The following is a 72,089-nucleotide window of genomic DNA, read 5'->3' on the forward strand; positions in this document are numbered from 1 at the left end:
GAGGTTTACACAGAGAAGCCCTGTAACTTCCCTTCTCCCTTTGAAGTGAAGCTGAAGCACATTACAGCGTGCCTGTACGGCCAAGAGTCTGACTGTGTATTTTGGCATTTGAGTGCCAGACTGGTTGGTAATTTCCCCCTAAATCCTCTCATAGCTCAAATTCCTGTTGAAAGAACCTGTATCTCCAAAGCCGCTGGTTTACCATATGGAGTCTGTCTCCGCTATCTGTGGCTGCTCCACCATTCAGTTTACCCCTCAGAAGCAATGCCATTTCACGTGCTTTTATTCAGTTGTGTGCAGTGTATATTTAAGATGAAATATTGGCCGAAACCCCTCTGGATGGCTGTCAGATCTTTGCATGCCACATAAATATCAGTGTGAAAACATTCCTCCCAGCCCACACAGAATGCATCTAACACTGCTTTTTCTGGACAAAACCAGCAAGGCCTTCAGCAAAGGACCACTTCCAGTGGGCAGGGCCCTGCCTTAAACTGACCACTTTAAAGTGCTCTGAAAGTTCCCATTATAATTTTCGTTACCCTTTAGTTACAGACCACCTTTACTAGGTAACTGAGCTTGTTTGCCAACCCGTTGGGTAGCTTCCATCTAAGCAATTGCCTAGGTGGACTGCTGCCAGCTTTCAACTACTTCAAGATGTGAGTTACCTGATGCTCTCAGGCTCTATGGGGCCGTAGCGATGTTCACTGTGCTGGTGCCTTCCTGCTTACCAAGCAGATGTTTCTCTGTGGTACCTTCACATCTTTATGGCTGCACAACGCTGGTTTCCAAAGGACCTCTCTGCTGGAATGTCAGTTGAGTGCAATTTGCACATATTTTTGCAAGGATGTGCACTTTATATGCGTTAACACACGCGTGCATCTCTTTCGTGTTTACCAATACAGCCAAAGAATTTATGTTTGCAAACATCGCCAGGGCATATGGCCTTCAACCATCATAGCAGATAGGTAACCAAAATTGTCAATGGCCATGGAAACACCCAGCTGCCATCAGCGGAGAGCCCAGGCACGCCACCTGCTACTACAGCAACTTAAAGCTTGAAAGGAGTGTGTGGCCCAGTGCCTCCAGAGTGAAAATTGCAAAATCCATTTGGACTGCGCTCTCTCAAAATAACACCACAAATGTGGAAGGGGGAAAAAGGCAACTGGCAGAGCTGGAACTATAAAAAGAATTAATTTCTGATGCACACCTGTGCAAAGCACTCAGATGAGCTAGAGATAAGCATGTCATTACACACATGCAGGATCTGAAAGTTCAGACAGCTTCAGCCCTCGAGACAAGTGATGAGGGTGGTGAGGCACTGGAACAGGCTGCACAGAGAAATTGTGGCTGCCCCATCCCTGTCAATGTTCAAGGCCAGGTTGGATGGGCTTTGATCAACTTTGGCTAGTGGAAGGTGTTCCTGCCCATGGCAGGGGGCTTGGAACTGGATGAGCTTTAAGTTCCCTTCCAACCCAAACCATTCCATGATTCTATGATTCTATGGCACTCTGAGAGCTGATGCCAGCATGGCTCACGCTTGGCAGTGCTGGGCTCTTCCCTCAACCCTCATATTTTCCTGGAAGCTGCAAGGGCAAGGGATACCACTCTTCTACCACCCATCTGGCAGAAGCCATGTCTTACTAGGAAGTGTTGCTGCTCACGTGAGTCTGTTTAGCAGAGCTCAGGATTACGCAGTCAGAGATGTGCAGGAGCGTCTGGCTTTAATTCTACAGATTTATGTCCTTTAGGTAAAGTCTCATGGAGATGGAGGAAGAGATGAAAGAAATAAAATAGCGGTGCTCCAGTGAACTCAGTAACAGGTAGGCAAAAATACATGCATATTAGCTTCCTGTGGCAAAATGTATTAAAGCTAATAAAGATTATAGAATGCAACACTTCTCACACCTTACACTTTCTGATGCACCCAGCTCTCTCCCCCCATACCTAAATGCACATGTGTTCTCCAGAATTTCATCTATCCTGTCTTACTGTATTTGTTTTACAACACTCAGAGCAGTGAGACTATGAGTGGCAATGGCTACAATGGCTGTTTTAATAAGCTTATCCACAGGTTGCACATGACTGCTACAACAAAACTTTCTTGAGCAGCTGCTTAAGAAAACAGCCATGTGCTTTCACTTAGACATGCTTTCCCCAGAACAATCAAGGGAAAGCAATGAGATTGCCACCCTGGGTCCCCCAAGCATGGAAAGTAGTAATTTTTCCTTGGCTTTTGTAAAATTATCTTTCCCACACATTTACTCCTCAATCTTATCCTTGGGTCAGCTGAGAATGCCGAGTGGTCTGAGTATGATGAATTTTTTAGGCTTTGGAAAGCACAGCTTAAGGAGAGTGAGATAACGGTGTAAGCAATGTGGAAAGACTTGAGGGTTTTGTAGTTTAATTATTGGATATGTTTCAAGGTTTCCAAGACTTGTGGGTTTTTTTAAAAAAGGATCAGTTTGGCTAGAGGACTGAAACTGGATCAAATCCTTCTTATATCCCCACCTAAAACTGAGACTTGGGTCTCCAAGTTCAGAATCTTGGAAATAGAAGTCTCCCTCTTCACATGAAATTACGTATAGTTTCTGAAGAGGCAAAATGTTGTGGCATAGTTTACATGTCTGCTATTTCTATCTGCAGGTGGGCAGGAGGAGACAAGGAGTTGGTGTGGATTTTGCTCTGCTCCAGAATCCTGGCTGAGGAAATGTGCAGGGAGGAATGAAAACCTGCAGTCAGTTTTACTGAAGAGTATAGCTGATGACTCATCTCCCTAAATCCTTTAGGCAGCATAAATGGTACTGCCTTCTAGCAAAGGCTCTTCACTGCACCCTTTGCTGATGCTGACCACTGAATGCTTTCTCATGGGCAGTGACCAGTCTTATAACCATCTAGTGTAAATGTATAAGCAAAATTTTCTGAAACATCTTTATATATATATACACACTATGTAGTAGTAATATCACAAATATATAATATTGTGCATATATATAGACATATACTGTACTAAGCACTAACAGGATAGCTCTCTTGTAATGTGGTTCAAGCAGATTTGTATGTAGTGTAACAGATTATCAGGCATTTTTTTTCTGAAGACCTTGGGCTTCCCTATAGGTACTGGCAGTTCTATAAAGCTTCACTGCCTTTGTCTGAAAAATCTAGGAAGAAAAGCTACTCCTTGTCCTATTGAAATTGTTTCTGTATTACAATTTGTAAAACCCAATAACGCAAAAACACATTAATGAAAGGCAAAATCCACAATTCATGAAAATACCAGCAATCAACAGATTAGACACACATGTGGTATAAGATTTAGAAAGGATAAATTTGCTTTTGTGAAGAAAACATCATTTTTGGGAACAAGAAAAACTCCAGTGTGATGTTGTGGAATGAGAAAGGATAAGCAAGAAATCAGCATGAAAATTGAATTATAATGCATAATAATGTGGTTATATTAGAAAAGTAAATCTTGTTAATAATGCATCTTCAGAGCTATGCTTCAACTGGAGTGTTTATACAAATGTGCCACACCAGCCCAATCCCATAATTACTGCTCTACCTTTCCTTTGACACATACACTGTGCCACCACTTCTGCATGCATTGTATACCACCATTACCTGTTCCAGCAGGGTTTTGCTACTCTTAGATTGGTTTATATAGCTAATTATGAATCTAATTCTGAGTATCTAATCCACAAACTATGGGATGCTGCTTTTTGGACAGATCCCATGGATTTCATGGCGTTTGGGGAGGCTCAGGAGATATAGGTATATACCATCTTTCTGAATAACAGCCTTTGTCAAAGGCTCTGGAAGGGCACCGAATGCCACCTTCCGCACTTTCCTGTTATATTTCATGACTCAAAAAGCCACTATGACAGAATTCCCCTTCACCACAACTGAAGTGCCGTGTTTACATATAGAAAGAATATTTATGCCGTAATATAGGGATTAGCTCAATCTCTATGCACATCCATCTCTAGTGGGGCATGAACAGCAAAGAGTAGCCTGCAAATATACCATATAGAACAAATATTTTGGACCTATGATACAGTTTATTACTTTTACTGAAATCACAGAATCAAATGTGTTAAGATTACAACTGGTAAATTATACATACGTAGTAGTTTACAAAAAAAAAATTGGCCTTCAATGTGTAGTAGTACAGTGTAGACCTTGTACAATTCAGTTAAAATGTATTTGTATTTTCAATAACATTATTTATAATGTAAACGGCTGACATAGTAGTGCTCTAAAGATGTTAACTCTTCCATTAGACACATATTAGGATGAAAAAAAAGTTTTGTGGCACATCTTGTTTTTTTCAAAGGGTACTGGGACTTTAGCCAAATTATCTGTAATGCACAAAGTGACACTTCCCAGAATACACTGACACCAATAGATGCTATAAAGAGGCACATGAAATAATCCAAGCTAAACCAAATGCGTGCTTTCCTGTTAGTCTTCCCTAGAGTACCTCTCTTGTTTTATCTTATCTTATATTAGGCAGATGACCTGGGAATATAAATCAAATGGATTTATTGCTAAACAGGAGTATACACTGTCTCCAACATACTTGAATTCAGTATATTATTTCCTCTATCTGATGGGATTTTAACAATTTATATATGCTTGACTGTCAGTGAATATGTTTTGTGCAATAAACTATCTGAAAATTTCACAGTTCGTATGATAAATTGTGTAAACCAGTTCCTATAAGTTAAAAGACAAATTATGCTGTCACTTAAAGTGGTATAAGTCTGAAGCAGCTCCTGCAAAGCCAAATGATGTAATGAAGTTACCCTGAATTTACATAAGTATACCTAAAACCAGTTTTAATTATTTTGCCCTGTGAGTGGAAGTAATGGAGACCCAAATACTCATTTGTGTATAGATACATATCTGTACACATGCACACACAAAACCCAGGCATTTGCATTTAGCCACAGTGAAGTTCTACATGTGCCCATATGTATTTCAAATGGACTACGCAAGATTAATGTGTGTGGAAATGGTTTTAGTGTCCTTACTGTGACTGTGAGCCTCTGCTCACAGGGCAAATGACATTGTGAGTTTTGTTTTTGGATAGCATCAAAATGCTTGTTATAGTGTGTCTGAAAAGAAGATCTTACACGACTCACCTGGAACACTAAGAGTATGTTTGGGGTGTTCCAAATACAAAATTTGGAACACCCCACTATCACTGAAAACTTGCAGTTGCAATAATGTCTTGTAAACCCCAAAGCTACATTTTGTGGAGGCAGTGAGGACCTAATAATTTTTCTTACATTAAGAGATTTTACTGGTACACATGACAAACCAGAAATACCTGTATATACAACCTTACTCAGAACAAGTTATGTTGAAGTAGCTCTACTATACAAGCTAGTGCCAGTGTACTCACAATAGAAAAACTCTTGAAAATGATACAAACAACAAGCGTGAATGCAATGATGCGTTCTGGCAATCACTTCATTAAAAAAAGACCAAACCCCTTCAAACTAGCAACCTTTTTTTTTTGGAAAACTGCAGCCCATACTCTGAGAATCTAATTTTGGCTCTTGCTATAGGCTCCATCTTTCTCAGTGACAACAGCATGGTATGCATCAGAATGAAGAGGATCACTCACCTAAAATATTGTTGAAAACCCATTATTATTAATGTTCCATCCTTACAAATCCACTTTAAAACCTGCCCTATAGATCATCAAATCCAAGGCTTATAGACATTCCCTGGGATTTTGGAGTGGGTCTTAAGTGAGGAAGTGTCACCCTCTGGCCATCACAGATTCATCTGAAGCCTTGTAGCTGTCTCTGGGTCTTTGGTAGTGCCCACATGGCAGCAGACACTGGGCAGAGGGCCTGAGCTGGAATTTAACTGGTGTGAATGTGGGCACTGATTATCAAGATAACTTTCAACAGTTTGAAATAGATTGCAGTCTGTAGTACTGCTCTTACAGAGAAGTGGCTACAGAAATAATTTGTTTTGTTAAATAAATTGACTGCAGAAAAGCTGTAGGTTTGCCTACAATTTTTCCCTTACACTGGACCGAACACAAGCTCTCTTGATTTCAGCAGTAGTTGGAATGGATGAAAAGTGGAAACAAACATGCTGTTATTTTTAAGGAAACACTGGGAACATGTTTTGCTGGCTTTTCTGCATCTAACTGTGCCTGATGTGGTGCAAAGAGCTGGAATACAATGAAGTTAAACATTGCAAATCCTTCCAAATTGGGCTTTTGACTTTTTATAGCCATATATACATATTTATGTATGTATATCGGAAAAGTAGCTTTCTTAATGGTTCAGTCCTCATAACCTGAATCATACATTGATTCAGCTATATTTTTAAACAGGCACACATGGGTTTCTCTGTAGTGTTTTCACTTAAACATAAGAAGCATGAGATAAGACTCACCACCCTGACAACTCGGATTAATTCATTCACATATAGAGGATTACTATTTACTAGAAGCCTGAACTTGCTCCCATTGAGCACCAGCTTTGGTGGTAAATCAGTGAGGCACACAGCATGAATTGTATCTGTCTATGTGAAGCAAGTTTGTTGTCTGACTTCCTTAGGAGCTGGCCTGGGTTTTTCTCTTGATTTGCTAGTTGAGTGAAGTGTAACAAGGAGCTTTGAGCTTGAGGTGCATAAAATTACAAATCTGCAACTTCTCTAAGAAAAAGATAGTAGCAGAAAACGAATATACATCTGTACTGTGGGCACACATGTATGCACATATACTCCTGTTCCATGCAGAAAACTTTCTAAATAAAAACATACAAAAAATAACCAGTGCCATATATTATGTAAACTCACAAGGCGTACTTTCAACACAAATTTGAAGCATAAATTAAAAGAGAGCAAGAAAGAGAGAGCCAGAGACGACAGCAAAACATTTTAAATATAGAATTTGCACAATTGGTATTTTTGTTAAATAAGAATAAATAAATTCATTACATCCATTCACATACCAGTTGTAAAAACAATAAATTATTTTATTTTTTCAGTGCTGTGTTGCTTTTTTTTTTTTTAAACATTTATGATTAATTCACAAGATTATTCCCTCTCCCCCTTGTGATAAAACTGTTTCCACAGGAGGGCAGCTAAATTTAATTTCTTGTATACATCTTGTCAAACCAAAGATGATAGGCTTTTTCCTAATGAGAATCTCTTATTTGAAAAGCAGATGCTCTAAAACCCACTAATGCTTAGAGGTCTAATTCCACCTAAGGGCACTGGAGACGTTCTAAAGAGTCAGCAGTGAATTTAACACTGAGGATCATTTCTTTCTATGCAAAAATAAACAGTAGTCTGGGTTTCAACACTCTAGATGCATTTTACATTTGGCAACACTTGGTAGTAACGTAAACAATGACATAATAGTGTGAGTGACAACTAATTTAGCTGAGAACAGAACCTGAAATGACAAGGTCACATACATACCTTGCACCTATTTTCCAATCATCAATTATATGAGATAGCTATGGCCGACAAAAGCAAGGTTTGGAACTGGAGTCTGATTAGAAAGAACAGCTAAAAATCAAGGGCTAACTAGAGCAGGCTGGCCTGGCTTATCTTACACTTTTAGGCTTGCTTCCTTGGTCTGTCTCCTTTGCCCTCTCACCATATAAAGGCAACTGCTTTTTGCTCATGTTAATTTGCTTCATTACTAGGCTGGTGAAAAGGGAAAAGTCACTATAGTGGTTTGTTCTCATACTTACCTATTTTTTTATAAATAAACTCTTTCTATGAAAAAATACCCTTCATCTAAGGAAGCTTTAAATTTATACCCGTGTCTGGTATTGCTCTTCTGGAGCCTGAATAGCATCCAAAAGCTTTACCCATCCTGTTGAATATCAAATAAATTATTACTATGATGCAAACACAAATACTTGCACATTTTGTCTCTTGCGCATTATGATAAAATACAGGAAAAACAAATTCCACTTAATACTGCAGCTGTATGCCAAGACAAATGTTAAGTCTATGCCGAGAAACGTGAAGTGTCCTTATTTTTCCTATAATGATGGTTTCTATTTGTTATAAGCCTTTTCGAGAGGTGCTAGAACACATGTAATACAGATATAAAAATTAGATTACTGGAAAGGAAAATAAGACACTTCAAAGGGAGCTTACATTAATAGATGGAGAAGGCATAAATCTTAATCCTTCCGTATCTCTGCAAATATCTCTGCAGAGCCTCGATCTCAGTTCTTAGGATGGGATCAGAGATTAAGTGGGGAATTTTCCTCAAGATGCACTGTTTTGCATAGGAGTACTTCTGAAAGCTGAAGATGACTAGTAGCAATCGCTGGTAATTCATTTTGACAGAGGAAGAGGCCCTGCCCCTATTATTGTTTATTTAGAACACAGTACAAAAATAAATGCTTCTCCAGGTTTCACACTTGTAGATGTAGCAACGATGTTTCGAAACCATCACATGCTTTCTAAGAGTTCATAAAAACACGCTGCTGTTACAAAAACATGTTTGTGTCAGCCTGAGTCAGACCTGCCCTTCTTGCTACAGAGGCCAACGTTTTCTCTACTGATTTCATGACTGGGATTTTCAGAAGACCCTGGGGTATTTCAGTGCTCAAGTACCGGTGACTTACAGCTGTAAGGCTTGTCTGACAATCCTCCTGCAGCCTCGTACTATCCTGTGCGGATGATCAAAGAAATAAAAGATGGAATTCTATTTTTATCAGCATATTTGAACCGCTGCTTTTGGTACTGTTATTCTAGGGCTTAATTCAAAGCCTGCTGATAGAAGAGCAAGTTAATTTTAGCAGGCTTGCTATCGGGTCTCCTCCTGCCACCTGCATACAGTGAAATGCCCATCCTCAGTCACAGAACTTCTACCAGACAATAATGGGATTCAGAAGTTGCTGCCAATGAAAACTATTACCTGCTAATGCCTGTACTGTGGAAACAGTTTTATTGATATTGGGCAAGTCCTCCACATCCTGATGTGGTTTGACTTCCTAGTGATCCCTTTTGCTTTCAAATGTGGTAGATATACAAAACATGAATGCCTTCTATAGCTTTAAAAAAACCCCGAACACACACAAAAACAATCAAAAAGACAAATAGTTACAAACTTTTGCTGGTAAGATGAATACCAGAGTTAGACACGATGGACAAAACAGTGATAAAATATTAACTGCTTGCTGTTTTTTCTGACTTTCATAGCCTCTTAAAAAGATGTCGTTATATTACACATTGTTAGATTCAAGGTGGAAGCCATAGTGAAAATAACAGAGAAAGCAGTTGAACACAGCCTCAGAATATCTGAGTTAGAAGACACTTGATTATTTTACCTGTAATTTTTGGTTCTCTAACTAGTTTCTACAAAATACAGTATGCCTTTGTTTTATTGAAAGAAGAAACTAGCAGCTATTGTTCATTGACAACAAGGACCCCAAGCAGTGACACAGCCAGAACCAGTGCAAGGTGTACAAGCAAAGTGCACACAAATCCCCCCTAGCAGCCAAATCCTCCTCGTTGGTGTGTCTGACATACACACGGTGAGGAGTTGCTGATGGTGCTGGTATTGGAGCAATGCACATGTGGGGATCCCTGTCCCTGGTCTGCAAGCTGCTGCAGTGCTCCTTCTGAGAATTGTCAGTGGAAACACAGTATTTGTCACAGAATAATGATCTGCTGCCAGGAAACTCCTAGCATGAAAATGTGTTTCCTTTTGTCAAAACCAAAAGATGTAGCTTTTTAAAACCAGTAGCAAGCTCTTCATTTTCCAGTAAAACATCTGCAGCCCTTTCTGAAGAATGGACCAAGGGCTTCAGATATACTTTGGTCAATTACTTTGCTTATTGTCTTTTGATCTTTTAATAGAACCAAGTGATATAAAGTGACATACCAAATGAAAGATATTTACAAAACAGTATAAAATAAGCTACTCTGGTATCATGGGTACATGTGACATTTTTAAAGGATATACTGTATTAGAGGTAGGTGAAAGAGGGGAGATGATTTTGTAACCTTCAAATATCCCAGGATCCTCCATTCACTAGTTTTTCTTCTTTCTCATTATTTTATTTTGGATTTTTGCAGACACAGAGGGCTTGTAACAACTTTGATACTTAGTTTTTTGACATATTAAGATAACCCTACATTATTTAAAGCAGTGCACATCTCCATTTGGTCCAAATAGGCAGATTCTGCCCATAATTTGAGACTATGTAAGTACATTGAAGCCTTTGCTTCTCTCTGTCTGGGCAGACCTAATACCAGTATGTCAACAATGGCTTAATCAAACCTCTTGTAAAGAAGATCATAACCACAGGTTAACACTTTTTCAACAAGCACTGTTTAAATGCTGATGGTCTCTGGGAGAGAAGACATCCCTTAGCTAGTTTTCCATGCCCATCTTTGCACTGGACAGTCCTGGTGTGCCATCCTGTGTCACATGTTCGAGAACAAGAAAGCCACGGCCCTGTAACCCAGCGGGGTTGCATGAGCTGTGGAGGTACTTTGCTGCTGCTGCCACTGCTGGTGACAGAGTTAGTCATTTGCTCTTGCTTCTTTGGCACGAAGAAACTATAACGGACATCCACGTGTTGAGTTGGATCAGTCGCAAGTATCTGCACGATAAGAATCTCTTTTGTTGCAGAGTGTCCCATTGTGTGCAAGAAATCGTCTTTGTGACTCCAGCCACTGTAGTTCATGACAGTCCCGTTGATATCAATGATTGTTTCTGAAGTGGAGATCATGTATTTTCCATTGACAAGGTACTCACCATTTTTCTTTTTCAGGGCCAGGTAGGCAGTGAACCTACTCTGGTCCTTAGTCTTGAACTGCCGAACTTTGATGTGGGTTGCCCCTTCCGGGATTTTCACTACATCTGTGTAGCCCTTGCTGAATGAGGGGAAAAAAAGAGTATTCAGTAGCTATCATGAAATAAGCCTCAAGTCTTACTGCAACACCTAATTAAGTCACTGGCATGACACATTTTTCTTCATTTTAATTCATGTCCTGAACCCATCTGGCTTGAGGCTCATCTAAGATTAATTTAACCAGGTTCCAGTGTTTGTCTGTTGTATTGCTCTTTATGTTCTTGAAGAAACTTCTACTGCACTTATTTCAAATTGCTTAATCTTTAGCTTTAGCAACAATTTTACTTGAGTCAGATACAAGAGGAATGAAAAATAACAGATAGCTTATATATTTCAGCAAAGGGTGGGAGATATGAAATACGATGCATGCTTTGCCTGCCAAGGAAAAGATAATGAGATATGCATTGGTTACAGCTGTTTCTTGCTGTCTTTGCTATAATGATGATTAAGGAAAGTATGAGCAGAGTAACAGCTGGGTAGAAGTACCTTGGGAACTTTTAAAAATAATCTTGATCAGCGAGGAAAAATGTGTTTACTTTGAAATACATAAAGCCAAAGACTAATTGTCACGTGTCTAATATGAGGTGCACCCAAATGGTTCATTTGTACCATCACAGAGTTCTCTCTGTTGCTACTTATGGAAAATCTTAATTCAGATTTGCAAAAAGATACTTAACTCTTCCACCAAACGCGACAAGCAATCAAAACCTTCAAATGTGCTGGAACTTGAACGCCATCTCAAGTATATTATTTAACTTTACCGCTGTATAGAAAAAATCTAAAGACTATACATAGCCATAAGCTGCCAGATGGACTTTGGAGACATGTATTATCATTTCTAAACCTGTGACAAAACCATTTTGCAAGTATTTCCAATCGGAAAAGTTCAGTGCTGAAATTGAAGGGGTCTCCTTTGGGAATGTTTAAAGAACAGACTGCTAATTTTGAGAATTTTTGGCTGCACAAGTAAAGACTGCACAGATTAAACACTTGTGCTATTCCCTCGCTATTTCCAGCAGTTATGGGAGAACGACTAAAACTCTATTGATTTAGCACCTCCATACAGGTGAAGGAATATGGTGTAAAAAAAAAAAAAAGGCTGGGGGTACTCTGGTCTACATCCTTGTGCTAATATTTTTGCATAACAGTTGCCAAGATAACTGTTAAAACATATATTAAAGTTACAAAATCATTTGTTCAAAACCTACAAGCAATGATGTAGAATTCTAGTAATCAGCACAAAGAACTGTAACACTCCATGTGCACAAAGAAGCATATACAGCTTTAATTATCACTTTCCCAACTTCTGTCAATTTGGCTTTACAACCTTTTAAAAAAAGTTCTTAGGAAGCGGTTCCCAGAAGATTACGTTTTGATTGCTTAAAAAAAAAAAAGTACAAATGCTGTTATGACAATTGTCTGCAATGGGAAATACTAGTTTCCCCTTGTACTCTTAATAGTTTCCCTGTACACTGTATAAATTGCTATAGTTTGGTTTATAAAAAGCCCCATCCAGCCTGGCCTTAAACACTTCCATACTCGCATAAGGGAACTGTCTCAAAAAGTATTTCCAGCAAAAACTAAATCCTTGTCATTCCAAAATTCAATCAAAATCAAGTTAGAACATACTTGACACTTAACAGGTTGACTATTATACTTTCTAAGTGGGGCGACTTCTTGAATGTATTGAAGTTGAATGAATATTTTACTCTCTGACCACTCTGATTTCAGTTAAAGGCATGATTTGAGGAGTAAGATGGTAATTTTAGGAATAATTATAATATAATTTCTCCAGGTATATCTATGCTACAAATCTGGCCTCACTGAAATTCATGGAGTTCATTTAACATTTTTGCTGGAGCTTGGATTCCAACACAAGGATCATTACTGAATCCCATGAAGTACATTTCACACTGTCTTCTTCATTTACACATCCCAGTCATTTCAATATTTACAAAATGGAAAAGAATCGGTTTATATAATTACAAATTTGGACAGAAAGTTATTCTTTTTGGCAGAGGTGTTTTGGCATTCTTAGGTGAGTAATCATTGGTTTACCATGAGGAAGGTTAGGTATGTTTATTTTTAGATTAAATTGACTCTCAAAGCCATTTTTGACAGTTATTAATCAGTATGTCAAAATTTATAGAAATAAAAAGCAATTTTTGGGGTCAGATTTCAACTTTTCATAGCTTTTGATATGCTGTGTAAGAATTTGGAAGATATAAACCAAAATCAAGTTTATGAACATTATACAAGACTTTACACTAATGCAGTCACAGATGCTGAGTAGAAATTGACAAATACAAGTTTCTAAGAGTAGATCACTACAGCAGTCCTTTGAGAACTTGGAATCTATATAAATGATAATTAAAAATCCTCATTTTTCTATGCATCTTAAGACTTGAAGAGGGAAGGAAACAAGAGTTCAGAGAGAAAGCAGACTTCCTTGACACTGGTATCTCAGTACAAAGCTTCCTGCTGCCCTCAGTGTGGTCATGGAAAACCATGCAAGCAGTTCCTTTTCTTTTACTTGTATTAAGCTTTCTTACAGTTAAAAGCTAAACTCTAACAGGACAGCGTCTTATGGATAACTGCCATAAATATTTTGACTTAAAAATAAGTCTATCTGGAGATTGACATCCCAATGGACATGAAGGGATATAACAAATACCGTGCTTGAGCCTGTTTGCTTCTGACATTTAATCTAGTCATCTAAGCTCCATATATACTCAGCAGTGTGAAAAGGTATTTTTAGGGTATAATTCCTCTCAGCTTCTCAGCAGTTAAGGAACAGCTGTGCCCTAATGCTGTCTGCTCCTCTCCACTAGCTATACAAGGAATCCGTGTCACTAAATCAGGTAGGATATTCTCATTGTCATTCAAAGTTAGAGGAGATAAAACACATTCTCAGCATGTAACTTGATGCTCTGGGTTCAGCAGTAGCAGTCATTTTTCTCCTTAGTAGCTGGTGCAGTGCTGTGTTTTTGACTTTCAGCCTGGGAACAGCGCTGATAACACCGATGCTTTTAGTTGCTGCTCAGTAATGTTTACTCTGACCAAGGACTTTGTGAGGCTCATGCTCTGCCAGGGAGGAGGGAAAGCCGGAAAGAAGCAGAGACAGGACACCTGACCCAAACTAACCAAACAGGTATTCCATACCACAGGATGTCATGCCCACTATATAAACTGGGGGCAGTTACCTGGAAGGGTTAGATAACTGCCAGGGTCGGGCTGGGTATCAGTTGGCCAGTGGTGAGGTGCTGTATTCTCTTCCCTTGTTATTTCCCTTATCATTGTTATCATCGGTGGTAGCAGTAGTGGTTTGTGTTACACCTTAGTTACTGGACTGTTCTTAACTCAACTCTTGGGAGTTACATTCTTCCGATTCTTCTCCCCATCCCTTTGGGAGCAGGAGGGAGGAAGAGGGGGGAGCAAGAGAGAGGCTGCGTGGTTCTAAGTTATGGCTGGGCTTAAACCATGACACTTGATAACCCAGCATCATATGGGAAATGAGTTTCAGAGATACACAGATTATTCTGATCCCAACTTCCGGATTCACAAGCCAGCTAATGCAGTGAGATTATCATGTCTTATTCCATGCAAACTTCCTATTAATGGGGTGCTCACCTCTATCATTGTCACTTTTTGTCAGAAATTAACTGGGTGCAGTGTTTTGTCAGTTGATTATTTGCCACTTTCAGGGTAATGTTAAGATGCCACCTGTAAATACCTGGAAAGTGCAATAAAGCACAGGCAACATATTTTTTTTGCTTAATCTTCAAATGAAAGTAAATTGCATTTAGAGGCAGAAAAAATACATAGCTGAGTTACTATTTGCATAACAAAATACATTTACTAACACTCAAGATCAATACCTCCTTTTGGTAAAGGTTCCCATGATTTTTGTGCAGCTGGAATTGTCTCCTCCACACACACCACATTTGTCATACTGGAGCTTTGAACCGATGATGCCATCGCAACCAGTTCGGATGCATTTTCCCCGAACACAGATTGAATTACTATACGGTCGACATTCAGTACCATCAGTTACCTAGGCAATCAAATGACAGTTAGTTAAAATTGCCATGGAAAAGATTTGCTTTTGTGAATCTGGCTGGCAAAACCCACTCACTTATTTCTGTCACCTACTCAGAGTGCCCACCCTGACAGTCCAGACTGAGTTTCTCTAACATCCCCAGCACAAAAGCAGATAAAATTTAGCAAAGGGCTGAAAGCAATCACAGATAACTCCACTGTAAGACGCTAATATGACCTTGGCTTTCATGGTGATCTCACAGCTTATTAATAATAACAATAACAGTACTTACAGATAGCCTTGCATTTGGGCTATCTACATTTAAATGTTACTGTCATAATATTTAGAGGCATAAAACTGCATGTGTGGGAGCTATTTCAGTTCAAAATAACAAACTGACCACAAGTTCACATCTACATTAATTGGATAATTATTCTATATTAATTGGCTCTGTAGAGTTACTTTGAACTCTGTTAACATAATTCAGGGTAAAACTTACTGTTTTACTATTAGTACACTTTCTCCCCCAGAAATCCCATAATGACAGATGACTCTCCAGGCAGAAACCTCTTTATCCACTACTGAAAACAAACTACTGCAGAGCGCATAAAGAGGCCCATATTTTTCATGTATCCACATACTAAGAAGTGGAAAAACTTACCTCATTTTAGAGGCCAGTTCTGGTCCAAAAGGGTAACCAGTGGATCAAACTATTACATTTAATCACACAGTTATATCTTTGAATCATATGATTAACTTCTTTTTCCTTGTTGTAGGGAAAGATTTTTAAGATACAGGATACTTCTAAACTGGAGCATGAAATCATGACTGGAGATGACATTACCTTCTGAGAAAAGACCACATAATATCCAGTTCCCTTGGCTCGGCAGGTGAGCTTGCAAACGTCTCCAGGAAGAACTCCAGCGTACTTGGGGACCCATTCAACAAATGTCTTGACTCCCTTTGCATCAGACTGATAGCCATTCCTTGCTTCACACTGCTCTTGTCGAAAAGATTTAGCTGTAGAATTATTCACATCATTAGTGACTATTTCAGACCGCATTGCAAATATCATTATGCCCATCTATTATTCCAATTTCATTTTCACATGATTTTTAAGTTACATCACATCACCTCTTTACTTAGAACTGGCCTTCAAATTCTTCAACTGCTTTAGCTTGGAAATCTTCCCATGACTTAACAAGCATTAAAGAACTAAAGTTTTCATTACAGTTCGTTTTCCAGGACTGAGATTTCTTTCACTCAAGTGTCCTTTCTGTATGGCGTCAGGGTGGGGATGGGGGAAGAATTACAACATTGTATTAATGATGAAATGTGTTGCCTTGGTAAATAGATTTTGCAGAAACTACAATGGACCTTTGCTGTTTCCTTTCACAGTAGACATTCAGCGTTTACTATCTATGAGCACAGAAGCTGGGGCATGAAGACACTTTGGCACAAAGGCACTTACCATTTGCTGGGCAGGGTGTGACGTTGCAGGAGCGGTAGATGGCCCTCTTGCCAGTGCAGTACCGGCCGTTGTTTCTAGGAGCTGGATTATTGCAGTGACGATAAGCAAACTGAACTCCTCCACCACAGGTACGAGAGCACTGTCCCCAAGGTCCCCAGGACCCCCAGTTACCATGGCTTGAAGCCTGAAACGTGCGTAACAGTGGGAGGTAAGGATATCATCCAAGTGTGAATAAAGGTGATACATCACTAAGCAGTCACTGCTAATGTTTCCTGAATTGAAGGCAATCCCTTGATCATTTTAATCAGACTTAAGACATCTTAGGAGCCTTCTTTCTCCCAGCAGAGGAAATTTCTGTCTTATAGCTGCGCATTGATGACATCTCATTTGGCACTATGTATGCAAATGCAAAACTAGGTTTTGCTCTCCACAGTCACCTTCAGACTGTTTCATGGAAGACACACATGCACCAGAAATAGCACCCAGTCTCATGTGCTGCTCTCTTATTTTTTGCTCTTCCTACCAGTAGGGCCCCTTAAACTATCTCCAAAGGATTCTGCTTGCAGAATGTGTTCCTAAGGCTAATCTATGATTAATTAAATGCAATTATTGGGATGTGTAGGTATTACTCTGAATTACTGGCAAGAGATGGAGTTGTCAAATATTGTTTGCAACTCTGATAAAATTGGCTACCTAGAAAGAGTATTGCAATACCAGGTAGAAGTATATAATTCCATAAAAAAGGGTACTGTAAGGGCTATAGCTTGATATGAATGACTCTCATAGTTTGCAAATATCTTCATAAATCTCTAGAAGTCCATACCTCTTCTATGTGTATAACAGAAGACACAGTGTTACTGTCTACCCTGTAAATTGTGCACCTATCAGTTGTCATGAGCCTCAGGACTCTTCAGATGTATAAAGTTAACAGAGCTCTGTCACTGGAGATACAAACTTCTCTGCTCCAGAAATTATATTCTGAATGAATGTCATCCACTTTTCTCTTCACTAGTTAGGGCCCTGAGGCCTTTCAGATAAGGACTGTAAACTGAATTTATAGATTTATCTTACAGTCTGTTGCCAAGAAGGCAGGAAGCTAAGAATAGTTCCTTGACAATCTTTCTGTATGTCCTGAGACTTGACTTACTGAATGGGCAAATCCCCTACTCTGAAGAGATTCACCCAGTTTTCCAGGAATGAAGGCTTTAAGACTTTGAGAAGAAAACATGCAGTTTTTCCTACATTTCTCACCAGTAACTCTCCAATTACATGCAAAAAAATAAGGCAGCTTTCAATCTGACTTCCATAAAGTCCTTTTCACTCCCGCAAAAATCAGCTCCTTTGAGGATTATGCCTTCTAAAATTCGCTAGGGTCACAGCTGGTAACTTACTGAGTAGTATTTCTTCTTGGTTTTGTCAACACATTTTCCCTGTAGGCAGATCCTCCCTTTTCCACATGGTGTTCCCTCCACAGCAGGCAGCTTCTTGGTCAGACAAACCATCTGACCCTGGCGCACGACTGCACACCAGAGGCGAGAGCAGACATCCATACCGGGACACACTGTGTATTCGGGTCCAAACGCCAGTTTGCACTGATGAATGGCATCATACGTTTGTCCCGGCAGCTCCTCAGGGCCCACAATGTGCTTTCTTGGTTGGTCCAGCAAACAGTTACCTAAAAGAGCAAACCAACCTATCATTACTCATTTCCTAGTCATGCTCTTGAAACTGTGGTGTCACCCAGCAGCACACCAGGTGTCGGGCTGCCTGTTTCCAGTCTGAGGGTGTAAATGAGAATTACTCATGTTCCTCTGGATTTTCATTCTGGTTTCCTTTATTTGAGTTGACTCTGAAAACATTCCATTCTATTTATCTGTTTGTGATTTAAAGAATGATCAAGACTCAGGGCAAAGTAAGTAAAGTTGTAATTTGAATTTTGAGACAGAACACTAGAAATGGCAAAGCTTCTAAAGTGATGTCAGAAAAAATCACAAGAAATAGACCTGTAGACAATGGCCAATGAGGTACTATACAGTTTAAAAAAAAATCAAAGCAAAGCAAACTAGTGAAAGGCAAAGCAAAAGAAAAAGCAGAGGAGGAAGGGAGGAAAGGGAAAGGGAAAGGGAAAGGGAAAGGGAAGGAAAGGACTTCAATGGATCAAAGGAAAAATATAAACTGAGTATCAAAACTAATGTTGGTAAATCTGGACTGGGCTGTTCTTGTAAGGAATGGTACTTGACTGCTTCTGTGATTAGGTTGAAGAAGACTATCCATTTTATACAAAAATACATAAATACAAGAAAAAAGAAGAAAAAATAGCACAAACAAATAATTGCATGCTTGTTTTGAGGTATTGCAGAGGTCAAAATTTGTCTGGCGCACTCTAAAAATGAGAATTCACATTTGTGTTCTAGAGGATCACTGATAGATTTTTATTGTTTTTTTTTTCTGTTGAAAAGCTCACTTGTTGACATGCAGAACTATTTATTCAGTGTAACCTCTTTTACACTTCATGAAAGGGATATGTGGTCTGGACAAGCTTCACTCATCCTTGGCCAAAATGACTTACCACAATTTACCTCACTTTGGAACCTACACCAGTATTTTTCAGTTAGATCAAGGGTGAAAAAAAAGGCCATGACCCCCTCGGTATTTACAGGAAAAGGAATAGAATATCAAGCTATGTAACTTAATTTAAACAAATCAAATACCCCACCTCTCAATGGCTTGTTTTTTTTCCCCTCTAGAAAACACTGCAATTGTTCTTTTTCAGCTCTAAAGACTAAGGCCAATTAGCCAAATCAGCCAAAAACTCTTTCTGCATCAACACTTACTACCAAAAAACTCTCTGTCCTGTTAAACCTGTTTCATTTGTCCTTTGCTGACCCTGATTTACCCTAACCTTACCTTTAATTTGGATTATGATGATTTTTTAATGCAGAAAAGGTGTGCCAATGCTAACTGATAAGCTGAGTGCTATGAGATAAAGATAATTAAAAGTACCCTAGCGTTCAAAGTATGTTGTAGCACAAGTATTGGAGACACAGTGAGGAGCGAGAGAACACAGATTTCCTTTCTGGAGTTTCTAAAAAGGACATAATTGGCAAACGTTGTTGTCAAAAATACACTTTGTAAAAGTAAGTAACAGTGGAAGTCCTACTTCATGTATCTCGTGATGAGGGAGGAAGTTAGTACAGTGTTATGGAAAACACTAGGATGTACCATTCAGTAGTATACACTACTATTGTATATATACTGCAGTTTGGCAAACTCCCAACTGGAACTGTTGTTCAGTGTTTTGAAACATTGTAATAACACCTAATTTCACCATGACAACACTGTTTCCCATCACTGAGGTCTACCACAACTGACAGGAATAGACATATAAGTTTAGAGAAGAAAGAAAAAAAGTCATATCCTTACACATACTGTATCTGTCAATCGTTTTAGTTAACAGCCATCTGAATGCCTTTCACATGTGAATAACAAACAGAACACAGGGGGCTGAGATCCAAACTTCTCCTTAACCAACCAATACTGCTCTGAGGAAACGAGCAATTTCTACCAAGCCAGGTGTTCCAGCTGTACTCACACGATAAATTCAAAACTGAAGAAAACAACAGTCCTTAAGGATCCCCCACAGGGAAAAAAAAACCCGCCAAACAGGTCTTTACATTTATAGATGATAGATAGCAGCAGTGTCTATGTTTATATGGTTTGCAATGAAGTGCAGGTGTTTTTACCACCAACTCGTCCAACCTCCTACTTGTAATGGTAAGAAAAGACAAAGTTAAGAAGTTAGAGAATGGTTTACCCTGCCCGCCCCCCCCCCCCCCCCCCCCCCCCAGGCTGAGAGGGCAGAAATGGCTTCAATTCACCATGTTAAGTTGCAGCATACAGAACACATACAGACCACTATTCCCTTTTTTTGTCCTGGGTACGAAGGAACATCTGTGTGCCCTGCAATTGAGCAACATTGTTGGATGATGACAGTGTTAATTAAGCCATCTCATTATCTCTCCTCAGTGGTATGTGTAATGTATCTTGGGGGGGGGGGGGAAGGCAGCCTAAGATCTGTGCAAAGCAGATAACCAGGGTATAAATTAATTAAAATAGAAATAGTCCTTGCACAGAGGTTGCACAGAGCATCGAACACTCTGAATAAACACAATAAATCACAACACTTGTACCACAGCACAGTGGTCGGCATGACAATAAAGGCAATTAGTACCTTAGGAGAGGGCTGGCTAAAAGCAGATGGAAATAAATGTCACTGTCTTCTGAACACTAACTGAGCCTTTTCTCCTTAAATGTCAAACTGCTGTCTGGGATCACCTCATGAGTGTAAAACAAATGGTGATATCATGACAACAATGTTTATAGTTCTCAAAGTGAGCCTCAAGAGACAGGGAATCAGGCACCTTGATTGTCCCCAGACCTCCTGGTTGACTTTGGACTACACATTTATATTGGGATTTATTTAGCTGACTTTAACTGTATGTAATGCTGGTGTGTGCAACTCAGCCAGCTGTCAGATGTTTCCCTACTCAGACAAATTAGTTTATGGTGTAGTTCAGCACCACTAATGCAGCTGATGAGGTCAATCAAACCACTGATGCCATTGATCAGACACCTCTGCACTAAGGTGGTAACTCATACCCAGTTTAGGAGTAGCTATATACACTAAATACATTCTATAAGATGAGTCCACTCCCCAACATTCCAAATTTAGAAAATAGGAACATCCGTACTTGATAAAGTGATCTGAAGGAATTTGAGAGTCAAGAGTATTTTCTGCTGCAGCAGTACATGGTGAAAAATCTATCTGGGAAACTTACTTAAACCTTTGATAAGACATTGACCGTTCTTTTGTAACAGAATACTGCTCACAGATCCAAACTTTTGCACTTCACCCACATTTCAGTATGCTTACCCATAAGGAGAAGCAGATAAAGCATTTTGTTTATTTCCTCACACAAATGCTGCCATGCCCTGTTTGTCAAGAAACACAATTCAAAAGATCATGCCAATTCAGACCAAAAGCCCAGTGCAAACTGCTTACACTGCCTACCAAAGAATGGGAGTCTTCTGTTGTTCAGGATTTCCCACATAAGGTTCCTGTGACTATGCAAAATTCACTCACAAACATCCTAAAAGAAAGCCTGGTATCCTTTTGTTGCAACTGCTTTTTTTCTTTCTTCCTTATCTACACTGTGCCTGCAGTACTGCTCAAAATTACACCTGAATGGTTAAGGTTTTTTTTCCTCTACCTACCGGCACTTGAGAGAGATAGTATTTTCTTCTTTCTATAAGAAGACTGCAGGGGAGCTCCTTCATGAAAACAAAAAGGGAAGGAAAACACTGCAACTGTATGACAGTACACCTGCCCCAGCTAAGGAAAAAGATGAGCATCCCGAAAAGCAGAGACATTGCTTATTCTGAAGGAAATATGGAAACACAGCCCATTTGCACTATTTTTTTATCAGGCCAAAGCAGTCTGAAAGGAAGCGTCATGCTCTGCTAGGATCCTGTGGTTTCTGGTACACTCAGCGTACACTGCAACTGGGAATTACGGAGCTATGGCTTACTCACTGGCTGGAAGAAGAAAATAAAACCAGAAATTCCCTCCCTAAAATAACGCATGTGTTTTCAGCACAATAATTTGAAGAAACTGGAATTTAAATCACTGATTTCCATTTTTACTTCACAGATAGTGTTTGTATTGTGTTAAGACAAATCTTTGATATAAAATAATACTTGAAATATTATAAACTTCAATAGAAAATGAAGACTATTAACTGGAAAAGGTCCCTGAAGGCTTGATTCATCAAGTGAAGAGATTCCCTGACTGTTGTATACTTGAAATCACACCAATAGCATCAGTAATAAAATTAAATCCCAGAGGACTAACGACCTCTATTTGATAAGAGGTTCTATGAATTATTTCATCATATTGATAACTCTTTCAGACTACATGCCCGAGTGAAAACTACTCATGAGTATTAGGGCAATGTACCCTAACCCATCTGTTAAGAGACTGACAGAACCTGAGCCCTTTACATGCAGCAAAGAATATGTGACTTTGTGAAGTGTCAGCAGCTGAGGACTGCCCAACTTCTTGTACAGGAGTAAGTCAGCACTCATAATGAACAAGGACACCATAATGCAGCTTTGAAGGATGTGAAGCTCCTATCTACTTTTACTGAAAAAAACTATGGCAGAGACGTGTAGGACTGATTGTTATAGTCCCCCTTACCCTCCCTCTGGGTCCAGCTCATGGACAAGGGTCCAAATTAAAAGCATCCACCCAGCTATAAACAAGCCAAAGGTGAGGTGGTTGGGAAAATGTTCTCTGTTTTCCTGTTTGTTGAAGAAAGTACCTAGCTGGATGCATAGTAAAGAGAAGAATCAGGTCACATAAAAAAGCAAAAAAATGAGAACAACCTTTCTGCTCACCTGCAGCAGGAGAGGAACAGAAGAGGAAATACGTTTCAGAGTTCTTTGTGCTAAGAGGGCATTCATGGATGGCAAGGGAGGTCCCTTTTTTTACCACAGTGAACTGAGCTGTACCTCAGTAACTAACCTCAAAAAGGAAAGTTCTCTTCATATGTGAAAACTGACTTGGTAATATTAAGTCAATGCCAAAGCTATATGGACCATAAAACAGGACAGTACAGATTAATGGACCTAATAAAATTGTGAGAAAAAATGAAGTCATTCTCTAATAGAGGAAAATGGGAGATAATATTTTAGAGAGCACTGAAATTAGGCGACAAAATGCTTAAAAGCAAGAAAACTTTTACATTCAACAGACATACCATACTTTTTATCCATAAGCATTTTGGTTACTATAACAACTTGATCCATTCACTCAATTATGTCATTTTTATCTCAGCATTTTGGAATTTGAATGGTTTGTTTAAGAACTGCAGTTGCTTTGGGAGCACAATGAAGACTTTAAAAATCATTAAAAAGTGAAGATTGTGCTTTTTATTACTACCTTTGGAAAATGAAAATTTTGCACTTATTCTCCAAAAGATAAATGACATATTTAACAAATATTAGTTACATGACTTGGAAGCTAAGCTCCTGGAGCAGAAGTAATCTTTTACCATATACAGCACAGAAGAGTCTTAATTCTTGCTTACAGCCCTTCTACATAAACATAATAAATACAATGGCATTATAAACGTAATAAATGTCCTTAATAGCAACAAGAACACATATACTCTGCTCATATCTGTAGCCTAACACTAAGTAGACCATATCCCCCAATTTAATTCCTGTGAGGAAAAAGCTTGTATCCTCTGTTTAAAATACTCTCTGAGCTCATATCTGCGGCATCTGGGATGACAAAACTAATTTCATACTTTTAAAAAAACCTCTCCGTGTTCCAAACCAAATTCTTGCCAATACACATTCCTTCAACTCTTTCTTTTCTCTTGCATTTGAACCATGAAGAGGGAGGGTGAGACTCTGTCAGCCTTTTAGACCTTTGCCTTGTTTTGCAAGCACTTCCAAGACAGTCCTGAGAATGATCAAGGAATGAACAAGCTGGTATAAAATGTTCTTATTAAAAAAAAAAAAAAACACAACAAAAAATAACATGTAGCTGACACATGGTGTGGTAATACATACCATGACCATCATCAAAAAACTCTGTTATAGTTGCTGAAGTGCATTTGGACCAGGGTTTTGAGGCATCGATGCTAGTCAGAATGGAGGACATCAGACGCTTATCTTCCATGGAGCCAAAGTTCTCCTCACAAAATTTGGAATCATCATGGGAAAGCCCAAGCAAGTGCCCTGCAGAAATGAAACAAATAAATACAATTATATGACTATCCATAAAAGAGTTTACCAGCTGAAGCTCACAGTCAAGGTCAAATGAACCATATAATTAATTCTCAAATTCTGAGCAGCAACCCAAAGCAGGTCACTTGAAACTAATACTTCACTATAAAGATGCTCTGCAACTGTATAAAAAGGTGCTATAGAGTCTTTCTAAAGGGTCAAAAATGTTAACATTTATTGAGCAACTAAACAAACTGTAGGTAAACTGTTGAAGTAAACTCCTTGCTCAAGTCTGAGTACCCTCTGCAATACACCAAACAGTCTGAATAATGATTTCAAATTGTCACTTCCATGTAGAGTCTTGTTTTGTAAGAAGGTGCTTTCTAGTATTGCTTAGGTTAGGTTTTTAGTTTTGTTGGGTTTTATTTTTAAATGTATATGGTATTTGGTATTTATACTCCAGAACACAAAATAACTTGCATGCAAAGCAGCACATGATAGAACGTGTAAAACCCCTTAATGCTGAGGGGAGCTCAGACCAGTGCCAGATCAGCTTTTCTACGTGTGACTGCAATTTATCAGTGATCTCCCCCTTCTCTAGTCTCTGGGTGACTATAGACTGCAGGCAACACATCGTTCCCTCTCTAAAAATCACGCTTAACTTTAATTTCTATGCTCACACTGCATTATTTCACAGCCAAGTTACTGTCCAAGAGGTAGAAGACCAAATGGGAACGAAAGCTGCAGGGAGCTCAAGCCTGAAATTAACACTCACAGTCTTCAACCTAGGCCAGGAGATGATTAATAAGACATACAGGGCTAAACTAGAAGTGCTTTAATAATAAGGACAAAGACCACCCATCAAAGCCACTACAGAGAAATAAATCTGAGGCCCTCAAATAGCAGCTGAAGAGATGCGTTATTCTGCAGTAACTAAAAGCCTTCTACATATTATTGGCTCCATGTTTTTTTTAACTGCTGTAGACTAGCCGTAAGGTGACACAACTAGAGACACTGATGGCAGGATATCATATTCTGATATCCATAGTAACAGGCATGACAATAGTAATAACAATAATATTATCTACAATACGGGCTGAGAAAGAAGAAAAACAGCCAATTTTACTTATTTACCTTACATAAACTTGCTGTTATGTTTTTTTCACATGCTTTGGGGGAGCAGCCAAGAGGAAAGAGATGAAGGCAGCACTCACTGCTGAGCAGTATTTGGGATTAGGAAAGCAGCTATCTGACCAGAAGTCTGTGAGAAAAGCCAAGGTATCATCTGGCAGCCTTACTCACATGCTGGGTTCCTGACCTAATGGTGGAGTTACTGGAAAAGTGACAAGAGGACACTGATCTACCAGTGATGACAAAACAGCCAGTCTGTTCTCTGCAGCTATTGCCTCCCCTGTGGAGGTGAGGTGGGAAGGAAAATGAAGGGGACCTTTATCTTTTTTTTCTCCCTTCCCCTAACATGAACACATTTATCAAATTCATTCAAATACAGCTATTATTTGAATAAAAAGCCCTGTAGTATTATAAATGCTAGTAAGAATTTATTCAAGGAACCTGCACGAACAATGATGAGAGTCAGTACTCCCTTCCCTGTTACTTCTGTTGCTGATTGCTACTGCAATCAAGTACATTGCTGCAAAAACATAATGAATCGAACTGTCATACTGAATGCGTACCTAATTAGTGGTGGGTTTTACATGCAAGATTTGAGCTTATTTTTTTCTAATGGGTAAAAAAACCCCTTTCCTTTGGCAATACTTATAATATGTGGGACAGATAATGCTATTTCTGTTCTGCAGAGGCACGGCTGAGTATCAGTAGGTACAGGTAAAGTTTCAATCTGATATAGCACTATATAAATACTTGCTTTGCAGAGATGACATCTTTGTTTTATTTAAATCAAATGCTAGTGTTGAGCAAAAAATATGATGTCAAACAGATACATTCCTCTGACAGAGTAACCAAATAATCAGTGCATCACTGCTAAGCTATAGAGCAAATTCTTTGGAAGTGTCACAGGCTAAGCGTTTAATGAATCAGCAGCTACTGTGCCAATGAGGACTACCTCTGACTTTGCCAAAGCCCCAGACACCAACAACGCACACTGTCAGGAAATGCAAAGATGATGTTATTTTTGGCTGCTGTTCTATACAGTGTTATTACTAAGTTTGTATTTATGGCAATGCACTAAATGGCATCAGGTCACACCTCATGTCTGACAACTATGAGCACAGTTGACAGGTTAATGAACCTCAACACATGCTTAGTAGTAATATAACTAGAACCATTTTCTGCTGACATTAAGTAACTCCTTGTAGCATATTTCACCAGTGGTCTGTTAACTTAAGCAGACATTTACTAGAGAGGGCTTTAGGCCTATCCTCTAGCTTTTGTTGACAGACCCCTCAATACAGGGCACAGCTCGTCATTTAAATCAGGACCACACACACTCTGCTTTGCAGAGGTGGTCAGAAGTTTGAGCCAGCTTCTTACATTTTACTTGAATCTATGCACTTGAATATGCATACACTACCAATCAATTAAACACACAAATATTTGCTAATAAATAGACCAGCAATCAAGAAAACACTATGTTGGTTAGACCTAAGCCCTGCTATGGCAATCTAACTTGTATGCTTAAAGGTTTCAGAGAGAACAATTTTGTATGTAATCCCCCAAGAGTGCTCATAGTTGTAGAAATTACTTCACTGCAGCATGCTTGTGAAATAAGGTAATGAGCTTCTGTCAGCTGAAAAGTAGTTTCATTCCTAAGTCATTGGACTCTGTACTAAACAGCTCTGGGTGAATAAGAAAAGCTGGAGAAGTTTTCTATAAAGTTCTGCTGAATAACACCACATGGCACACAATGCATGTTCAGTGTAGGGTATGAATAATAGTTGGGTGCAAACCACCAACTCGAGAACTTAATTTTTCAGAGTGCTCAACATTTTATAGCACCATTCAGAGCTACCCAAAACTCTGTGATATGAAGGGCTCAGCCTGTAGAGGGGAATTCAAGTTACTTAACCTTAACAACCTCTGATAACACCCTGCAACACTCCACCCGGGATACAACTTCGCTCTCTATACAAATCCCTTCTTGCATAACTGTACTTCACCTTTCATAACTTTTGCTCCCTTATGACAGACATCCCACATGAGCATACAATAAAAGACTTAATACAGTGCAGATATGCACTTTAGATATGCAGATATAGCCCCATTAATGTTGATGATTTTGAATGTGCAATTGGGACATCTCTGAGTTTGTCTCCTACCTATGACATTCTGCTAACACTGTTCTGTGTGTGTAAGTTCCTCCTTCACCAACTTCATCAGACCTGGCTCTGGAAAGACCTCTCTCTCTTTCTTATGTGCATTTTTCAGCCCCAGCTCCTTCTGCAGTGCAATTTGTAAGCAACCCCAGCTTAAGACTACCTCCTGTCAGAGCAATGTGGTTACACTACATTAAACTACGCAAATCCTACAGCCAAGCAATGTGAATGTCCCTGGAGAAGGCCAGGAACTATATTGTGCTTGCTACTGGCTTCTGTGCCTAAAGATGGTATAGTTTCCTTCCCTGTTTACTCTGAGAGATATGATGACTCCGCAGAGAATAACTGCTGACCTGTGAACTGAAGTTGTTCTTCCTTTCTTTTTTCTCCTTCATACAGACCAAAAAAGTATCCTTTAGATATGAGAAACCTTGCACCCCAATTTTAAGTTCCTTCCATGAAATGATTGCAGATTAGTCTCTGTGGAGAAGTTCAGAGTAAATAACTAAAATGAAAGGAAATGAAATGCTTCGCAGGTGACTATTCAGCAAAGAACATTTCATCCCAAATATTTTGGCAAAAGCACAGGAAACTGAAACAGGGTCATCTTCTGGAAAGTGTCAAGCTACCGGCTTCACCTTTAATTAGAGTGCAGCATAACATATATACTTAACAGTGATAAATGGGGTGAACCGAGGCCATACCTCATTAACAGTGCCCACTTTCTCATTTAAATTTAGGCCACTGCTCTAATGCATGATGCAAACTAAGTTACTTATGTGACAGACTTCAGCTTTTTGAGGAGCTTCCCAAACTATTTATGAATCTCCCTTATAATGTTTTAATTATTCAAAAATAATTTTAGAAAATCATTACAAGGAAAGAAATAGCAGGTAGTGAATCATTTCCAAAATATACAATCCTGATTGTCAGTATTTGAACTTCCACCATCCACCAGTGATGTTACTAAGGATAATAGATGTTTATAGCATTAAATATATGGATTCTAGCTCTCCATACCAATTTGCCAATTTACTTTGTATGCATGCTTTCCAACACTGCAAATGAAACTTTTGAGGAATTTTATGGAACTAAAATTCATAATTCTTATCACAACCTAAATCTCTCTCTGTTCTAACTTTGCCTTTGAAGGCATTTTGAGCATATTTAAAACAGATTAAAGCATATGACAAACTTCCAGTGACTCTTAAAATTGTTTTTGCATTTCATTAAAAATAACCAAAATTCAAAATCTCACAGCGATCTGCAATCTCTACATACTGCTTAGCTAAGTATGCTCTCTTGAGCATAGAACTGAGAACAACTTCAAGTACTTCTGCACCTTCATCCTTCATCCTTTTGCATGCAAGAATTAAAGAAGGGACACTTCCCTTCCTCATTGAAAAGTCTCTCCTATCCCTCCCCTTACATGCATGAGCACACTGGCATTATCACACATTTCTCAGGACATTAGGGTGGGTTTTGGCATTTACTGGTGGGAAGAACCAAAATGAAAAGGTTACAGGTGACCCTTCAAGTGACCCTGCATGTAAGCATAATTCTAGAGAAAGCTTTGGGCAAAAGTGAAGACTTAAGACAAAACATACAAAGACTTTTAAAAACAATGCCAGTTTTAGCTCCACACCATTTTGTACTACTATGAACGTCAAACCAGGCTATTGAAAAAAAGAAAAAATAGGCTTCCAGCAGCTGTGTAAAATGATGACTGATTGAGAATGGGTTAGTAGATCATCAGATGTTTTCTACTTAATGAAGCATCTTACTGGTGTTGACGGTTCCCGCTGAGTGAAAATGACATAATATAATTTTACCAGCGGGATGGTGTTTAGTTAAGTTATGCTGTAGGAATGCAGAAAATGGTAAAAGAAACAGATGGCGACGAGGCAGGGTTTACCCTCATGCAAGTGAAGAGGAGCCAGCCTTCTTGTAAATATGTTCCCATACAGCAAAAAGACCAGCCACCTAAATGGACTGACAGCCTTTCCACACAGCCTTCTTTCTCCCCTTGAAGCGAGACAAAGTGTGACTATATCAGTAAACTGTTTAAAGCAGTATGAAAGCCACCTGCAGGCTTTGGACCCTAGTATATTTTGGAACATCATGGGCAAGGGGCTCTTGCCATAGCTCAGTCTGTTTATATCCTGAAGCAAGAAATGAACGAGTTAGCAGCAGTCAGCAGCCCCTGGATCACAGTTCACCTGCACTGTGTCTGCATTCCTGATAGTGGACCTTGATCTGCACAAATTTCCTTACAACTATTGAAGGCAAACACCCATTGTAGCTCAACAAGAAATAATGCCCCCAGTGGATTAAAAAGAATTCCTACACCTTGTAGGAATGGGGTGTACCATAAGGTGGTATGCAATCCAATGCAAGTATGGCAAGTCAGCTAAAACTTACATCCTCTCTAAATATCAGGACACAAAGAGCTGGGTGGGTAAATGAGGGGTGCATCACAGCTATGTTGGATGCGTGGTGAAGCACATTACACTGCAACTGTCTTCTTCCCAAGAGTGCTGTGAAGCAAAACGTAAGTCTGGATATTTCTGGATTTTCTTAAACCAGACTATCTGTAGAGATCCTCTGAGTGAACAGCACGCAAAAAATACATGCAAAAATTACAGTAATCTCATTTATTTTCCATTGGTGTCTCAAGCACAGAAATAAAGAGAATAAAACAGTCCCCAGTGTACAGCAAGCAAAAACCAGCTTTTGCTAGAACACAAATCACGGTGGCTCATCTGCGAAAAAACCCAATAAACTCGTTTATAGACATATAAAGATCTCTGGTGCTTGAACTGAACAGCATGGTGAAGTACAGCTCTTGCACTTCGATTCCACTTGTCTTGTGCAATTTGAAAACAGAACACATGCAAAGTGACACAGCATGCTAAAAAATGCTGCAGGCACCGTAATTTGTTTTCTTAGAGAAACTCAGATCTGATGAAGCACGTGTTTTTCAGTGAGGTCATACCTTTCACCTAATTTTCAGTGGGGATGTCTGGGGTGCAAAAGGTCAAGTGATTTGCCCAAGGTTACCCAGTGAGTCACCGGTCTTCGTGGGATCAGGATTCAGGAAGCTCCTGACTCAACATTCCTTAGTCTAATCACCCATACCTTCTGCACAAGACAGCTGCCTGCTCTCTCCTTTGGTAAACAAAGATTGCACGAGGTAACTCTTTAAAACCATTTCTTTCAGCATGCACTGTTTTTCTAACATGTGAAAGCACTTGCCTCCTCATTAAGAACTGCACACTGATATTACTGAGATCTCCTCCTGAAGTAATGGGAATTTTGCATAAAAAATTATACCAATAAGCAATAACAGTAAAGTTGGGTTGTTTTCTTTTTTTAATAAAACAGAAGTGTGTTGAATTACACAAGATTGCAAAAAACATGCACAGAATAGAAAACTGGCTATTCCTCTTTCCTTATACTTGAATTTGCTTTCAATTTTTTTTCTTTGCTATCTATCATTTATGAAAGAAAAATAAAAAAATCACTCTCTCTTTTACATCTCCAGACCAGAGGTAGCTTCTAATATTTCCTGCTTGAAAGAGTTCTTCAGACTGAGTGAAACAATAGTCTGAAATGCAGCTTCTTTTCGTGACCAGACATAAAAAAAAAAGGGCCACAATCAGACATTCATAGACCAGGCCTGCAGACTTTACACAAAACAAACTTCTGCTGAAATGGCTTGTTATAACAGACTTCTGTTATACAGAAGATACATCACCACCCTCAGACAGACAATTTGCAGGCAAGATTCTGTCTATGCATGGCAGACTATGCAATCAGAAACCACTACAATCCACAGAGACTCAAATAATCATTAAAAAGATGTGGTCTTGGAGGTCCATGCTACATCTACTGTGCTAATTAACAGGGCATGTAGAAGATAAATATTAATTTTAATGAAAAAGTGGGAGATGGTGACATCCATTGCACATCTGTTCAACTCAGCTTGCAAAGAATATAAATCATGGCAGCTCATGGTAAATGAATGAATTATGGGTGAGTAGATAGTACAAGAATCTAAATGGCATTGCTTGCTGCCTGTTTATTTGGTAAATCTGCCTTCCTTTCTGTACTGGAAGTACTGTCGACACAAAAAGTACATAATCATATCTATAGTACATGTCAAGGAGGAAAGTGATCCTTACTTTCCCCTGTATTGGGAAAGACTGGGGGTGCAGGCAAACACAGGTGAAGTGGACTTCTTTTAGAATAATTTAAGTTGGAAAATACCCTTAAGATCGAGTCCAACCATAAACCTAACACTGCCAAGTCCACCACTAAACCATGTCCCTAAAATAGTTTTTTATATTGACTGTTCTGAAACATTAGGCAAAATACAGTTTAATTCTCAATTTCCCTATGATTGCAAAAATACTGTCATTTCATTCTATGTACTTCGCTTTGAGTTATGATATTTCAGGATCCATACCAGCTTTTAAAAGCATAGCACCTGTTTCATCTAATTCCTCATGAGGTTGTACGTACACAAAGAACAGCACAACTACAGAAAACCTCTGGAAACTTGGGCAATGCTAGTGCTGTGTCTGAGTCAGTTCCTGAAGTCTCTGGCTGAGAACTTGACCCTCATCTCCTCACTGCTCTGACAGAATCACTTCACAGACATTAAGAAGACAAAGATCCCCAACCTACTCAGACTTAAAAGTATGTGGTAAATAAAGAAAAGCTCAAGCATATTCAGAACCCGAGAATTCATTTTTCCTACAGCATACCTGTTTCCCCTTTCCATCTCTCCGCTTTTTCATACAAACTGTCTCAGTTTCACTAAAAAAGGTTTGTTTTAAGCACCATGTGTGCTGCAGGTGTAACAATTACATATTCCATATAACAGTATAAGTTAATCAAAATATTGTTGAGCAAGCCAAGAATTTTTACCCCAAATTTTAACTAGCAACCTTCTATACAGCTGATATTTGCATTTTGAAGCATCAGTTAAATTTTCTGTTCCACTCTTCACCTCTTGTGATGGCTTAGCTTTGACTGCGCATCTTTTCTCTCAACCAAAGGGGATTATGTTTGTGAGGGCTTAATTCAAGAGTTTTTGCAAGCAGAATTTTAGATGGAACTTTGAAAAACTTTCAAAGAAAGAGAAGGAATCAGCAATTTCCCTGATGTATGTCATCAGAGAAGACATGGATGAGTGTACTCTCTCTTTTTTGTCATGTTAAGAAAGAAAATCTGCCTAATTATGATTACCTGGATACTTGCCTAACTTCATTTGTCATGAAGGAAACATAATACAAAAGTTAGTCAACCTTCACCATTTTTTCATGTGCCTGTGAGATTCTGTGCCCTCGGCAATCTATCCCCCTTGAAATGAAAGGCTACAAAAGATTTGTACCTGTCAAGTCTGAAACTTACCTTTATCAGCTCTATCTTGACAGCCCTGAAATCAAAGGGCTACATGTTCAGCAGTAGAAAAGGTGACTGTTTAGCTACTTCTGAGTGTGTACAAAATGAGCATGAAGTAAAATATGGAATAAGAGCATTTTTTGACTTTTCTATGGACATCAAAATCAAGACTACCCTTTAAATATCACATAGGTTGTTCTTGGCTTATTTTTTTCTGAAGAAGGGTCAGAATCATAGAGTTTGCTGTAAAGTTATGTTGATTAGACATGGTAGACATGGCCCTCCTTCTACAGAGGCCTACAACTCAAATACACACTAAGGCTCTAAATAAATACTTTTAGTCCACTCAGAATTCAGCAAAATGGTACTTTGGTGCATTTCAGTGAACCACATGAGTGAGGATCCCAGGAGTGATACATCACTTCTAAAATGGCTTCTTTACATAATAATAAAGCACTACACTTTGTTGACAGAGCTTGTGATCTCCTCAGTGGTGGCAGATGCCACAGAATTACAGCATGCTCAAAAAGATCTGGTATTACACATCATTTTCTGGTTTCAGTTTCTGTACTTGAGTTTAGGTGTTACACAGTATAGCTGTGGAAGAAGTTGTGATAACTTCACGTAACCATATAAAATGAGCTTGAAAGGAGAACTTGAAAGGCCATCTTGTGCATCCCTCCGCTGCAGGGTAGGATCAGTGTCCCCTAAGCCACAGCTGTTTTAGCCATCCGGCTCCTGTGAACCTCCAGTAATGGAGATTTCACAGCCTCCCCCAGCAATTTATTTCTGTCCTTAACTGTCTTTCTGGTTAGATGATTTTGGCTAATTCTTAAAGTAAATTTCCCTTGTTGCAACTTAAGGCCATTACCCCTTGTTCTGTCCCAGGTGGACATGGAGAATGATCTATGACGCAAATTTTCGCAATTATTTCTTTAATATATTTGAACATTGCTTTTATGCCCCTTTTGGCCTTCCCTTCTTTAAAGTCACAAGTCAAAGAAAACTAATGAACACAGGTTTAATTAATTCCATGTAGGAATTTCAAAGCTATATCCTAAAAATAAAACACTTGGAAAGAACATCAGTAAACCATATTACTCAGGAGGATAGAAGGAGTAATAACATGTCAGCGTGGTTGCTTAATAGAGAAATAGGAACTCTGCAAAAGGTCAAATGAACATTACCACTGAGCAAAAAGGCAGGGGCTTTCTCTATATCTCCTCTAAAAAATTGAGAAAAACGTTCTTCAAGATTGGTGGAAAGAATAAAGATACATATAATTTAACAGACCCACGTAACTCTTCCTGAACTAAAATAAAGCTTTGACTGCAGGAAGGATGTTTTTGTATTTAAGGACTAGATCAAAACTCAAGAGACAACTTTAAACCCTGGCTTTTCTTGAAACTTCCTTGTGATTTTGGGAAATTACCTATTGATAAAATGAGCAGTAGCTCCACTCATTTGCTCTTGTACTCCTCTTATTCTGTTTTAGTAGAAAACAAATCCACTAGGATGGTGGGCTGTCTCTACTGAAGCATAGGGGACTCCAGCATAAGAGTAGCCAAAGTCACCTGAAACTTCTGATCATGACTGTATCACAAAATGCAACGCCATACTACTAAACAAGGCATTGTCATGCACTAGATATATCCCATCACAAGAGATGTTAAACGTAACTTCAAACTGACTGTGTCTGTTGGTGATGTTAGATCCTGCTTATCTTCATGGGATGCATGGGTTGGCTTATAATTCACCAGTAAATGCAACAAATCTTCAACCCAAAATTCCAGAGCCTTAGAGTGAAAATCTAGTTATTTTTGTTTCCTGATGGTTATTTTAGTAAGGGATATATGGAGAAGCAAAATACTAGTGCTGACCTATGAAAACCTTTACATAAATGTTGAGATTATGTGCAGTCATAGGTTCTTTAACGCTTTTCTCCAGATGTCTCTGTGAAGCAGAGAAGTGCATGAAATAAGGAAACATAATTTTTTTACAGACAATAACAAAGACCTGGAAAATGTCTACATACTGTGCCTAAGCTAGCTCAGATATCCCTGGAAAGCTATGGAGGCATAGCTAAAGGAGAAGCTTAAAGTAAAAAAAAAAATCCATATGCCACAACATGGATCTCAGATTATTTCATGCAGAAATCCAGAAGACTGTTTTTGTGACTGCAAAGCTGCTACTGTCCAAACTGATAGCAGCATGTCCCCTGCTAGAAAATAACCATGTATGGATTTACTAGCAGTAGCTGGATGTCTTGACAGGTTATGATTTAAAAGTAACATTTATGCTATTAGCACTGCTTCCTTTTATTTGGAGGAGAAACCGGATTATCACATTCAAAGTTATAAGCTTTCCTCCTGTTTTTCTGTTGCATTATCCGCATTTTCTACATTTGACATCGAAGACAAATTATTCCTGATTTTCCTACATGTAAGTAGGACAAGATTCATGTCCAGCCTTGTTAGTCTTTGTATACAGATCTCCACCTCTTACTGTCAGCTAATCAGTTGTACTAAGAATTTGGTTGCACCTATTTCTTTCTGTGTTCTTGTTTATAGCTCTTTGGAGATTTTGCCTGTTACTGCTATTCATTCATACTCTTGCCCTTAAAAAACACTGGTTAAAACTCTTGGATTTTATCTGAAAGAAACAAAATAAACATCTAACATGTAAGTAGTAGAAACCCTGGCAACTTTTTGCTTCTTATGCATGTATCCAACCTCACCCCTTGGGCCGTGCACCTCCCCGTTTGAGCTGCAGTTCCATTTACTTTGGTTGCCTTCTGGAGAAATAATCTGATCCTGAAATATGCTCCTGGATCCTTCAGAGAGGAAACAAGAGCATTCAGATCCCCGTGGAAGTTAGTGAGGACACACAGCCATTCTCCAGATCAAATCTGTGTTAATGATGATGCATCTGCTACCCATGCACATGTAGCACGGTTACTCTAAAATACTGCAGATGGTGACTCTGATTCACTTAGAGGCTCACTTTCCTATTCCTACAGACAGAAAGAAGCATCTTAGGCTTAGAGCCCTTAGCATCCCCTTAGTCTCGCAGGGCATCTTTTACGTAGCCAGGTGAATTCCACTGAATAACTAAGCCACTGTAAAATTAAAGCTACACCCTACCCACAGCAGGGTAGGGGGAAGTTTAAGATGCCTGAATCACAGGAAGAAGTTCGGTCTCCAAATAAAACAAAGCAAGGTTTTCCCCAAAGTGCTTAACTAAAGGGTATCCATGCCACACTTCTATTTTTCATCCTTTTTTACCTTTAATTTAATACAAGTACTCAAGCAATTTTAGCTTTGTTTTCCTCTCAACTTCTCCCACTTCAGGCCACACACACAAAGATCATTCTGCGACTTGACACCCACCCCTCCTTTCTTAAAATCTTATGGTAAGAACAAAAAAAAAATAAGATGGTATTTTAAACAGCCTCAAAACTAGAGGTTTTTTTTTTTTGTCCATCGGGGTACTTATTTATTAATTTCAATTCATGCCTTTTTTACACTGAAAATTATAGCTTCTGCTGATTCCTGTAAATGTCTAGGTATGAAAATGTCTTTTGTTGGTTTTCTTCAGAAATGTGCTTTGAGATCACTAAAAATTTTTAATTTTGTTTAAGTTTTCTTTGTGTGAAATTCAAGGCAGTAATATGCATAGCTATGCTGACCCCTATCTTTACTGATGTATGTTCTGTCATTTTTAATCTATCTAGTCATGTATTTATTGCTGATAAATTGGTAGTCGAGACACATTAGTCACCTCTTCACTCACCAGATACTATCAACACTGGTTGACATTGCAAGAAGGTCCCTCATCTGACCTTGCCAATGCCTGCCAACCTTCACCAGTGAGCATTGCTTCTGGATGCAAAAACACACAAGCACTCTCCAGCAGACTGGCCTCTGAGTGATAGGTGAAGTTTGCCAATCTACTTGTCCCAGTTCTAGACAAGGTTCGTGAAAGGTCCTTGGTTTCACAGCATCCAGGTTTCATGCCACTAAACTCTTCTGATGTGAAGCTGTATTTGATGTATTGCTGTACTTATCTCCACATACTCTGAATTAGTAATTTCAAAGGGCTTTTTCTTTCATAATTATATTCTTGTTTATTAAAACAAGATTTCTGTTTTGGGGACTAATTCTGCCACAAATATTTTATATTTTCATGCAACACATGATCCCGCTTGCAGCCACTACTGATATCACTTCTCTGTAGCACCACAAGAGCAGTAGGGTTAGGTCCCCTAAATATTGAAGGGTCAGGTCAGTGGCACGCCAGCTCCTTTTTCATATTTGGTGACCTCTGGTTGCTGAGCCAGTTGTATATATAAGGCACACAACTCTTCAGCTCTACCTGCTAGCTACTTGAAAACTGAACTACTGCAATGATACTCCCAAAGCAAACTTTACTTTGGTTTGGCATAAGGTACAAGGCAATTCAGCAACTGGCTCTCTCTGCAAGTTCTCCTTTCCTTGCTATTTCCTTCCAAGAATGTTAAAAAATATGTTCTCCCCTTCTAAATTCTTGTTCACTCACCAAGGCGAACAGCCCTCATACTAAACACATTTCCAGTGAACACAACTCACAAAGCACTGGTAAATTAAAAATTACCAAAATGGCAGCAGTCTCTTCTAAGGAATATATCACAACAGATGGAGTATCACAGAACATGAACTTTCTTCTGTCACTAATTCTATCTTAAATCTTTACGTTGTGTTGCTATCCAGAGGTGGAAACGGAAACAAACCTGAACAGGTTTTTCTTTGACCAAATCTTTACCACCTAAATAATAATTAACTTATTTCAAGATTCACAGTAGTAGCATATTTGACCATAAAGGTGGAATTTCCATACACTTACAAAAAGATTAGAATTCTGTTTTTTCCACAGTGCAGTTAACGCACTGTCCCAGAATAATGTTTCATGACAGTAGAGCATGCATGGACTTCAAAAAGGCGAGTTATTTTCCACTGTGTGTGCACCAAATGTATGCGAATTACAATAGACAGGCCAAATGCTTTCTCAGGAGACACATGTATCGACATCTTTGGACAGTAGCAGCAGACTTTGAATTTTCACTTCAACTACTGCTTAGAAATGACACTGTCAGAAAGGAAACACCTACTGTGCGCCTTCACTTGCCTTCTGATCCCTTATTAGTTAACCCTGAAGTGCATATGTATACAGCCTTAATCCCCAAGTGAGTATCTGGACCAGGGGAAATCTGGAATTAATTGCGAAGTATTTTGGTTACTAATGCAGCTGTTACAAGTGTTTGATTTGGCAAGTGAACAGAAAAGGCATTGCATACCAATTTCGTGAGCCACTGTAAAAGCTGCATGGAGGCCGTCATCTTCAATCACCGCACAGCTGCGCTCAGGAGAGCATATGGTCCCAACGTCTGCCATTCCCAGAGTATCACATGAATGATGCCCACATAAATCCTGCCCAGGAAGGAAAAAGCAACAACAAAAAAAATCATTAAAATAAATGTTTACATCCACAGGTAACAACAGGCTAAAGTCACCAGCCCTTTGCAAAAAGCTGAAACTGGATAAAAAATCAATAAAAGCTTCCATCTAATACAGTTTAAAAGTATGAAACAATGACCCAATCCCACCCCTGGTAAAGTCAGTGGCAATGTTTCCATTGACTTTAACAGCATTTGGATACCTTCTGTAACTAATTCTTGTTAGCTAAATTTGTATTTCTGCAACGCATAGAAGAGGCCCAAACTTGCATGGAGGTACCCTAAATACACACCACAGAACCATTTCTTCATTGACAAGAAAAATAGAATATTCTCTTTATTTACAGAAAGTGAACCAAGGCACAGAGAGAAAGCTTCAGATTCCTGACCAGTCTTGAATCAGAGATCGCCCTTCTCTCCCAAAAGCAAGCCTTGCATTTGCACTTAAAGAAATTAGATTGTGATATATTAAACCTCAAGTCACATCTATCCAGTAGTACAATTATCAGTAATGTATTACCCAATATACCAAGTATTTAAGCAATTCTCAGAGGTTGCTTAAAGAGTCAGTGATATGACAGTGTAAAACCCCTTGATTCCTAGTCTTACTAATGCAACAATTAGATCATGTTTCCTACTTGTAGATATGGGATGTCTCCAAAAACCATGCACGTAGCATTAGGTTTTTACTTTCTGTTCCAAAATGGTAATAATTATGAAGGCAGATTTGGTCAGATACAGTGTTTTAATCATCAGCAGTAACTTCTGAGTGCTGCTTCTGAAGCAAAAGGAGGAATAGTGGTCTGAATGCACACATATATGCTCTTTTGGCTGAGAAAGAAAAGTAGATGCTATGGTACCACGCCATTTTGGAACTTCAGCAGTTCACTGTGGTTGAATGAAATTGTCATTTTCAAGGTGTGACAGGATTATCAAGTATTATCAAAATTATCAAAGAGTAGCTTTTCTCCCTTCATTTTTAAGTCTTTTTCCCTTCAGGTCTCCTTTTGGAATGACTTTCTTTCATGAAGCCTTTCATAACTAATCCATCTGAATAACAGATATGCTATATAAGGCTTCAGGTCAACAATGTCCACTGCTAAGTTTCAAATTTAAGCAAACTTGAAAATGCACAGGATTCAAATCCCACTGAAGTCAAACAAAGTTCACAGATACTGCGACAAAGCACCTCTTTACCAAAAAAAGTGGGTTTATTTCTCACCAAGATGAAATAAAGAAATTTTCAAGGTAAAATTACATAGCAGTATTGCATATATGGAGCTAGAATTTTAAGATCAGTTCTGACTTCCAGGTGTCTGGGAACTCTTTTTGGTAAGTACACTCTTGGTGCTACTTAACATCAAGATTTAAATGCCACAGCATCATAAGAAGAGAAGGGATAAGTTTCAAAAGTATTTCAATTCACAGTTTTTCACAGGTATAACCTATGGTTTAGAAAAAAACTTCCATTCTGTAGCAATGCAGATAATATGCAATTTTCTCCTGAACCCCGCTGGCTCCCACCCTTGATATCCAGTCAGCTCCTCAGAGTTTGCTCCTGGCTCTGCATGGCTTATGGGAAGGCACAGAATAAGGATGCCCATTTTCAAATACTTTAAATGAAATACAATTTTTTCCAGTTTTATTTTGGCAAATAAACTTCATATGATTTTCAGCATCTCTGGACCAAAGTTGGAAGAGGCTAAGTGAGGTCATGTTGTTATAGACTCAAACATCCAGGTCATATTCAACAAGGAAGACAGACAATCCTTAAACTCCTATTACTTTTGCTTGGGTTCACATCCATTTAGCCCTTTATGTATCGCTTCTGAATCTGGCCTTTTCAATCCAAGGGTATATTTTACATAAAGTAAAGTAAGCTCTATGTAAACATATCTATCTGTAAGTGGCTTTACCTACAGCAGCATGAGTAACAAGACTCAGAAAAATGCATGTGCATAGTACCAATAAAAAAACCTTTTCATGGTGATATAATCAGTCAAAATAATGAGTGTAAGCTGTATAGGAAGTAAGGTACCTTTATACTAGTGTAATTCAAACTGAATCTATACAACAGTTTAATGGAAATTCTTACACAAGTATCAAAAAGAACATAAATCAGACAGAAAGCAGCTTATTGGAGGAGGTCTAAATTACTTTCAGGTTGACAGTGCCAATAATAGTATAAAATACATTAATTCAGGCCTTGTCTCTGCACGCAGATTCTGTGTCATATGGTCTTTTCTTGTATTTGGGTGTCATTATTACGTAGATACTTACATCAGCACTGCTCCCAGTGCGGGCACAATTATATCAGCACACAGATGTCTTATGCCAGTGCATGCTATATTTCCATTTGCATACAAAAAAGAAGCTATGCCACTGATATGACTATGAAGCTATACTAGCAGACACAACCAGAGCTCTGGATTTGATGACACAAGTCTAATTAAAAGAATACAGTTTTTCTAAGCAGGCAATCCCATAAACTAATTCCTTAGAGTTACTTCTGATGGGATGTGTAAAGTATGAAAAATCACAACAGGGATGTTAACTGTAAGCAGCCCTCTTGACTCTTGGCGAGTCAGTAATCCCTCCCTCAAAATTTTGAAAGCTATTCACAGGATTGCATTACACCACCTTCATCAGATATAAATAAATAACTATAGATGCAAGCACTTGCAGACCTAGCAATGTTTGGTTCTTTTTCATATGTTATGTGTTACTGACATTGCACCACCTGCCTGCCTAGGTTTTCCTTAGAAATCCGGTCACTTCATCACTGTTCCTCCATTTCCATCACTTCCCAAGCATGACACATATCCACACATCTCAGCATCCCACTAATAACTTTCAAGGCACTGCATAATAGTTGTCTAGACGAAACAGAACAGGCTTTATTTATGAAATACTTTAACTTTGGGTCAGATAAAATGAATTTCTTGAAGGGCTGTTATTAGTTAAAGACTGTTCCTAGGAAATCCCACAGCAGCAAATAAGTGATTCTGAGAATTCCTTATGTTTAAAATTACCTAGCTCCTCCAACACCTCAGAGGCAGCTGCAATACAGCTGTCCTCAGATGTCGTGAGACCAATGATCCCCACAAAGGAGAAGAGAGGAGAGACCACTTTGTGGTCAGAAAGCACTGGACAGTGATATAGTAAAGCCACATTTCCTTTAGCCAGCTCCCTGACCACATCAGCTCTGCCTCCCCAGCAGTCTGAGCAAGGCTGCATGGGGAGCCCTACAGCCATCTACTGAATACCAGCTGGGAAGTGGTAGATGAGGTCTATAAAGGATCTTGGAAACAAGGACAGGAAATATTTCCTGTCATTAGCTTCTTTGTATGAAGCTGATATTTGATAGGGATGTCTATGGGTTGCCCTTAGAGAAGGGCATGTATTGGCTATGCTTTGAATAGGAAGCATTTCCTAAGCCTTCCAGTTTTCCTTGCAGACTTTAGTCCTCAGTGACTACATGAGGATGATTTTCTTAAGCTAATGTTGATATTGTCAATTATCACTTAAGCAGACTACTGAAGACTCCATTATGTTTGTAACTCATAGTCTCATTCTTCATCTCTTGCTGCTGCACTTTTTGAACTTTAATGTATTTCTATTCATAGCATCACATAGCATACGCTATATATATAATTGAAGCCTATTCAGTGGCATCTCTGAGGCACATATTCCAAAAAGTTTGCTATTGGTTCAAGTCACCCTTCCCTAGCTACATGGTCCTTGCCAACAGCATGATTTTGAGTGATGTTACTGAAAATCATGCCTGCTTACACTTCCACAGATTGAAACTTTATGGCAAAATTTCTTTTGACTTAAGCCTCATGTAGCTGTGCTTGCCATGCATTGTTTGTTACCAGCATCAATTGTTATACTTTTCGTTTCCCTGGGCAGCCTTAGAAAGCAGTCTCAGACTTCAGTGAAGTAAAATATTTTATTTCCCTTGAAAATCTTTTTTTTTTGGTGGTGGTTGTTACAACAGGCTTTGATGTAATGATGCAATCTAACAGAATCTGTGTGGGTCTCCTCAACTTGTCATATTCCAGCTAAAGCACTAAGAAAACAGGGACTCATGTGGTACTTAAAACCAGTTTCCAATGATTATTTCACTCTGGTGTGTGGCTTCTATTAAAAAAGTTAATCACTTACTCAGATCTGTATACTCATGTAATTGCCTCCACATAGTGGCAGAAGTTTCGAAGAATAAGTGTTTCTTGATACTTCTAAAGAAGAAATGCAGAGTCTGGCCCTTGATCTGCATTACAGATCTGCATTACAGTAGTTTCAAAACAGAAGAATGCATTTGCTACACAGGCAGCAATAGAAGTTAAGACTTAAGCTTTGGCAAAGAAGTGACTTAGGAAAACTGAGCTGTACATCATAAGACTAGTAGTTAATTAGATGGCTTATTAAAAGCCAGGTTTTCTTGGCATTCGTAAGTACATCAAGAGCCACTGGCTGTTTGCCATGTATACGTGGCATTGTTCTGAAGGAAGATAACTGTCGTGGCACCCTGCTGGAGCAGCTTATTTTTTTACCTGAAATCCTTTGATTTGTGCAGTAGGATTAAAACCAAGAGTAAACTGGTTAGTGAAACCTGGTATCAGGCCAGAGCCCATGGACCAGATCCAAAATAGGATTTAAGCACCAACATGGACAGTTTGGTGGAATGTAAGAACAAAATTGGCTCACATGCCCTCTGGTCTTTGAGTTACCTGCCTTTCACAGGGTGTTCATTTTGTGACCTTATGGGCCCCAAACTGTCACAGTTTTACATCCTGAGTAGTTTGGCACCTAGCTTTTACTAAAGCTTGATTGGCATTGAGATGCTTAATGTTTCTCCATCTTTGCCCCTGGGGAAGCTAAGACTACAGATGTTCTTAGATAAGATGCATGAGAAACTAACAGGATTAGGCCACACAGCTGCACATCACCTTATTTTAAAGCATAGCAAACAGCTTTCATATCTCTGTGTGTTTCTATGCTTGCTGTCTGGTTTCTTTACAATGGCTCACCAGTTAAAGCCTTTGAACAATACGAAGGTGATACAGCTTCAAATCCCTTTCCAAGATGAGTATACTTAGGAGCCTTCTTCTTAGGAGGGTGCCCTATGGTATATACCAGACTGCAGCCTACAATGAAGGTCTGCACTTGTCAATGCATGCAGGGAGTTGTGGCTCCAGGTGCCGAAAGTTTCCCTAGTCCAAGCTGCAGTTAGTGCTTACTTTGTGAAGCGACCTAATTTTTGGTCCCTATTCCTCAGCCTGCTTCTGTATTTTTACACTGAACAGTCTTGCAGTAAATTACAGAAACAGCCTGGGAACCCAGAGTGCCTTGCTCTAAGTGGTGCGCTCCAGTCAGTGGCTTCAGGTCACGATTTCTCTCCTTCTCACCATATGAATCTTGAATTACTTGCTAAACAGTGACATAGCTTTGGTCAGAGGGGTGGAAAGTTTCCTTAACACCTGGAACAGCTTACAACCTACCGGTTAAGGATCTCTCCTGGGAGGTGGGCAATACAGACCTAAAATCCCTCAAGCAGAGGAAGGAATTAAATACGACTTTCCGACTTCCTGCAGCAGTGCTCTCACCACAGCCCTGTAAAGGCAGGGTGGGATCAGGCGGTATTCAGGACCCACACATTCACCCTCCTGCATACCCCTCTGCAAAGTGGGTGAAAGTTTACTGATGTCATAGCAATGCTGCATGGCACATGCAGAGGAAAGTAAAGTTCACCCAAACAGAAAGGGTTACGGGCATCACCCAAGGAGTGCATGGTGCCTGGAAGGCAAAAGGAACATGACACTGAAGTTGACAGACAGCAAAAGGTACACTGGAAATAAGAGCTAACTGTTGAAAAAAGTAGTTAGGGCATGGTCTATTTTACCCTTCAGGCAATATCATGACACTTAACAGATAAGCTTTATAAGCCAAAATTGTGGAATGATGCCCTGGAGTAAGCCATGAGGTGGATGGCTTCACTTTCATCCCCGGTGGAAAGCTATCCTCCTGAGACACTGGTATGTCTTGCGTATGGGGATCCCCAAGTAAGGGCACAAGAGGGTCTGGCCACTACTGTGAAGCAACAAAGGACTCCTGCCAGATTCACTGGGACAATGTCTTGTCTTTCTCCTGTTGTCATATTTTGAGAGGATGACTAAAGCCTGGTTACCTTTTGAGGAAAATGAGAATGGTGATACCTTTCGTATCTACTAAAACAAAAATCACGTGTTTTCCTCATAGTTTACCTTAAAAATTGATTGAGGCCAACTTGATGCTAGGTTTGCAGCAGGAAGATTGAAACTTACCCCAGAAGAAACTATGTATATGTCAAGGTTTAGAAGAACTGTCTTGTTTTGGGTAGATAATGTCTGACTGAACTAAGGCCAAGGGGCCCCAGAAGAGAACATCCTCAGATGAAAGACATATACCTCATTAGTGAGAAGTTGGCAGTGAAACTAACTGTTAAGGTGTGCAGAAGGGAACTGCCTTCATTATAGTACTAAAAATCACATCCCCCTGAGGTAAGAGACCCTTGCCCACAGAGACCCTTACTCACAGAACATTCGTAGTGAAATAAATCTATACTGTGTCTTTCAAAAGAGATGAGAGAGTGTAAGAGCCAATGGTTATGTATTAGTGACCAACCATTGTAACTGGGAGTGTACTACCTTGAACTTTTGTGTACAAATGTAAGGAAAAATCCACATAGGGTGTGCCTGATTTGTGGAAATGCACCACCAAGCACCCTGTGCAGAATAAACAGTGTTTCCTCTCACACCACAGTGCGTTTCAAGAGCTTTCTTTCAGACAGGCAACAACCTTCCTTTCAGGTTAATACGATAAATACAGAACTCAGTTTGGGGCATTTGAATATCAAATGTACAGAGCAGGCTTTCTGAATTCTAAGTAAGGTGACATTCAAGGAAACACAATGTATGCGTGATGCCTTGTTGGGCTCAGTTTAGCACATGCATGCTACACTTGCTGGCTTCAGAAACTACCTCCTTACCAAACTGGATGTTCTTCTTCCCTAATATGGTACAGGGGACCCCAGGCACTCCTCACCCAGGAACAGTGCAACAAAGTACTAGAAATAGAGCCTAAACTGGATTAAGTTTTTATGCTTTGAAGAGAGATCTAGAAAGGTGTTTTTTTTTTTCGCCTAAAGCATAGAAAGAGAACACAGCAGCACAATGCAAACCACAGATTATTTAAAACTATTGACAAAATGCACACAAAGCATTTGGACTCTGTATCAGGAGAAGGGCAAACAAAGTTTCAGTAGTGAAACAGGTAGCTGGTGAACAACTTAAAATGTGCAATTTACCATGCCCAACCTATTGTTCCTCTGTGGGAAAAATCCAGAGCATCTCTGTGGGTTAGTGTGAACCATGCTCCTTCTGCACAAATTAGTTCCCACTTTATTTTCCCAAGGGACATTATCTAAACATCAGATTTGTAACCAAATTGGTGAAAATGCTATGAAACTGGTAAACACATCAGACTATCATTTCTTCAGAGTTATAAACATTTGTGAAACATATGATTCTATTGACTGCTGGTACAGTGACCTGTTTATTAGTAATAATATGGGATAATAACTGTGGGAAGATGATACTAAAAAAAAAAAAAAAAAAAAAAAAAAAAAAAACAAAAAGAAAGAACTAGAGCCAAGGAAAGCATGTGCTCCATGCAATGAAATTATCATCTGTAGAGCTGAGATAATCAAAAGCTTGCTGTTAAATTTCAACAGCACTGTCAGATTGACAGTTAAACTAAATCATACACACAAGACCCATATAATTACTGTGTAGAAAAAAGCAGGACAGAAGCCTTTGGCTTGAGCATGAACTTTTTGTTAGAGCCAGGCATGATGGCGCTATCACGGATGATGCTAACAAGCACTTTAGAAAGTATTTTTTCTCTTGCTCTTGTTGCCTGTATCTACTGTGAGAAATATCTGTTTTAATTTTCACATGATTCAGAATTGGGGGAAAAGGAAAGCAAGAGAACTGGATTATGTCCAAATGCATTCAATAGTTCACTTGAAATTTAACTAAGGGTCACTAATGAAATAGACTGGATGAATTCTAGAGGATAATTACAGAGCAGGCTAGACCTTGGAAAAGAACAGTCTGAGTTCAAGTGCGGTTTGCAAGCCATGTCCAACATGTTTTTCTACTGTGACAAATAACCTACCAAGTATTTTGTTGAACCCATAAAAACCTGAAGACTGTAGATAACCTGTTTCCAGCTTCCAAGAACTGTTCACAAACAAAAAGCCTGAAAAAGGCTACATTCTAAATTTGCTGTTGACTTCACTGCCATTGGGAACAAAGCAGGGGAAGAAGACTTTAAAAGCTCTTCCTCCTCCCCACCAAACAGATACTTCTCCACTGCCTCACAGTGCAAAGGACTCACCTGGCCATCAGATGATCACTACATTCCATGGCAGATGCTCTGAGGATGTATGAGGCCCAAAAATTTACAGCTGCTGTCAAGGCCTCAGCCAGAAAGCAGTCAAACAGCAGGGGACCCATGTATTCTCTAAGATTGTAAAGGCCAAGCCACCTTAGAGAGCTCTGGTTTTATTAGAAAATGATCACCTGTTGGTACTGACAAGTCAGTACTCAGACAGACTGATGCTGTCCATCATGGGTAAAAATGAGATTTTGGGACCACTGGGAAAATACACCTCTCCTTATTAAATTTTGGGAACATAATCAATCACTGTGGAACCTCAATAAGTTTCTGTGATACTTAGTGATAGATAATTTCTGTGCTCATTGAAGGCTTTCCCAACCTCCTACACAGGTGACAATAACAACTAGACATGTTACTGTAGTTTTCCTTGCAGCTACAGAGTAAACATAGGATTTGGCGCAGCTAATGGATAGCTACATGGCCCTTGCCATTATTGATACACAATACAGAACCTTAAAATAGCTTTAACATGTTGCGTGTATCACCCAAAACTGAACTCATGCTCATATTTATTTACTATTTACTGTGCTCTGCAGGACTATTGCTTTAAAGCCCTTATCAAATTAAATACAGATTATGACTGAAAGTGAGTAGATGTTTTAATGCAGAATCACTAAATCTCCTTCTAAGAGTCTTTTAGCATAGGAAGTACTTCCTAGTATGAATGATGATGTTGATCATAATTTGAACTACCAGTACTAATTTTGTAATGAGGGAAAACTGCCAGCACACTCTTAATCTGTCAGTGGTTATTATTATATCTTTAAACAAGCAATGACAACAGAAGAGGAGGAAGTGATGGTGCTGAATTCTGATGGGATTTTTCCTTTATAAGGAACTCAAGTAAAGCTGGTATCTTTTCAGAGCCTCTTTTGGTGTCAGAAATAGCATCCAAGTAAATGTCACTTCAGAATGAAGATAATTAGTATATTAGAGACTTGTATGACAACAAGCATTTAGATTCTAACTACATGTAAACAGTTACATACAGCTGAGGACATGCGTTCAGCTGACAAATGATTTGCAAATATTATTCTGTTGACAGAGACACGAAGTTCATGGTGGCCTCAGTTAGTAAACAAAGACGGAAAATGTACCTCACACATTTGCCCCATGCCTAAAAAACAAGCCATTTAGAAGAAGACATCTGGATGCTCAAAAATCAGCATGACGGTATTCAGAGCCCATCAAAACATGCAAGCCATGGCTTGGCGTCTAGTAGCTAAGCAACGTACTTCATACATTCAAAACATAGTTGTAAAAGTTGGATCCTCCTGCCAATTGCTGCCACTCTCTTTGAAAAGCTAAACTGGAAAAAATCTCTCTTTAGTTCAAAGTGGGGCTGTTTTCTCCGGGAAATATCTCTACTGCTTTTTCATCCTTTAACCCTTTTTGTATTTACATGCCAGGAGGAGCAAATAGATTCATGTTGACATTTCAAGCGTAAGCATATAAAAATCCTGTGGACTCACTCACACATACTCCCTGCAAATAACATTGTGAACACATGTAGCAAGAAACTATGCTCTTGTTCTTATTGAGTCAGACACTTAAATATAATGCCAAACAACGTGTGTGTGCAAACAGCAAATCGTTAAAGCAGATTAAGTTATACTGAACTGCACTGAGGAGCTAATCCCATAATTAAACCTGTTAAAATGTAAACCAAGAAAACAGTAGCCTGTGCCTTTTTCTTGCAAATCATTTACATCCCTAAGTAACAGTACAAGCAATGTTTGCATCTTAAGAGTGGAAGGAGATCACAGGAACTGTGACGTTTTGTTTAGTTTAGGTACTACTTACATCCAAAAGAGTTAACTCTAGGCATGGAAGATGCTTTGCTCAGCCGTCTTTGAAAGTGGATTACTGATTAGCAGCACACCCTTACTCTGGCAGCAGGGCATCCATACAAAGAATTACACATAAGCATCTGTAAAGCAAGTGCTCTTTAAATTCCCATCCTATCTCAATCCAAATTAACTTGGCAATTGATGTTAAGATTCACAGTCTGCCACCCTAAAAGTTTCTGAACTGTAATAAAACCCAGAGAAATAAATGGGAATACTGTCAGAGAAAAACACTTTGGTGAAGTGATGGATTCTGGCACAGGATTAATTAATAAGCCATTAGAAAGGATGTTTACAGCAAAAAGTGAGAGCATTCTGACCCAGCCTAGGTAGCCTGTTTTCATTCAGATTATAACGATAAAAAAATGAAAGCTCGCAAATTGGACCAATGGGACTTAAAACTGCTAAAAAAGGCTCCCCCTTTACAAGTGATGCCTGACTGACACAGAACTTAATGTTTCAACTATTTACAGCTATAAAAGCAAGCCAGGCACTTTTTTTTTTTTTCCCTTCTGGAGCAACTCCTTCCACAAACCATCCAAAGCATCCTTTTTGGCAGGCTGCTATGATGTAGAAAAGCAGGAGAACTCAAATGAACGGAAAGTCATGCAGTTATTTTTTTCGCACTTGGGGGAAGGAAGAAAACACCAAACCCAAACCGCTGAAGGGATATTCTTACAGAACTTCATTGCATAAACTCAGCCACAAGTCTACTGGAGCAATGTCCCTTAACGACCTCTGGCAATGCAATTAATTAACAGCTGGGCACTGAGCAAGGTTCAACTCTGCATGGATAATTCCAGCCAGATCCGACCTACAGTTGATCAGGACACCCATTTTTGCACTTTGAGAAAGAGATTTCATCCCCTTGCCACTAGCCAACTCACTCAACTTCTGCAGCTCTGTTTACCTGCGGTTTGCATTTACGTCCTACCCTTGAACCACAAGTGCTGCTGCCTTCCAGTGCGGTGGAGCTATTCTTGCTGGAAATAGCATCTCAATGCACTCAACAAGGAAGCTGCATGCACTTTTAAGGTGTTCTCCCCCATTTTCACTAGCAGGTTTGTTTAGGGACTAATGTAGGCTAGGGAGTGTTATCAGCCCTTTTTGCCTGGCTCACCTTCCCAGAGAGAGAGGGACTGCGTGTGTAACATCTCACCAGGAAAGATGGAACAACATCATCTCTCAAGCAGAGATAAGTTAGGTGGCCTCAGCCAAATTCCCCGCTCTGGCAAATTACCACCTCTCCACCCTGGCAGGAGTCCCTGCACTGCACTGGCATGAATGGGTGCAGAACCACACTGGGGATGACCTTGCTGGGGAGGAGGTCACACAAATGCATACAGTTTATTGGCTTTTCAACCCCTCTTCCATCCCTAGCAGCTGTGCATATGGGTACCGATCCCCAGGACGCATTGCAACCCACTGGAAATGTTGAAGATGCAAACAGAGAAGCAACCACTGGGCAGAGCTGGTCAACATGGGTGGAGTGCCACCAGGCTGGCCTTGATACAGCCCAGCTACTGTACAACACATGGTTCAAGAGACACCAAGTCGCTGTCAGTTGGGGTAATGCCTACCTCACGGGTGAAGAGGATGGCTGCATCGTAGTGCTCATCATGGTCATCATCGAGGCGGTTGTGCTGGTGTTGCCACTTGCAGAAGTTCTTAAGAGTGGTGGCAGCGTTCCTGTTGACCTCCAGCCCCTTCTCCTTCTCGCCGAGGGCCACCACCTTCACCACCGCCAGGCGGACGTGGTTCTCCAGACTGGCATGGGCGTAGAGCCGGGAGGCGATGGAGGCCAAGGTGAGCAGGTAGTGCTGCAGCCCCTTCCCGTACTTGCGGACCATGGAGGCGTCGGCCACCAGCAGCAGCTCCACCTGCCGGGCCCGGGAGACGGAGCGACGCCTCCTCCGCCGCCGTCGCCCGTTCTCCGACAGCGCTGTCCCGGCCGGGTCGCGGGTCTCGCAGCTGGTGCGGGCCGGCACCGTCTCGAAGCTGAAGCGCTCCCTGCGGAAGAGGTGCGGAGCGCGGGCCGGGCCCTCCCCGTAGATGTGCGCGCCGGCCGTCTCCCGGCCGCGCCGAGTCGGCTTCACGGTGTAGCGGGAGCGGCCCACGGCGAAGAAGCCGTCGAGGCCGCCGCAGAGGTTGAAGACGGCCAGGGAGCGCGGGCTGCCGTCCACCGTGCCGCGGTAGTAGCAGCGCGGGGGCGCGCCGTCCCGCGGCCCCACCGCCCCGTCGCGCTCCAGGTCGAGGAGGAAGCGCTGACCCCCCGCGTAGAGGACGTATCCCGCCTTGCCGCCCCCCGCGTAGGTCGGGTCGAGGCGCTGCACGACGCCGCTGGCCCCGTGGGGCGGCCCGGGGGGAGGGCCGGGCCGGGCCCGGGGCGGCGGGTGCGGGGAGACGGCGGGGGGTGGCGGCGCTACGGCGGCAGCAGGTGCCGGCGGCTGGGCCAGAGCGCGGTGCAGCTCGGCTGCCAGCAGCAGGGAGAGCAGCCTCAGGAGCATGCTTGCCTCGCCGTCAGGAGCGGCCGCAGTGGTGGTGGTAATTAATAGTAGTAATAATAACAACAGGAGTTGGGGAGAGGGGTGGAAAAGAGCCGGTCCGCGGAGTGCGGCAGCGTCGTCAAGGGAAGTAGGGAAGCGGTAGGAATAGGGGGGAGGGGGAAGGGAAAGGGAAAAAAGAGAAAAAAAGAAAAGTTCTCCTTCCCAAACTCGAGTCAAGTGTGAGTGAGAGAGAAAAAAATGTCAACAAAAGCCGCTCGCTTGTGAACTTTGTGTTTCTCTGCAAGGAAGAGCCGGGAGCGCATGGAAGCAGAGAGGCAAAAAAATCCCAAATCACTGCTGCTGGGGGGGCAAGTCAGGGAGAGAGAAAAAGGAGGAGAGGAAGCTCGGAGCCGGCAAGTAGAGAAGTTTGAGCATTTCCCACTCCTCTTCCACTTCTCTGTAGTCACCGGATCATCGCCAGCAGCAGCAGCAGGGGCAGGGGGGCAGGTCTGCTGCGACTCGGCACTTTCTCGGACTCCGGTGGGTTCCCTTTCCTTCCTTTGCCTCCTTTTGTTTTGCAGAGGAGGAGAAGGGGAGAGAAGAAATTCAGGCAGCACAAATCGCCTCGTTCGTCTCCGGTGAGATGGTTAAAAAAAGAAAAAAAAAAAAAAAAAGAAAAACCCAAGAAGCGGAAACCGTCCCGGATTTTTGTAAAAAAAAAACCCTCCCTGTATCTTTTCTGTTGTTGTTGTTATCCCCAGTCTGTCGATGTGAACAAGAGGAGAAGGGAGAGAAATGTGAAGATGAGAGGAGGTGGAACAATGAATTTATAGCGGAATGCCATCCTGCAATGGCAATTTCAACAATTCGTCACTCAGGCTGCCTCTTAAAGGGAGAGCTTCAAAACCACCACTCCCACACTTCCTTCTCATTTAATCAGAGGGAGAAACTTGAGGGGAGGGAGAAAGGGGGGGGGGGGGGGCGGCTGCGAGGGGAGGAGAGAGGGAGCGGGAGAGAGGGCTGCACGAGAGGGGAAGAGCGGGAGGAAACCGAGCAGGGGAGAGAGACCGGCAGGGGAAAAAAATGTGTGTGAAAACCGCGAGGTTTCCCTCGAATCGCTTAAAGCCGCAGTTACCCGGGGCTGGACGTGTCCCCGCCGGCTGCGGACGGAGGAGCTGCGCTTACCTCGCGTCCTGCCCGCTCCCCGTCTCTCCTGCCTGAGGGCGGCTGCCGTTCATTTTGCAGTGCTTGGCGGGGGAGGCAGGTTTACGGCGGGATCGCGGGAGGGAAGCGGTAGAGGGCTCTTCCGAGCGTGCCGGTGATGCGGAGTCCCGTGGGGAGGCCGCGGGGGGGAGCGGAGCGGCTGCCGCTGACCTCCTGTCCCGGCTCAGCCCCTGCCTTTGCCCCTGCCCCTTTTCGGGTCAGCGGCAGCACCGAACTTCCTCCTTTTGTCTGGGCGTCCGCGACTCGTCTGCCTCGAGCCTGTCATTAAGTCCCAGCAAGCTGTCATTTAGTTTGGGCAGACTGTGATTTCCCCCGAGCCCCGAAGAGGAGGGAGGGCGGGGAAGAGTTAATGCTTGCTTTGACCTTTCGAATGACTTCAGATACTTAGATCATCCGCCCCCTGACTAGCACACAATTCACCCTGTCCCCTCATCTTCCTTCCCCCACTTCGTGATCGGACAGGGACACCACAAAGGGCAGATGTCTGCATTTACTTCCTCATCTGCCCTTTCCACCTTAACATTGCCCACAGAGCGAGAGAAGACTGGCAAACGGCTCTCTCTTTGCGGGGATCAAGGGCTGGATGGCAGCCTGGGTTTAGGGAAGGTGAGGGGAGCAAGACACCAGAGGAGTCAGAGTCCACCGGCTTTTCTCCTATTGAGGACCCAGCATCACCAGGTGCCTTGTTTTCCACAGTCACACACGCATGGATGTGAAACAGAAGTGCTTATTAGCTCATGTTTCCCTCTCCACATCCCAAGGTGGGTGCCAGGAGCAGGTGCTCTCTAGCTGTGGGACTCCAACGGGAATACAGCTCTCCAGTCTTGTTCTAGCCTGCAGACAGCATCTCAGCCTGAGCACTCCGGTCTGCGAGGGAATGACATGTGCATCTGTAACACTTTGCAGAATCAGGAGTAGTGTTGAGGTGGGCAGAGAATGGCAGGCCAGCACCTGCCTCTGTAGCTTGAAGGGGCTGCTTCAGGAGTGTAACACTTCTGTAAAGAACAGGTTAACTAGTGCCACAAACGTTGCAAAAATTAATATGCCCATGTAAATGATTACATTAACATCACCCTGAGGTTATGCTTATGAAATGCGTAACACACCGAAGTTTTGCAGGTGCTCTTTCTTCTTTTTCCATTTTTCCAGAAATGGTGATACCTGTGAACAAAAGCTCGCTTCTCAGCCTCCTGGTATTTCTTTTTCTACGTATCAGTATTTTATCATCACCAAAAATTCTTGACTGGAGTCAGTAACTTCCAAAATTAAGAGTTATATATCAGGAAGGTCACATGACATTTTTAGGGCATTGGTCCAGGACTATTCCTCATTTTTAAATTTAAACATTTTCTCAATTACTTTAAACTGCTTATAAAGTTAAGACAGTTTTAAAAAAAGTAAGTGAAGGGTGGAAGTGAGAGAGAAAAAGGTGGCCTATTTTGATTTTAAAAATAACCTGTAGTTTGTCTCCCACTTTTCCTTGAATGGCTTTTACTTTTCATTTGAGCCTAGTAGATACCCGTTCAGCACCAACAATATTTTTAGTGACTTCACTGGGGCCTGGTCAAGGCCTGGATTCGCATATATATCTGGATCCGAACTCCCAGATACCTCTGGGAGAGGTACTAAAGATGAGATCCGGGATAAGGAATGTAGTTTGGATAGCAATTTCAGAAACTCTCATTAAAAAAGTGTTAGTTTGTCAATGAAAAGGCTTATGATGCACAAGAGGCCAGTGTAATGTTCCCCCATGCTACAGCATAATTCCAACTGTCCCGCTACATAGACTAAGAAAACCAGGAATGCTTAGAAGGGTTAGTGGTAATTAAATGGTCTCTTTCTGCTTGTCTGTTGTGTTGTCTTTGATTTCCCAAATGACAGGAAAAGTTGGCTAAGATTCCACAATGCCCTGTTTCACTAAGCAAGGATGTAGGCTTTCCAGGAAGGTACAAATTAGCCTGTGCAGATTACCCCATAGGTTATGAAGTCTTTCCTGTTTACATTTCAAAACTGTAATAACTCAGCACTGCAATAATGGAAAGACAGGTCAGTCATGCCTCATGCAACAAGAGGAACTCTCCTAGTCTGAGTCTTGAAGTGTGAGGATAAATCACTGGAGCGAATCATCTTTTTCCTCCGAGTTTTACCCTTGTAGCCTCTTTCTACGGTTACAGCCTTGCCTTTAAACAAGAAAGCCTGTAAACATGTCCCAAGTTGTGGATGACACTAAATCCTTGTCAAACAATTCTGACCTAGAAACCTCAAAGCTCGCCTTTCCAAACTGTGAAATAGCCACAAATCCTCAGCTAGCTGTAAGGCACAACACAAATTTTGCACAGTTTGGACAATATTAAATCCTGATGTAAGAAGATTCAGTCTTTTTGAGTCTCTTGGAGCTGCAGGCTTCTTTCATTCAGAGGTTGTCCATGAAACCCTTTAGGGTTCTCCAGATGGCAGCCCTAGTAGCTGGAGATTCCTGATTATATAGTCTTTAAGCCACATAAGAAATACTGCTCTAAACATTATAAAAACCTGTATGAAGGAATAGCTTGAGAGACATTACATTACATACCGACAAAGTTGCCAATAATTTTATCCACATGTCCTTCAAATAGTCTTATAGAAGGGTCCCTTTTTACATCATGTCTTTTTCAGTTCTCAGTCACATTGTCAGGGGTAGAAAACCACAAACCCAGGGTGTCAACAGATTAGTCCTGTGCTGCCTACAGTCTCCTGATAGTCAAGGCCTATCAGGACTAACCCAACACCGCCTTTCACCATTAACTCTTCCTCCTTGGAAATAAAACAAAAATCTGTTCATCTTTTATTGTTCTGTTGTTAGGAGTGCTTGATATTGCTATGTAATTGCACAGGGGATACAGCAATTTACCCCTGCAGATAATTGGATAAAATTATAGGAAGATCCAATTAAACCCAAGAAAATTGCCTGTTCAGCATATTCAAAGTAATATCAACCAAACAACATTTGATAGACTTGCGGTCAACATAGGCCTATAACTGTGAACTGGACCCAGTTTTGGATGTGTTTCTATCCAAGAATCTACCTGTAGCAGCATGGTTCTTAATATGGGACAGCTTTGTTCCTCCTGAGAACTGAAAGCCTCTGTTAACTTTATGGGACATTTTTAATAAGCATATCACCAAGATCACTCTTGCCTGCAACAGGAGGCTTTTTGACACTTTATCCTGCAGAAGTATATCAGTGATACTCTACTCAAATCCACCAGCGATACCTCAAATCCACCATGGTTTATTAGTCTTGTCAGCAGTTTTAACAGTCCAAACATTATGATTATAATGTTCAAGTCTATTAACTTTAAAGCTTTCCTATGGTGATGCATTAAAACCACTGAAGAAATTTCTAAAGGGCTCATTATTAAATAAAATACTCATTATGAGTAATTTTGCAAAGAACTCTTAAAGATGAATATTTTTGGTTAGTGTTCTGGAAAGGGCTAGGTATACTGACATTTGGAATAAATTATGCAGCCTTTGACCCCCACCCTAGGACAGCAGCATAGTTAACATCATCCCTTATTTGGACTATGTGTCTTTACATCTTTGAATGCTATGGAAACCCATTCAGATGGAGACCTCCTGGCCGTTGTTTTGACTTCTTGATATTGAAATGGGTTTGTGGTTGATAAATAAGCCAACATCACCATTTTTGGTTTATCCTTCCTGCCAGTCTTACCAGATGTGCTGGGAACTGAGTGCTTCTGGAGACTGAGCTAACATCTTCATCCTTCTCATATTGCATGTGGCAAAGGCAGTAGTGGGAAGTTTGCTGTGGGCTGCACGTTCTCTCATTTCCATGGCTGGCATTTCCTCTACACACAGCTGGCATTTCTGAGGAGTCCAGTACCAAGTTTTTGTAAGCCCTAAATTGTTTATTTAAAGGTCAAGTAATGTCTGCCTCAGGAAAACAACTAAAAAGTATTTTCGCAATGAAGACATAAGCTGGTGTTCCTCAGTATGTGTTCCCAAAGGGCGTTAGGGTGTACCTTTGTGCCCATCACAAGCCACCATTGCATATGACCAACGCCTGTAGTTGTTGCAATTGGCCAGGTTTAGAATAAAAATGTCTTCAGTTACAACAACTTAAAGCAGTCATATTTGGTAAGAAATGTAAATCTTTTTGGTGTGAGGCACTGTAGCTTTAAGGCAAAATGTTTTGCTTGCTTCTTTATGGTCAATGACATGTTTTTCAACTACAGCCATGTGCGAGCGAAGGAGACGCCTTTGGCTTGGCGTTTATGTTTTTATAAGTGGCATGTGTAAGTAATGTATCAAGTATATAACAGTTCCAGCAGGCTGAAAATTTTACATTTGACATCAGCTTCATGTTTCTGTAAAAGAGCTAAGGAGGCAGCTGTAAGGAGTATAGTGTCAAAGTTGGGTTGGGCACCATTTAAATAGCTGTACTGCTTTAGTGTAACAAGAATATTATGAATTGGTAGGTACCATATCAAATTAAAAAAAAACTTTGTGAGGCCTGGCTAGCAATCAAATTGTTAGGGTATCCACTTGTGGAGGAGGAAGAGATTTCTGAAAGATCAATCATACAGAAAAATACATCACGTAATAAAAGTATATCTCTTGCCTGCATAGTGGGATCCAGAGGAGAGGTGAGTTTACTGATCAGAAGGAGCTATGACATTGTTCAGTCAGGAGGAAAAGGATGCACAAATGGAAAATTATATTTCCTAGATATTGATCTGGACAGTAGACCAGAGTGGGGTCCTCACCTTCCTACAACTGTTGCAAGAAATGAACTCATGGAAACCGTAAGATAAGTGAATAATTGTGACCATTGAAACTACTATGAGTTTTGTTTAAAAGCACATGTTGGGTGGATGCAGTGCTCTGCAGGAAGTATCAGATGTTAGTATAGCAAGTATCAGACCCCCTTTTTTTTTATTTCTTCTAAACAGAGGCACAATAATCAGAGGAAGGGTAAGATGTTAAACTTTGCTTATAAAAAATGACACTTGTTATAAAAATACATTTTGAGAGTGCAAGATATGCACATGATGTATTCTACAGCTGTTCTTTCAGAAGACTTGAAAGTCTGAAATACTCTGGAGTCTAGTTTGTATGAGGAGCAACAGACATTTAATTAGTCTCAGTCCTAGAATTTTACAGCCAATATGTGGTCTCTGAACATCTTTGCCCTAGTTAGCAGAACATCTGTAGTAGAAAACCAGAACTTGAATAAATCCGAGTATTCTTGTACCCCTCCAAACCTTACTGCTTTTTATCATTATTTCTTTAAATTTTTTTTCCAAAGATTTCTATGTTCAGCTTCTCCCTGTCCTCTCAGCACCTTTTGTGAATCTACCCTTTCAACCAGCTATATGCATTAGAATATTTAGTGAGCCATGTCTAAACAAAATCTATTTCAATACTGATTTAGCAGGCCCACTTCTACCCAGATCTTGTTCTTTCTTTTTTGTACAAAGGCTGGATATATGTTCATGCATATATTCTGAAATAGCTGGATCTGAAATACTGGGGCAATTATAATGAAAGAAATGTCTCTTCAGGAATGTTCTGAGTTGATGCAAATTGGGATAGTTCCATGTGGGCAAACTGTTAGAGGCATAGCTTTATGAATTTACACATCTATAAATGATATTTCAGTGCTGTAGGTGGAATATCTTTTTCCGTGTCATCTGAGGCATAAACCAGAATATGTACTTCCCTAGACTTCAAAGTTAAAACTGTATGAGTAATTAAAGAGAAATTTAAAACAAACAGTCCCTTGCCAGATCTCACCTGGCATTAATACACACACTGCACCACTTCAGATACCAAATTCTGATTGCTGTGTGCAGTCAGATCTTTCCATCTGAATCCTGGTTGCCCTGAAACTCAGGGAGAGAGAACTCTGCAGGTCCTCTGAAGCAGGACCCCGGAGTGGGGGCACTGCAGTCCATGCAGTCCCGGACATGGCAGGTGCAAGAGCCTGTGCTATCCTTGAGGAGGGTGCTCTGTCAGGTAGTACCACTGCCTGGCACAAAGCTTCATCTGTCTTGTCCTCACTTGAAATAGAAATCTTTGCTACAAAACATGGAGACCATGCAACTTGCGCTCCCCACAGGTACTTCTGTAACATTAATCCACAAGTAGGATCATTTTGGAAGTGCTTCTTTGTCTTGTAAGTTGTCTAAGAAGGCACAGTGGTGTGCATTTAGCATTGGATCATGAATGTGCTTTTGGAGTGACTCTCCTCTCCCTGTCATCTCAGCTTGCTGTGCTTTGGTTTGCACCAGGTATGGGTCATGGAGCACACAAACAGGATTCCTTTAGGATGAAACTTAACCAGAAGATACATTCCCATGGGCACAGGACTAGACTAGACTAAATAAATCCACTTAAAGGCATATTGAGTGTATGCCACATCCTTAACACCAGCTGTTCTGCTTTCCAGCTCTCCTCCTATTGAGCTGCACTACTTCCTACTACTACTAAACACCAGAAGGACACAAACAGGCTGCAGTGTCAGTTGAGGGCTACACAATATTCCTTTTCAGATGAAAATGTTTTAGGCACTTTTGCAGGCTAGGATGCTGTATGAAGAAATGGCAAGAGAACACATATATAAGATAGGGAGGTATTTTTCTGAATATATTTTACTGTCTTTAACGGTGGATAGCATACATTGTAATAATTAGCACATATCTTGTAATGCATACACTTTCGTCAAAAGGGACAGGAGGTCCATGTAACATTTAAATGCTATGTTAGTTCTATTTTAAGGGCTTAAATGGATCTCAAATGGTGCATAGGCTTATGCTGGCGTTGGGCGTTAAGGGCACAGTTCACCCTGGAAGGAGAAACCAAACATAAGTCTCATCACAGCTGCAATATTCATTTCTGGAATTCACCCAGCAGGTCTTATCCAAGCCACTACAGACAGGCAGTTTGAGTTTTTCCAGTTCCTAATGATTACACAGTATCCTGGAGTCAGTTGGACAATTTCCACCAAGAGTGAAGCTCTTTGTATTTAATATCCCCCTAAAATAAAAGTGGTATAAGAGAAGGGCCTCAGTCTTTTTCTTCTTTTATTGCTGTTGTTGAAAAGGTTTAGCCCACAGGGATTGGAGCACTGGGCAAAACTACAAAATATGCAGTACATCCTGTTACACCAAAGTAGGCAGATCCTCTCCCATAACAACCAGACTGGTACAATGGAAGACTTTGTCTAGTTTTCCTGACTATACAGTACTATAGCGTGCATGGTATTTCATTATGGTTTTCATTTCAGGAAGTTAAGTGGTGGAAATCTCTAAGTATCATGACTCCATTTTCACCATTGTTCCGGGAGGAGGTGTGTTAGAAAGGAATGGGTAAATTTCCCTGGAGCTCTATTACATGACACTGCAGTGTACCACAGGAAATTATTTCCCTCTTTACTGGACACCCAGAATATTGTCAAATATGAGTCTTGAAAATTCTCAGCAACCATGTTGCAAAGAAATTTGCAAAGCAATCAACAAATGAAGTGCCTAGAAGACATAACATATGGACATAACAGAGAATATCTTGATCTTAAGTTGATCTGAACAACTGGTCCTTTCAAAATCTATTTATCATGATCTTCAGCAGGAGAAAAAAAAATAGACACAGTCTAGTCCACTAGACAACACCACCACCTCCACTATACGTCACGCTACAAAATGACATTCCTGCATCTTGTGATCTTCAATAGATTTACAAAGAAGTATACAAAACATGCACACCTATGGAGGCAGCCTACCTTTCATGGTATTAAGAGAACAGGGCAAGAAATGTCTAAAGCAACCCAAGCTTTTGCTCTCCTATGTGGTCTAAGTTACAGAGATTTCATCATAGCCTCAAGGCTGTTTCCCAAATTATCTACTCTCTCTCAGAACCCTTCCACTTCTATGCTCCCTTGTCTGCAGTATTTTCAGATTTTTTCTCCCAAAAGGGCATTTTGAAATGTGCATGTCATGGTCCAGATCATAACCACACCAGGCAGCCTTCTTTCCCCCCTAATGTTTACTGAGTTTTATGTTCTCCAATATGAACTGAAAAATGTGTGTACTCAAGCCCTTGCCAACAAACAGCATGACTTTCCATGGTTCATAAAAACTCACCCATCCCCTGTGCAGGAAAACCATTCTCCTCTGCACAGAGCAGGAGTTCACTACTTCAAAACACGGAAACCATATGGTGACATGTTTTAAAAGAAAACATAACAAAACAATGTCCCACCCATGACCCTTCCCAACAAAACCCCACCCTTTTCATCCTGGAAAACTGACCAGTGCAATCACCTGGTCTACCACAAGGTTCCAGCTCCCGTTGTGAGGAAGGATGAGTGTTAGCACTGTGTTTGTGTTTGGTAGCTGTTAGTCAGCCCATTGTCAGCCTTGCAACCTTCTTCGGTCACTGAAAAAGCGGGGGGAAGGCAGAGGACATTAAGGGGTAGTTTGTGCTGGAGCCTCTTCCCCTGTTGCAGCTGGGAAGTTCCCAAACCTGAGCTTGCAGGTGTATGTGTGGGAGCATGCACATAAAATTCGGAGTCCATGTATGTTTGGGCCTGAGAAGGGCCATGTGTTCACATCCAAAATACTCAACTTGTCCCACTTGACTCATTAGAATTAAGGTTTTTAATATTTCCAAGAAGAAATGACAGCCTTTGTTAAGGTGTTCCAATACTTATTAACCAAAACTGTTAAAAAGTTGTGTCCAGCTTCTAATCTGAATTCATTTAACCACACTGCCTAGCCAGCAAAAGCTTGTGAAACTTTTGTCTACTAGTGTGAAGAATCTGCTACTTGTTTTTCCTGGTTACTAAAATTATAGATAATAGCCATCTTACTCTAACATTTTCTTTGGGAGGCTAAAATGCAATAAGTACCTTGTGCCTATGCAAAGATCTATTTTTTAATATTCCAGTCATTCTCAGGGTATTTGACTTAGCCTCCTTCAATTTATTGGAATTCTCTCTGAACTGTGGATATTACAGCTGGACAAAGCAATCCTGATCAATGCTGCTCATGCCTGTGTAAGTGTCTGAGATCAGGCTCGATGGGGCTGTGTGCAACCTGGTCTAGTGGAAAGTGTCCCTGCCCATGGCAGAGGGTTTGGAATTGGATGATCTTTAAGGTCCCTTCCCCCACAAACCATTCTATGATTCTATGTAATCTTAAGCTGCCATAACTCTGTTGTGCAGAGCACCACACCAGGAACTTACATTACCTGATAAACAGCAGGAGCTTCTCCTTTTGCAGACTCCCTATTTCTCTGGAGAAAATGTTCCTCTTCTAAGGTCGTGGCTTACAGTCTTTGTTTCCAGATGTACTGCTCAGCTCAATATTTATGCAGGATCCAAAATTCTTCATGTCAGTGTCCAGCCCATTTTAAAGCTTAGAATGCCTCCCAAAATAATTTTGTGATTTAATTCTATTTCCAGGTCACTGATAAAAATACTAAATTGTGTTGTGCCAAGAATTGTGTTCTTTGGTATTCAGCAGAAGACTTGGTTGATAATATGCGCATCTTTACAGTCACATGTTGAGGTCTATCAGTTTCCAGTACAATGTTTGCTTCATATTTTCTATGCCTAGGCAAATCCACACAAACCACACTGAGCAACTACAGTGTAATAATGCTGAATAATAGTTCTGTGTTACATAGTCACTTCCTTCTTATCCTCTGTCTGCTGGAGCATTTGTCATTCAGGCCCAGGGCTGCTGTCTGGAACATTGCTGTTGGGGTCCCACAGAGTGAAGTCAGGCTTCTTGAGTGGCGCTGACAAAGACCTCACTCCAGCTCTGTTTTGTCTGGTCATACACTTTCCTACTTACAGTGCTCAGATAGCACCTCCCTCCTGTACTTTACAGAGACATAAAACCCCCCATCCTTTCCTGTTTGCATCTTCTGAAGAACTCTTCTTGGTAAATCCTCACTGCATTTTTTTTTGTCTTATTTAGAACATCTATCTACATTTTCTTGTGATCTTTAACTGATGACTCAACTCATTGTCCCATTTCAGATCAACGTCCAGTGAAAAGCAATGCAGCAGTCTCACTGTTGGGTTTTAAGTATTCAGGGGAAGATATTTAGCGGGTGAAGAAAATCTGCATTTCCTTGACTAAAAGCCTTAATGCATATCATTGTTCATAAACTGTACTTTTCCTTGGAAGTAAAGGCCGAGTGAGTCCCATATTCTGTTGTGTTGTTTGTTTGTTTGGTTGGTTTTTAATCTGTATGTTCATTTATGGGGATGTGGAGCAGTTCCCATTATAACTAGCCAAGGAATTATGATGCAGCAGAGTCTATGATGCAGCAGAGTCTCCCAGATTGCACATGTGGAAATTAATGACTTCAAAAATGTAAGGCAGTGGCATATCAGACTGTCTGTTCCCTGCAGGATAATCCATGTGGATCTTTCTCCTTTCTCATTTGGCTAAACCTGTTTTAACAAGCACCTGGAATGGTCAGCTCAGAAGTTCCTGCTGTTCCTGCTCTGTAAATCCAGAGTGACTCCTTTACATATTTCTCTCGAATCAGTGACTTGCATGGGGCAGAGGCAAAATTCCAAAACAAAGCAAGCAGATGCTGTGGGTCTGTGAAAGCCTCATGAAGTTGGAGCTCTGATGGCTTTCATTATGTTGTGGTGTGAATACCCCGCGTTCACATAGCCTGATGAATTTTGGTACTCTTTGCCATTATTTTGAGTTTCAGACTCTTTCTGCAGATCTGAGGGCACTCGGTGTTCATGTGTATTTGCCTGCACAAGGAGGGGATTTTACTTTATTTTTTAATGTTGGAAAGTGAAGCAGTCACACTGTCTAGCCTCTTTACTTGCACTTTGTTGGGCTACCAGGGAAACACTAGAAGACTTATTGGTCAATAGCTTTTATAGTAAAAGTTAGTAATGTTTCCCAGTAGTAAATGTTGTGGGAAGGACATGAATTCCTTTCAAGTTCTGAAACAGACTTTTTTTTCCTTCAACCGGTTCCTCAGATCTGGGGAATTCCAAAAAGAAGGGGTTTCATACTGAAACCCAACCCATCTATATTGTTAATGGAACTGTCAAACTGCTGTTTTTACAATGTGTGATTCAGAGAACTCAGCCACCCACACACTAACTGTAACCACAAAAGGCAACACTTCAGAGCATCCTATCTGAGAATCCATCTATATGGACATTTCAGACAGACCTGAGGCTCCTTTGCTTACACTTCGAACTACCTGGACCTGAGCCAGCTCTAATTTAGAAGTCCTGCAGACATGTTAGCTCAGTTCTGTGTCTGAGCTAGTATCAAAGCCCTTGCAATCACCTGGGTTGAGATGATGCCTTGTGGGTAAACCTCAGTCCTCAGGTGATTCAGAGTTGTGTTGCCTCTGTGGATATCAGAGGAATTTTGCCTCAGCAGAAAAACATGTAAGGGAGTACATGTTTTTCTGCTTTTTGTTATTCATGTGACATTACCATTGCTCTTGCCCAACAGATTTTTCTACTGAACTGACGCTTAGACTACAGCCAGTTTCAGGGAGGCTCCTTGCACCGTACAGCCTCCCTGTTGAACATGAAGCAGCTCCACAATAACGCCCCAACCCTGGCCCATCTTTCTTTCCCTCCCTTTGTACCCACTCAGACCTGGCCAAAATCCAGTCCTCATCTGAAGCCTGTAGGACTCCTTTCGTAGTACACATACTTTACAGATAAAGAAGTAAGAGTTGCATCAGGAGAAAAACAACCAGAAACCCCCTGCCTGCATTCATGTGTCACACCCAGAAGCAATATAAAGGGCTCTTGGCTCTCAATCTCGGCAGACAACAAGTTTGCACCTGAATCCTTTGGAAGCAAAATCTTTTCAGGAAAAAGGCATCCGGTCCAAAATATAGTATCGATCCCTTTGTTTAGTTTAGCTGAATCCATGGTTTTGCATTTTCATCCCTCAATCCTCCCTACCAGAGCAACAAATCTCTGGTAATTTGAACACATGTATGTTCTTCGCTAACTCCAGCACTGGTAACTTGTTCCATATTCTCAGTACCATTTGCATTAAATAGTTCTGCCACGTTTCCTCTGTGCTCCAAATGTAGAGAAACAGATGGGTAAACAAAGCAAAGAATGGCTATGTCTCACTGCACTTGATTTTTTGTTTGAAATCTATGCAAACTTTGGGACTAATTAGGTCATTTTAAAATAAGGGAAATTCCTGTAAAATCTTTTTTCACTTCTTCAAACAAAATGAAACATAGAAGCATTCTGGATTACAGCATGTAAACTGATGTGGAGATAAGATAGGCTCCATTTTGCTCAGATACTTTAGGTATCTGAGTTCCTTGTTGTTGGCAGCCTACTTACCTTACTGAAGTGCAGTTTGAAGTTATCATTTACCAGCATTTTGTCACACTGCTTTAACAGAAGTAAGAGGAAAGTGGTAGTGGGAAGTCTCTCTAAGGCAGGTTTTCTGAATAATTAAGAAAATTTTGTTACACTTAAAAAACCGTGCAAAATAACAATTCTGCTTTTTTTTTGTTTTTTTTTTTAAGTCAGACTGAAGGATGGCTGTGTCTTTCACCCGATGCTGATACTGTCTGTATCTTTGAAAAACACACCCCAAAATAAAAGCAGAAATAATGAAACTTCTCTTGTATAGAAGGGTGTACTCCAAAAGGTTGTTAGGTAATGTTTTAATCTGGAGCTGAAACAACTGGTATTTTACTGACTCAGGCAGCAGAGCTTAATGATTGTTAGCAGCATCTAGTGACTGTGAATGTTCAACCTGTTTTGTCTCTGTCTGCCTGCACTAAAGAAGGCAGGGAAGACCTTCTGAAAGGGTGGCAGATCTTTTTGCAAAACCCTTGCAAAAAGGGTGGGAGATCTTTGTGACCCTTCAGTGTGTCCATTTACACTCTGCCCTTTCCAGCTCTCCTACCTCCACCTGGCAGCTGTTTTCTTCAGATGTCACTAACAGGTGCTGTTTCTGGATTCTTGTTTCTCCCTTTGTAGGCATAGTATTATCTGCTCAGGCAGCACAGGTGCCCCGGCCGTGTAGGCCAGCTTTTCCAGCTCTTCTTGATGCCTAAGAGGCTGTTTGCCTTCAGCAGCATCCCTCAGGGAAGGACATGTTTATCTTGTTGCTCTACCTGGAAACTCCACTGCCACAGATTTGTGGAGGGAGTAGGAATAAGATAGGACCTACTATGATGGAAAGCAGACCAATTGCTGAAAAATAACTTCACAAAATAAAGAAGCTGTCCTCAGCTTAACGGGTACAAGTTATTTGTTTGGGTTTTTTTTTTTTCAAAGGGCTGGGACATCTTCTTCTTGTTTAGCAAGCCAACAATAAAAGTTCCTAATTAAAAATAAATGCAGATTTGGTACTTGGAAAGGCTGATTTCTGCTTTCATAGATTTAAGAGATTACAACTTTTGATCTGAGGTTTTCTGGAAACCAGACAACTCTCCAAGCTAGAGTCCCACAGCAAAGTGATATTGAAATATCTACTGCCTCTTGTATATGCCTAAAAATCTGTAGACATTCTGGTTCTAGCAGTATGCTTGGGAAACAAGCATTTTCAAAGCTAGGTTTTTATACCCTGCCACTGCTGTGTTTCTTTTATTGCAAATTTCTCTGCTCCTCTGGCCACCAAGTAGTCACAGCAGGAAGCTGTGCAGATTTAGTAGGTAAATGTGCAATCAGGGTAACAGTTGAAATTCTTCATAAAAGGACTTAAACCAGGAAAGGAACATTTACACCATCCTTACACCAAGGTGGAACACACCTCTGTGTCAGAGGATCTGAGACTCTCACAGCCATTTGTTGCATGGCACCACAGCGCAGAGAAGTTTGTCTTACTCTTCTTAAGTCAAACAGCTGAAAAAAGCTGATAGGTAACAACATCAGGTGTTGTGGCCACGGTCACATGAAGAGCTTGAGCTGGAGGAACAAAGCCCAAGAGGCCAGGCAAGCCCAGTAACGAAGCTGTATACATTTCAACGGGAACAGAAAGTCACCTCCATGGTGACAGTAGATGACCTGGGAACACAGTGACTCTCATTATAATAAATTGTTTCCTCCGAGACATACCAATAGCCTGTAAAACAGGAGAAGACTGGGCTGCAGTCCTGGACATAGCAGGTGCAAGAGCCAGGAGTGATATCCCTGAGGCTGCGGCTGCCAAGGAGCTGCCTTTGGCCCCACCACCGCCTCCAGTCAGTCGCCTTGCTCACTAAACAGACCCTGTCTTTGTTCTGGCCCCCTCATTAGCCCCTCTTTGAACCCCCCCCTCAGAGCCTTGTCCTTCTCATTTTTTAACTGTGTTTGGAGTCTCATTTTCAGCCCTTAGGCCTGGAGATTCACAGATGACCAAAGCGCACACAAGGAAGTGAGCAGGCAGGCTGATGTCATGGCAGCTGGACATCCTGGTTGAACCATGGTACTCTGAGGGACCTCAAAACTGGCAGAAATGAGGAATCTTTCAGAACCCAGACTTTCTTTTCTTTTGTTTTAGTTCTTGGGCTTATCCAGGATGTGTCGAACATGACAGACCCTTATCTGAATTCCATAAGCATCCAAACTTGCAATGGCTTGGATTTGGATTACCTACAAATTACCAAACTGAGAGCTTTGGGGAAACAGCAGCAAAACCTTTTCCACAGGTTCTTACACTCACATTCCAGATAAGTGCCTGAAGCCTTTCTGGAAATCCTAGATGCCATTGAAAGTCACTGAGAAATGACTATGGAGTTATCTAAAACCTCAAATAATTTGGGAATACTTTTAGTAATCCCTTGGAATGGTATGTTTTGGAGAATCCCAGCAATGTGGGTTTATCATTCCAAATCAGAGATGATTATGGAAAAACTATGAAAAGGCGAGTCTTTTTAGTTGTCCTAGAAGACCTCAGCTAGCATTTTCTATCTTCTTCGCCCGCATCTCTACCTGAATTTGGTCTCAAATCTTGGAACAAAATAACTATTTGGTACCCAGGCAATACAAGAGTAGTTTTCTTATATGAAAGTACATGTCTGAAAGCATGTGCCTCTTGAATCTACTAATATTATTGCTATGATGCGGAAAAGGTTCATGCATTTGATATTAGGACTATGCCGACAGATCCAGAGCGTTGCGTAACAACAGTACTTGGCAAAGTAAGATGTCACTAAGCATTAATTTTACAGGACACAATTTTATTTTTTGTCATTCTGTTTGCCTAAACAAAAGCAAACTTGCCTTGAATTATTTTTCCTTTACTGATGTTAGTTGTACAAATATTTACTGGCTCACCTACGTCAGGGTTTCAACTAAAACAGTTTTTATCCAGATAAATAAGGTAATTTAAAGAGCCATATACCATTAAAAAGAAGAATTTTTCACATACTTCAAAACATAAGTTTTACTTTTGGTGAAAGGGAGGGTAATTTGTCAGTCTTTGAACTAAGCTCTGTTTTGTAATGCACTAAATAAACTCATTTTGCTTCCTATCAGCTCAAACCCAAACCCAATGAAAACGGCATTGGTGTATGATCAGCCTGTTCAGAACCTCATTCTGTTGGTCTTGTTCAGAGTAAAAGGATGAGTAAAATGTCTCTAAAGGGTTTTTATCTAGGCTGACATTGCAAAATGAGTTTTGGATTTTTTTAATGTTTGTTTGTTTTGCTGGAGGTGTGAACTTGTATCCAGGTTCCCAAATAATGCAAAAATACAATCTCATCAGGGAAAACATGCACATTGTACATGTTTTGCACAGCAGCCTTTGTTTTAACAAGCAACCAGGGAAACTGGAGGAGATCCATCCTGTGGGAGAAAGGGCTAAGGGAGGCACCCGTTGTGCAGGCTTCCTGAGAGGCCACAAGCATAATGTAAGCTCTATTTGCAAGGATTATTTTTCCTCCTCTTGCCTCACTTTAGCTTCAGTTTAAGAAAATAAAATAAAAAGGTATAATGCCATTATACCTTTTATAAATCCATTAGTCACAGCTTTGTTAGAAGGAAGCCAGCACTAGATCTTTCTTCCTCCTAGGCCCTGCTTTATATTTTGTTGATGTGAAAAATGGGATCTGAATGCAAATGAGACCATTGTTGATTCTGACTTTCTTTTCTAGTTTTCTCTAATTTTTTAGTTTAAACGTAACACTGATTGTCTGTTTCTAAGGCCATGATAAGTGAGATCAGCCCACGTCCTTAGCAATACCAGGAATGCTTCCTTGACATTTTCCAAGTCTATACCAGATACAATATTCCCTGAACTGCAGAGTAGTCATCCAGCTGACCTCAGTGGTTTTGAGCTCAGACCCAAGGTGTGTGCTGGAATGTGCGGAAGAGAGGATCTGAATCAAATTCCTCTTTAGTGTCTATTTTACAGAGGAAGGAACTGGTTAGTGAGCCTTCTCACCCCAGGTCTCAATGGTCAACCATTTCATCATCCAAGAAACAGAAGGGACTTATGAAGAGTCTGTAACTGCTCTTTTCAAAACAAATGCCTTTGTAATACCTCTGCATCAGAAGCATCTATTCTTGTTTATGAAGTTTTCCATATACAAGAGGGTATCACACATTTTCATTCTGGAGAGCTTATTTCTGCTTGAAAAAACCCAAACAACAAAACAAACAAATGAAAGGGAAAAAAAAAAGCCCAAACTCACACCACGAAAATATCTCCAAAGAAAGTGAGACTGGGTGCTTGGCTCCTTGGTCGGGTATTGTTACCCATGCTGGCCCCTGTTCAGAAAAGCACTCAAATGCATCCATAAGCCCTGTTCACTCCAGTGGGCTTCTAAGCCTGGACTTAGATTGGGCCTTTTGTAACAGCCACTGAACAAAATCATAGTACTGCCTCCCCCACAATGATGCAAGGAGAAACCTGATTAAAGCTGATGTAAGAGACTGCTAGCAAAAGCCAAGTACTCTGTACAACAACAAGTTTTATGGACCTTGTAAAACTTAGGAACTCTTCTGTTAGCCAGCCACCTATTTTTGACTACCATTTAAAACAACTAATATCTACTATTCACATACCTAAAGACATAGAGCACTCTTGCAGTAAGTCCCAGCATTTAAAGTGCTCCATAAAAGAAACATCAGGATTCTCTCCACTTGTGCAGCTACATAAACTTTGTGTGCCATTTGTGTATGTCTAAGAGCACTTAGGCTGCCAAAGGTTACTCTGGCTGGTGATTGCCTGCACTGCTGCACCATGCAGCAGAAGTAACAAGGTTGGAGAGTCTCTGCAAGTGGCTACAGTGTTCACTGCAACCATGGATCTCCAGGATAAACTGTTCTTGCCATTGACTACTCTTGCATAGCTCCCTAAAAGTTGAGCAGGGAATGAACCACTGCAAGTTTTAAAGTGGTGTTGCTTTTTGGGGAGTCTACAGGAAAGTGTCCAAGTCGGCTGTATGGACAAAACCAAGGCTGTCGCGGAAAGTGACTTAGGATGGTGAAGAGATAAGGGATGAAATAGGGAAATCGCATTCTTGCATGTCACCCATGTAGTCCACTATTGTTATCTGTATAGCTATATTTATTCATTTACAGAACAGATCTGTTTCATTGTTCTTGTCCTGTTTGTGAAGTTCCTTGCTAGCTAGTTCTTTGTACTGACAGGTTTCAACTTCAGATGAAATCAGATACTAGAGGAAATGAATTGGATTTATAAGTGTGTAGAAGGTTTGCTCAGGCATGATCTATGTTTATTAAAGCACTGTCTGGCAATTCTCATAGGGCATCTTTATAACTTGTAAACCTTTAATACAAAAGGGGATTCAAAATGCAACCAAGAATACAATGTAGTTTACAGTTTCATACAGTTATCCATCTTCAATCCTATAATCCATTCTTACATGGTGACTTACATGTTTCTGACCTGATTCTAGAACCCTGTTCATATGAAAATATTTTCATATGAATAACTGTTTAAAATCAATGTTTTATTACACCGTTTGTACATTTCAGAATCAGACCTTCTGAGAAAAAGGCAATATTGTTTTGCAGACAAAATAATCAAGGCAGCAAAGCATTACTTACGCTCAAATGACTGAATATGACACTACATATGAATTTCTCTCATATAAGGAAAACAGTACAAATACAGTATTTCTAAGGTGAAAGGAGGATACTTTAGAAAATTGCTTACTTTAATTTAGAGGCAAAAAATAAGCCTTGGAGAGGTGTGACCTGATCATCTAGTCCATGTATCTGTGGAGGACTGGCTTGTAATGAGAAAGAACAAGGCAGAATGGTTTTAAAGTGAAAGAGTTAGATTTAGATGAGATATTGCTAAGAAATTCTTCTGTTCACTATGAGAATGGTGAGACACTGGAACAGGTTGCTCAGAGAAGTTGTGGATGCCCCTGGAAGTGTTCAAGTCCAGGTTTGATGGGTGTTTGAGCAACTTGGTCTAGTGGAAGATGTCCCTGACCATGTCATGGGTGTTGAAACTATATTATCTTTTAAGTCCCTTCCAACACAAATTATGCTATGATTCTATGAAAAATTGAAGAAAAACTTTGATTTTTCTTTTTTTTTTTGTTAAGGTTCTTAGTATAAAATAAACTTTTACTAGTTGGTGATCAGCTCTCACATTTTTAGAGCACAGCTGTGTTACTAGATGATTAATCAGGAATGTTGTAAGCACTTGATTTCTTTGAATACTTGGGGTTTTTTTAATCTATACAATGCTTTTCCATTCTGAACCAAAAGTCATTTTTGTTGACTGCATATCCTAGTATGGAAAACTTATAGGCGGTAGGCAATTATATTTTCATTTGTATTTAATTTCTACTACGTATTCTATTAAAAAAGTTAGACTCAATCAGAAATGCCATCAGTTATTCAGAGCAGATCACAGTATCACAGTATGTTAGAGATTGGAAGGGACCTCAAAAGATCATCTAGTCCAATCCCCCTGCCGGAGCAGGAACACCTAGATAAGGTTACACAGGAACGTGTCCAGGTGGGTTTTGAATGTCTCCAGAGAAGGAGACTTCACAACCTCCCTGGGCAGCTTGTTCCAGTGTTCTGTCACCCTCACTGAGAAGAAGTTTCTTCTCAAGTTTAAGTGGAACCTCTTGTGTTCCAGTTTGTACCCATTGCCCCTTGTCCTATCATTGCTTGCCACTGAGAAGAGCCTGGCTCCATCCTCGTGACACTCCCCCTTTATATATTTATATACACTAATAAGGTCACCCCTCGGTCTCCTCTTCTTCTAACTATAGACTCAGCTCCCTCAGTCTTTCCTCATAAGGGATATGCTCCACTCCCTTAATCATCTTAGTTGCCCTGCGCTGGACTCTCTCCAACAGGTCCCTGTCCTTCTTGAACTGAGGGGCCCAGAACTGGACACAATATTCCAGATGAGGTCTCACCAGCGCAGAGTAGAGGGGAAGGAGGACCTCTCTCGACCTACTAACCACCCCCCTTCTAATACACCCCAGGATGCCACTGGCCTTCTTGGCCACAGGGGCACAGTGTCGGCTCATGGTCACCCTGTCGTCCACTAGGACCCCCAGGTCTCTCTCCCCTACACTGCTCTCTAACAGGTCGTTCCCCAACCTATACTGGAACCTGGGGTTGTTCCTGCCCAGATGCAGGACTCTACACTTTCCCTTGTTATATTTCATCAAGTTATTCCCTGCACAACTCTCCAGCCTGTCCAGGTC

At 40.5% G+C, this 72,089-nt stretch overlaps 1 protein-coding gene across 1 annotated transcript; it reads right to left on the reverse strand.

Annotated features, from left to right (window-relative positions):
- Positions 1-8,286: 8,286 nt before the first annotated feature.
- Positions 8,287-51,366, reverse strand: ADAMTS5 (ADAM metallopeptidase with thrombospondin type 1 motif 5). Its single transcript, XM_061358976.1, has 8 exons — positions 50,286-51,366; positions 38,195-38,327; positions 24,005-24,172; positions 17,758-18,041; positions 16,367-16,550; positions 15,740-15,915; positions 14,735-14,910; positions 8,287-10,878 (listed from the first exon to the last, which is right to left on the reverse strand). Exons 1-8 carry the CDS (start codon positions 51,210-51,212, stop codon positions 10,308-10,310), a joined length of 2,619 nt encoding a protein of 872 aa, XP_061214960.1. The 5' UTR covers positions 51,213-51,366; the 3' UTR covers positions 8,287-10,307.
- Positions 51,367-72,089: the final 20,723 nt, after the last annotated feature.

Source organism: Neopsephotus bourkii, unplaced genomic scaffold (assembly GCF_033783945.1).
Source record: "Neopsephotus bourkii isolate Nb327-2 ecotype Australia unplaced genomic scaffold, CSIRO-AGI_Nbou_v1 NB_962, whole genome shotgun sequence".
In the NCBI taxonomy this organism is placed as follows: domain Eukaryota; kingdom Metazoa; phylum Chordata; class Aves; order Psittaciformes; family Psittacidae; genus Neopsephotus; species Neopsephotus bourkii.

What these genes read in the sequence shown, in the direction of transcription:
- ADAMTS5 (XM_061358976.1), bottom strand. Translation starts at nt 51,212, where the DNA reads ATGCTCCTGAGGCTGCTCTCCCTGCTGCTGGCAGCCGAGCTGCACCGC. An exon ending in TACAGTGGCTCACGAAATTG is followed by an intron (nt 24,173 to 38,194) that starts GTATGCAATGCC and finishes TCATTTCTGCAG; the next exon opens with GGCACTTGCTTGGGCTTTCC. An exon ending in CACACCCTGCCCAGCAAATG is followed by an intron (nt 15,916 to 16,366) that starts GTAAGTGCCTTT and finishes ATAATTCTACAG; the next exon opens with CTAAATCTTTTCGACAAGAG.